Source organism: Lissotriton vulgaris, chromosome 5 (genome assembly GCF_964263255.1).
Source record: "Lissotriton vulgaris chromosome 5, aLisVul1.2, whole genome shotgun sequence".
NCBI classification, from domain to species: Eukaryota; Metazoa; Chordata; class Amphibia; order Caudata; family Salamandridae; genus Lissotriton; species Lissotriton vulgaris.
Window position 1 is genome coordinate 512,292,265 of NC_141693.1, and position 72,089 is coordinate 512,364,353.

Consider the following 72,089-nt stretch of genomic DNA (forward strand, 5'->3'; position numbering starts at 1 on the left):
TCGCGTTGGCAGAGTGGTGCAGAAAAGGGTCTGGTCCTCTGACCAGCTCTCAGAAATTCCACTGTGTAGGACTTACAAGAAGTACCAGGAGGGCTTCTTGGCCCCCAAAGTCCCTCAGGAGTAAACTGAACTTCATCCCCCAACCAGTACTGTGCCAGGATGTGCGTTTACAGAGTGGTTGAGAAAGTGGGGCATGGCCTCCAAAGATCTCTTAGCAATTCCACTGTATGGGACTTAGTGGAGGTAATAAGAGAGATAGTTGGCCCCCAAGGTCAAGCTAAACTGAACTCAGTTTTTCAGACGAAAACAAAAATATTCGAATGCATCGACTAACAATTTCACTGAGACACAAAAACGAGCACTGATGAAATTATGTGATGATGAAAATGTTGTCTACAAACCGTCAGACAAAGGCGGGAATATAGTTATCCAGACCAAGTTGAATTATGAGAGAGAAGCTCTCCGCCAACTCAATGAGAAGGAAACATATTCTCCAATCACTACCAAGGAGTATCAACAAAGCATGACGGAATATCAGGAGTTAACACTGAAATGGCACAACGAAGGGTTATTGGACATGGACGAATACCTATTCTTAAGACGCTTAAACCCTACCATCCCCACATTCTATCACCTACCCAAGGTCCATAAGAACAGGACTATGCCAACCGGGAAGACCCATTGTAGCGTCACAAGGAAGTCTGACGGAGAACTTGTCGATCTACATTGATTTCTTCCTGATACAACATGTGAAGACCTTAAATTCATACATACGGGACACTATGGACCTTCTGGACAAATTGTCTGCTGTGAAATGGGAGGAGGGATACTGCATGCTGGTCTTGGACATAACCAGCTTATACACGTCCATTGCACATAGGGATGATCTCTTGTCCAACAAGTACTTCTTAGAAAAAAGGCCATTGAAATATTCACAACATAGTGCAATGGTTCTGGAATTCGTTGATTTTTGTTTGTCCAATAACATCTTTCTTTTTGAGAAACAGCTGTATAGACAACTGGCTGGAACAGCGATGGGAACCTGTTTCGCCCCCAGCTACGCAAATTTATTCGTGGGCTGGTGGGAGGAGCAGGTGGCCTGGGGGCATCAAACAAAGAATGGACAGATTGCATTGTGAGGTGGTACCGCTTCATAGACGATCTTTTGATCATATAGAACGGGCCCCCTGACAAAGCTAGGGAATACATCCAAGTCCTTAATAGGAATGAAGTCAATTTGGAATTCTCAGGTGAAGTAAGTACTACATCTATGAATTATCTAGATATTAATATCTACATAGATGCAGGAGACCTGAATACCTGTCTGTATCGTAAACCTACGGCGGGGAATTCAGTGTTGGAAGCCACCAGTTGCCATCCCCCTAACCTCATTAGAAGTATCCCCTATGGGGAACTTCTTAGAATTAAAAGAAACTGTTCAGATGAGAATGAATTCCAAGGTGCCGCCAGTGAAAGCATGCAACGTTTCAGAAACCGTGGTTACGGTGATGTAATTCTAAAAAGTGCTTTTGAAAGAGCAAACAAGCTCAAAAGGAAAAACCTTCTCAAGACCAAAGAAAAAGCAAAGCAGGACTCGAAACATGAAGGCAAATTTCGCCTCATAACTACTTATTCGAAGAATGCCATGCACCTAAAAAAGATTCTGAGAAGGAGCTGGCATATACTTCAAACTGATGAGATCTTAAATCCAGATCTTCCATCCAATCCGTTGATCACCTTTAGAAAGGCGAGATCTTTAAAAAATGATCTAGTACAGAGTAATTTTGTTAAAAAATCTAAATCTGTGTTTGGTCCTATGCAAGGCTTTTTCCCCTGTGGGAAATGCAAAGCTTGCAAGATCAGCAAAAGAGTCCTGAGTTATGAAATCCCCAATACAGGAGTACGAAAAAAGATCAGAAGCTTTCTAACATGTACTACTCCATACAGTGTTTACTGTTTAACTTGCCCATGCGGGTTACGCTATGTGGGGAGTACAATTAATCCCATGAAAATGCGAATACTGGAACACATGAGAGCCATTGAAAAGGGTGATGAGGCTTACCCTGTTGCGCGTCACTTTGACAAGGTTCATCAACGCAACAGGGACTTATTGAGATGTTTTGGCCTGGATCATGCTCCCAGCAACCCTAGAGGGGGTGATAGACTGCTTAGACTTCGCAGGCTTGAGTCGAGGTACATCATCGACATGCACACGAAACACCCTCTAGGGCTGAATAGCAGTGAAGAACTGGCTATACATTTGGGGGAATAAGTATGAACTGTCTTAGTTCTCCTGATACGCTTATTATTAGAGTTTGTTGTTATGGTCTGATGAGTTAAGAACTAGGGGTTGGTTACACCCCTGACCACTAGCTATTGTAATTACTGTAATTAATGCCTGTATAAATTGTACAATGTGTAAATAGTACTCTTCTCTTACCTTCTGCTCCTTTCTCCATATTCTCTACTTCCCTGCCTCTTTTTCTTTTTCTTCTTTTTCTCTCTTTTCTCCCCGTTTGTCTTTCTTATTTACTAGTCACTGCTGGACACAGGTGGAACTATAAGATATGGAGCATATGCCCATTCAGGGCTGTATGTATATAATTTTGAGATAAATATGTCTATTGCGTATTTACTGTATATAGACGTGCCCATCCATGGGCCTGATCTTTTGTTTAGTCATTGTTTACTCATTATTTAGTCATTGACTACGTGATTAATTTGACACTTAAAGATGGCGCTCATCTTTCTGAGGTTCTGGTTGATTTCAGCTAGTCCTTTCTTGCTTTTCATTAACCTTGTGTTTAACTATGACGAAGTTGGCGCTTCGGTAAACATGGATGAAGGTTTACTACCGAAACGCGTCTGTTTGTTAAGCAGTGTTTGTTTGGTCTTTGAATAAATAACCCAAACTGTTTCCTGTGAGTGCTTCTTGCCGTTAGGACATTGTCCCTTGGTACGGAATTGGAGCGGAGAATTTTACGAGTGGGTGCACCCTCACTCTTTGGAGCACCCGCCTGCGAGTGTGACGTCCTGGTGTTGATATATATATATATATATATATATATATATATATATATATATATATATATATATATATATGTGTGTGTGTGTGTGGGTGTGAGTGTGTGTGTGTGTGTGTTTGAAAAATTGAAAACAAATGAATTGATTTAACATTTCATCTTATTGGTCCTTGTATCCATAATTTTCCTTGAGTGGGTGTTCCAATACTTCTGGGTGAACATTTGTGGTGCTGGACTTACTTCAATTCAAGGCAGGGTTGGAGTACATTTCCAACTGTTTTGTGACTTTTTTTATCTGTAGTAACTTTAGAAGTGCAATTTGGGAATAGCAATTGGGCTTACTCTTGGGTAGGTGCGCGTTTTGTTGTTTTAATGTCCCTCTGTAAACCCCTGATTACTTCTCCCTAAGACACTCCTATTAAGGTGTAAATATTCCCCATTTTCTAGCCACTCCACCCTGTCCCTCCCATATTTAGTACTAACAGCAGACTTACCTTTGTGGAGATCTTCACACTTGTGGCAGAGATCTCTATAGAGAAAGGATAGCGAGGCTAAGGTGGAGGTTTTGCGTGTAGATTTGTGAATTGCATTTTTTAATATGTGAATAGTTTTACTGCAGCACTACTAAATGTACTGCAAAATGCAGTCTGTAAATAGGCCCCAATGTGTGTTCACAGTGTTGTCTGTCTGCCCTAAAACAAACCCAATCCTAGACATTTTGTCAGTGCTTGTTGTATTGAACATTCATTGAGACTGTAATATTTCCCTAGTCGGTTAGTGCAAAGGCTTGTTGTTCATTGCATGGCAACAGTTGCAAATTTGCTCAGACACCATTGTGATGTTTCAAATATGGCATAAGCAGTTAGAAAGGAAGCAGCAGAGCAGTAAAAAATATGAAACGAAGCAAAAAAGAGAGCTTTAATAACTTAGAATAAATTTAATATGGATTGACTTTTCCATCATAGGTTTTAACATTGAATAACATATAAGAAATCATATTGAGCTTTGCATGTTTCTGTTAAATTAATATAATGCATCGAAAGAAACACAATAATGCAAATACATATATTCAGTGCATTGATTTTAATAAAATACAATATCACTCATTAAGGATGTCATTTATTTTTCTTAGTTAATAATAATATTGGTTATGTAGCATGCCTGGAGTATATCTACATTGTGTGTTTAGTTATCCTTAATCTGGTGCACATATCATTTACTGTATATATATCTCTCTATATATATACTATACAAACATTATACCAAGTTTTATATCTATTTCCCTTTCTATCATTTGAGTAGATCGTGATTGCCCAAACACAAGTGTCTAATGGATAATTCTTAATGTAACATGATATTTTCCTAAGTACTCTCCGCCTTGTTGCTCATTAATTAAAGTGAAGAAATACGGAGTTAGGGTTGAACATAAACAAAGTATGAAAGCGGCAAATCTTAGAGTACACTTTAAAGTGATATTAAATTTAAGTCTGAGTACAGTCGTCGCGGAGGGTAATGCGTTCCCATGTATTAGTTAATATACTGTCAAGAGCAGGGTAGTGTGCAACCTGACAAATGAAAGTATGCCATTCCTCACTCTATGTGCATGAGTGTGTCCATGGGAGCAGCACCACTCTTTGCAGGACCATTTGAGGGAAAAGTGTTGCTTCATTACCTTCTTTCATATATGTTAGGTAAGTGAATTATGGAGGACTTCCTCTTCTGCCGACATTGCAAAGACAATACAGGAGCTGAATTGTGTAAAATCTTTTCTACTATTCTTTCTCTGGCCAGTTCCCCATCAAGAATTTGCCTAATCTTTGCTTCAGCATATGCACCTATTCAAAAATGACATTAACCAATATAAGACGGCCTTGAATGAATTATCACAGGTAATGTATGAATGATAGTTTGAAAATAAGTGTGTCAATCAATCAGGAGTTTGTATAGCACGGTTACTCACCCGAGAGGGTCTCAAGGCGCTGTTAAAACATATATTTTTAATTAATATTAATATTGAGACAGTTTAGTTTATGATTATTCTTTGCTGTGCTTGTCATGAGATAAAACAAGATCTAATCTGCCTTCTAACAATTTGACCTAGAAACTCTATTTTTTTATCTTTGACTATCTTTTAGCTTTTCTGATAATGTAGTGCTTATCACTCAAATATTATGTTGCATCGCCAGTGATTTGGCTTCGTTCTTAGCTTTTGTACCTTTAAAAAAAGAACCTGGGAGCATGAAATAACGAAAGAAGGAACCCTCGTGAATTAATTGGATAACAACTTGCAGTTGATTCAGACTACGCAAGGTACCTATATGAAATTTGGTCAGGTCATACCAATGACTGCTTAGCCTCACTTTGAAAAAGATAAACCTATTGATATAAATGATGACCACACATGAAATAACCATAGCGAAATATTGTCTATTATGTACATTTCATTTATCCAGCAATCTATCCTGCCATGTCATACTATATAGTAAACTTTATTCACAGTATATTCAAGGTGCACACCCATGCACAAACAGAAACACAAACATGAACACATACTTACAGGTAGGTACTTCTGCATGCACACGTCTGTGTAAACAGATATGTACCTAAATATTTCATGATGGATTTGCTACAACAAAGATTAATTGCAAAAAGTCTTGTCTCCAGCAGCCTCACTTCAGAAATACCAACTATGTGCAGTTTCATTTTCACGGTCTGTGATCCGGCCAAATGTAATCTGGCCAAGGAGTGTAAAAAAATATTATTTAATTATTAAAATGCAAGTTACCTGCCACAGAATGAAAGGATCATATGCCAAAATTTGGTTTGCTCTTTGGAAAAGCAAAGGTGTCCAAATTGTGTTTGCAGACATAGTAGTGCACTTTTTGGCTGGAAGGAAAGTAATGTGGGAGCTAGAGATGCAGTGTAGGAGTTACTTATCCCTCAAGGGTTCAACTCATATTGAAAGACGCATATCACACAAACTACTGAAATATTCCTCGTTGTCAGGATCCAGCTGGAGGGCTTGCTCGTAACATTCAATCGCTTGCATCTTTTCTCCATCAACTTGGTGGATATATCCAAGGATGCCATAAGCTTTGGCATTTCTTGGATTAGATCTAAGCATTCTTTCTGCTATACGGTTTAAATTTTTTTTGCATGAGTCTCTTTCATAGCTTTCATAATTAATCTCAAGCCCGACTCTATAATATTTAACGGCTTCAGTTTCAGATTTCCTATTATATTCTTGAAAGCGTCCATAATTAAGGTTAAGCTGCTGCTTTTCTTGCAGAGTGAGATTCCCGATGCAAAACACTTTCTTGAATGTTTCCTCTGCTTTATCGTATTGATTAGCTTCTGCATACATGTTTGCCAGGTCGGTATATGCATAAACAAACTTGGGTTTTTGTTCAATAACCAATTCGAAATGATAAATCGCTTTTCGAATAAGGTCATCTTTCTCACCCTCTTTCTCGCCCAGTGGTTTTGCAGATGGATATCGGGATTGTCCAAACTGAGCATTTTTTTTCATTTGAAAGAGCTTTTGTCGGTAGCAAAGGCCTATTTGGTGGTTAAGAAATCCAGATGTTGGTGTCAACTTTATAGCTTGCTTCAATAATTTCAAAGATTCGTCTGATAACCCCTTCTTCCTGTAGAATTTTGCAGCATAGCGAAGAAGATATGGAAGATCTGGTGTTTTCTCCAATGCTTCCTTCATGTATTTCTCTGCCTCTTCCTCTTGTTTCATATCCTGCAGTTTCAGGCTCAGAAGGGCCATGACAACTGTGTCCCTTGGGTTTAACTTCACTGCATGCCTTAACAGTTCAACGCATTTGATGGCATCAGCAGGATCAGTTTTCATAAAAAATCCTTGAAGACGATATACAGCAGTCGCGTAGCCAGAATTCCATTCTGGTTCTTCGGGTTCCATTTTCAGAGCTTTTTCAAAACAATCCTTTGCATTTTGATAATACCTCCCAGCAAATTTTAGGCAGGACCAGCCCTGCTCTCCATACACATCAGAAAGTTGAACCTTAAACCGGAAAGGGCTTGATAACTTTCTGCAAGCATCTTCAACCTTATCAACATAGGATTGGGCATCGTCCAATTGATTCATGTGATAGTACACCCAAGAGAAATTACCAAAGGTAACAATGCTTTTTATGGCAAAGTCTTCGGAATGATTCTTTTGGATGAAATCAGCTGCTTTCTCAAGACTTTCTATAGCTTCTTCGTTTTTGCCTTTCAGGTGCTTCACAAAGGCAAGCAAATTGTAAATCATTGACTTGTGTTTTGTGACGACAAATTCAATTTGGTCATAAAGTCTGTCCTCTAAATCATCAAGATCAGTAACATTCTTCAGCAGACCCCAGGTAAAGTGGCAATCCATCTGCAACAGACGTGTCTTTAATTTATCCTTTGAAATCTCACTGTAAAAAAAAAAGAATGCACAATATCAACAAGAAAAAAGTTGTAAATTACAATGCATTCTTTATATAATTGTATCAGGTTTATACTTGCAAAATAAAACATGAATGGAAGAAATGTGTAATAAATACAACCACGCAATATAAATATAAAATAGTAACCACACAGTCAGTGTTTATGAATGTAATATAAACTGCGTCAGCAAGAAGTGTTAACTCTTGACCAAGCAGCATGCTTTGATTCAAATCATCTGTTTATGATTGATTGGAATTACACACATTTCCCAGAAAGTCATTGTCAATTCATGGGTGGAGCACTGTGATAATTTTCATTAATATTTGTGAGTCTTAAATAGGAGGATACATCTGTGCTGCATACCTAACATAATAATTCACTATACATGATCCAGGTGCATATTTGACTTGTACATATGAATGGAATCTGAGTGCAACACGTTTAAATTCAGTCACTGACCCGTGTCAACGGATGAACAAAATTAAACTAGGCAACACTCATGCTGCATTTCCACTTTTTGTCCGTAGATGTAGAAAAGACCCATCATTTTCAGCTAAAGTCATGCCATTGATAATGTAAATCATGATATCATGTCACAACTAGCATCATCTATGACGTCATTTGTGATGTCATGTGTGGCATTATGTGTAAGTTCATCAGCAGCAAAGTAGAAGTATGCAGTTTGGGTAGCTCTCTATATATGTGGAAATTAATTGATTGATTTTTAGGTGTACGGACCAGAAGGATGCAAAAATTGGTCACAAAATGTACACTAATTTTTTGAGCCCAGTCTCTAATTTTGTGATGGTACCTGTGTACTAATAGATCGCCCCATAAAATCTCCTGACCAAGTTGAAGAAAAAATTCTAGTAATGAATATTAATTAGCTAGGTCACTGCTTGATTGACTACACACACAGGATTGGTGGCCTGCAATAGAACATCACTATCATTGTCTTTGCATTCCAAAATAGGAAACATTATTTTTTACAGCAGACAATATTCCTCTGGACCATAACCTGCATCCTCCAACGTTTCCCAACACAGTTCTCAGTGTACAACAGAGACTCGCCCTGCTTCAAACTCTTGTTTTTTCGTAAATTCCTGTGTAGTAGTTTTTAAAATATTAGAAGAAAGAGTAAAAATAGTACTATGTTGTCAGTTTCAAGAGACACTCACTGACAAACCAAAATTCGAATTAGAGTTCAAATTTGATTGGCTGAGATACAAAAATGCAATCAGACATTGCTAGTTTTAGAAGTAACAGAACAGATTCTCAAACATCTGCAGCCTGACTATCTGATAGGATTTGAACATAACTTGTACATGAGTCACTACAAGGGTCATGAAGCAGCTGTGCCAATAATTGAAACTTATCTTTCAAAGGAAAATTCTGGAGCTGTGAGGGGAAAATGTATGACGTTACTATGCATACATTTACAACGCTGTATTAAACATCGCATTCGTTACAACGTAAGTCGTTACAACAACTTGCCCTGGAGGACACTGGACTTAGGAATAGTATGATTTACTATTCCAACTCCAGTCTACGTACAGTAGGGAAGGTGTTGGAACAGTAAATCATACTATTCCTTAGGTTAGAGCGCCATTCAGCACAAGTCGCTGTAATGACTTGCGATGCAATGCCCGCGTTGTAATCGATGTTTCCCGGGAGGGGACTGTACATGTCCCCATGTGACAGCATGGCAGCTGAGCCACTCACCAAGTGATCATTGCTCAGGCATGAATCACAGTAAAACATGATATGGGTATAACTGAAGTTTTCTCAACACTCTGCTCTATCAGTACACAGGTGGAACACAGGCAGGGCAAAATACAGTAGCCCACTATCAGGGATAAAGAGCAATTTCGTAACCCCCTCCCCTCCAGCTGTGCGAGCATCTCAATGTTTCTTCTTTCCCATCAGTTATAGACACCAAGATTTTTTGTGGTGTTAGAACTGCTGCTGTTTATTCTCCTCATAAGCTGGCCTCGCCCATTAACATGCTCAGCTCGTGCTTATCTTGCACTTCAATGCAGCGCATTCTGTTCATAACTGGTTATACAGTGTGCATATTATCTTTATTGCACCTTAATAACCATAACTTGCATAATCCTGCCATGCATCCTCCTTAGACTCATAAAGTCTCTTTAATGGTTGTCATTAATCACTTTTATCCTCTGTAGTTACAGCTCTACTTCTGCCTATTGCTAGGTACAGCAGGTCATGGTGTTGAGGCTTCCATGGGTACAGAACGTCTGGTTTTCGTGGCCCTGTGGCCATGCCTGGGCTGCAAATTCAGTTTCTGCCCAGAGCTGACCATTTCGTATTCCTTTGTTTGCTCTCAAGTATCCCTGCAGTTAGGCATCCCAAGGACCTTGTTCCGGCAATTGACCTTAGTACATCCTTGTGTGATATTTATTGTTAAAACCATGTGCATCCCTGTCCCCTTGACTCACTGAGGCTGTGATGCCTGCGTTGTCTGATGTGGGTGGGATCAATTTCTTCTGGAGACAATGCTGGGAACCGCTTGTCCCGGACACCTTTTGACCGTGCTCATGGCCACGCTTCTCTCACTTGTTTGGGCCATTTCAATCACTTGCTGACCCTTTGCTTTTGGAACACCTTCCCTTCCTTATGCTGCCGTTCCCTTTGTTTGCTGCCCATGAGTGGGAGAGTAGCCATCCCTCTAGGATAGGCTGCGCCTCCCGGTCCAGTGGTACTTGACAGAGAATCATGGCGATGAGCATATGTTGGAAGTCAAAGAGGGCGACGCCCAACACTGCCACATCTTTCTTCTAGTCTCAGGAAACAAAGTTGCATTATGCATTTAATTTTCAATTCACCAAGAGGCCATATCGAAATGCACCTGCATTTGAAAGTGATTATAATTTCTCAAGCTCTCCAAAGTAGACAAAGAACGTTTGAAGAACAAGGGTAATGTGTGTGATGAAACTAGCAGAACGAGGGACTGCAGAAATCCCTGAAAGATATTTTGTAGCTTGTGTTTAAGAAAGGTGATACGACATGTCCATTCAATGTACATTATATGTAGCAAATTGCAGGTATGTACTTCTATGTGTGTAATTATTTTATGAATGACATTTATATAGTCCACAAAACTAACCGACTTATTTTGGTACTTAACAATTTGCACTCATTTTTACTCAACTCAAAGTCACCCATTTAAAACCTCAGAACAATGGAAATCAAAGTCGGTCCTGCAAGGATTAACAAAAATACATTAACAACCTTTATAATAAGTCCCTGTAGAGCCCCAGATGGCCCTTGGTACTGTATTTATAATGTTGAAACCACAGGGTCAATAAGTAACAGCCTGTGTTACAAGAATCATTTGTTGCCAAATGCTATAACACAGTTTAGTACTAGATGCCAATTTACAGTCAAAACAACATTACCAGCAGTAGCTTAGTGCCTTCTCTGGTGTGCTTGATCAAGCAGCCTCTAAGTCCATCAGAGCAAACCTTCTTGAATGGCGCCCTCAATGTGACATACAGTACTATTTGTGTGAGCTATGTACAGAACTGCAGAGTGACCATTGTTTGATAGTGTTCTCACCTTGCCCTTCAGCTAACCCTCTGTGCAAGCTACCACAAGCAAATATCTCAGTATGAGCTTCCCACGAGGAACCCCTCATGCTCACTTAGAAGTAACTCCAATGTGCCCACAAGCAGCAGCGCTTGAAGGCATTCTGAGCTCTAGCTGATGATCTGTCTATGCTACCACCTGCTAATCTCTCAGCATGATCTTGACAGAAGTACCTTCAGTGCACACCTAACCCAGTCGTGGCACAAAAGTGTGATATTAATTTAGAGGTGCATTCAGCAAGATCTTCCAACAGTGCCATCAGAGTGGGTATTCTCCACCAATGTTCTTATTGCTGGCTTCATGTAGGAGTACTCTCAATCCGAACTTTTTCAGAGTGCGATTTATACAGCAAAGGGTCGTTGGCAATGATACAAACGTTCTTCAATAGAGAACTGAGTGAATGTTTCCCCTATGGTCATAGACGAAACGTGGTTGTAAGCAGTGGGAAAGACATATTGGGCCATATGTATCATGCATTTTTGAAATCGCAAATGGCCAGATCATGCAGTTTGCATTTTAGTATGTATGAATTCCAATTTGTGATTAGGTAACATGTTACCAAATCGCAATTTAAAATAGTGAATACATAACAATTTGGTATTAGAACGGTGTGGGTGGGTTAGGGCATTCCTTCCTAGTAGCAAATCGCATCGCTATGTAGGAATGTTTTGGGACCGAAAATATTTGCATTTTACCATCTACTTCAAGTAGGTGGTAACCCATTCGCAAATGTGAAGGGGTCCCCAATGGACACCTTCCCCTTTGTAAATAGTAGCAAAAACGTTTTCATTTTTAAAAAAGTTTCTTGTCTTCCTTTAAGAAAAATAGGCCACATTTTTTAAAAGCAAGCACAAAGGGATGATGGACAGAGCGCTGAAACTTTTCAGACACTCACCCCCAGTCACAGATCTGGGTTTAATCCATCGTCGTTCTATAGCTCACTTAGCAACCCCAGTTACGACCCAGCCATATGCAAATCAGTCTTGACCCTGTTCCTAATGGGAACAGTCCAACCCGAAATGCCCAAGTCAAGTCTTCCCTGGGCCGGAAACAAGCATCATGGGACCGGAATCAGGGTAATAACCTTTATCAACCAGGCTAGCTTGAATCTTGCAAACTTAGAGCAAACAAAGCAAACACAAGGAGAAGAAGGACGAAGTGCTGAAACTTTTCAGACACTCACCCCTAGTCACAGATCTGCTTTGAGTCCAACATTGTTCTTTAGCTCACTTCCCCAGCACATTTCAGACCAAGCCATTTGCAAATCAGTCTTGACCCTGTTCCTTATGGGAACAGTCCACCCCGAACTGACAAGCCAGGTCTTCCCTGGACCAGAAACAAGCATCATAGGACAGGTTTCAGGTTAATATCCCTTATCAGCCAGGCTAGCTTGAATCCAGTGGCAAAGTGAGGAAGGGACCCACGTCTGGGCATAGCCTGCCAACTTAGGGCGAACAAAGCAAACACAAGGAAATCATGTACAGAGCGCTGAAACTTTTCAGACACTCACCCCCAGTCACAGATCTGGGTTGAATCCATCATCGTTCTTTAGCTCACTTCGCCACCCCAATTCAGACCTAGCCATATGAAAATCAGTCTTGACCCTGATCCTTATGGGAACAGTCCAGCCCGAACTGCCAAATCAGGTATTTCCTGGACCGTAAACAAGCCTCATGGGACCAGTTTCAGAGTAACATCCCTCATCAGTCAAGCTAGCTTGAATCCAGTGGCAAAGTGAGCAAGGGAACCTCCACTAGGCATACCCTGTCATCTTAGGACGAACAAAGCAAACACATTGTGATGATGGACGGAGTGCTGAAACTTTTCAGACACTCACCCCTAGTCACAGATCTGCTTTGAGTCCATCATTGTTCTTTAGCTCACTTCGCCAGCACATTTCAGACCAAGCCATTTGCAAATCAGTCTTGACCCTGTTCCTTATGGGAACAGTCCATCCCGAACTGACAAGCCAGGTCTTCCCTGGACCAGAAACAAGCATCATAGGACAGGTTTCAGGTTAATATCCCTTATCAGCCAGGCTAGCTTGAATCCAGTGGCAAAGTGAGGAAGGGACCCACGTCTGGGCATAGCCTGCCAACTTAGGGCGAACAAAGCAAACACAAGGAAATCATGTACAGAGCGCTGAAACTTTTCAGACACTCACCCCCAGTCACAGATCTGGGTTGAATCCATCATTGTTCTTTAGCTCACTTCGCCACCCCAATTCAGACCCAGCCATATGAAAATCAGTCTTGACCCTGATCCTTATGGGAACAGTCCAGCCCGAACTGCTAAATCAGGTCTTTCCTGGACCAGAAACAAGCCTCATAGGACAGGTTTCGGAGTAACATCCCTCATCAGTCAAGATAGCTTGAATCCAGTGGCAAAGTGAGAAAGGGAACCTCCACTAGGCATACCCTGCCAACTTAGGACGAACAAAGCAAACACAAGGAGATGATGGACGGAGTGCTGAAACTTTTCAGACACTCACCCCCAGTCACAGATCTGGGTTGAATCCATCATCGTTCTTTAGCTCACTTCGCAACCCTAATTCAGACCCAGCCATATGAAAATCAGCCTTGACCCTGTTCCTTATGGAAACCGGCCAGCCCGAGCTACCAAGTGAGGTCTTCTGTGGACCGGAAACAAGCATCATGGGACCAGTTTCAGAGTTACATCTCTCATCAGCCAGGCTATCTTGAAACAAGTGGCAAAGCGAGCATGGGACCCGCCACTAGGCATACCTGCTGCCAACTTAGGACGAACAAAGCAAACACAAGGAGATGATGGACGGAGTGCTGAAACTTTTCAGACACTCACCCCCCAGTCACAGATCTGGGTTGAATGCATCATCGTTCGTTAGCTCACTTCGCCGCCCCAGTTCAGACCCAGCCATATGCAAATCAGTCTTGACCCTATTCTGTATGGGAAAAGTCCAGCCTGAGCTGCCAAGCCAGGTCTTCCCTGGACTGGAAACAAGCATCATGGGACCGGTTTCAGGGTAACACCCTCCATCAGCTAGGCTAGATTGAATCCAGTGGCAAAGTGAGCAAGAGGCCTACGTCTGGGCATACCCTGCCAACTTAGGAAAAACACAGGGAGATGATGGACGGAGGGCTGCAACTTTTCAGTGTGGTTTTCCAACCATGAATGGCAATGAGGCTGACTTTCCTAAAATAATGGACTAGATTGCTTAGAGACAGTATGTAGAGATTCACCATGATCAATTGATAGTTCTCCCCTCCGAACATCCAAAAGATTTTAAGTTGCACAACAGAGTCAAAGGGTAGGAAAGGAGACCACCTTGAACTCACCTTCCATAAAGGACATTTAATAAAGGAAGACAAGAAGAAGGGCCCATCACCCTGAGATAGGCACCCAAAATAGAATGGTCGACAATCATCAAGTGACAGGCAGGAGTTCACAGCAGTAGGGTAAATTATGACATTTGGCAAGAATCAAATCTGGTATAATTGACAAACTCCTGCCTCCTGTGTATTGAGAACCTGACCACAGACAAGTTAAGTAAATCATGAGGTTCCTATCAACTACATACAGTGTACTTTCTGGTAGTTATTTGGGAATTGGGGCATGGCTGGACATTTTTTTATTGGAGACGAACACCATCCAGCCAATCTTTTCTCAGACCTTGGAGCAGTATGCCTGAGTGGTGGATTTCCACTCTTTGCATTGTTAAAGGGGCATATTTTATCAGGTTCTGCATCAATATTGTGTAATAAAAGTCTTACCCGCTCACTTATATCCCTAGTAGCTTGACACGTTTATCTAGAGTGGTCAACTACACAGGCTTAGTGATGTTTTTTCATTGAAAGTAAGAAACGTAATTATCCCTTGAGAGTCCATTAGTAACTCAGGACCTTGGACATCAGTGGTACATCGCAAAGCCTTCTAAATAATAATGGTCAGTTCCACTTGATTACCCCATTTTGCAGGTAAAATGCCTCACACCATTTAATCAATTAGAGCACACTATGTAATGTAAATATTTGAAAGCCTGTTTCTAAATCATGTATGTTTAGTGCCTGAGCTCCAGCAGTGCCAAGTTTCTCTGTCTGCTACCTCCTAGGGAGGGTATTGCCTGGTGACAGTATTTTTACTGAAGTTTGTCCATTTGCAAACATGGTTGATCCAGCATGTGCTCCTCCACAAAAACTTGCCTTGGAAATGCACACTAAACAATTATAAAGAACCACTTTAAAAAGAATCAGTTTCATTTAGTTGCCTCTATTATAAATGTCCAAACCAATAACAGATCCTATTTGTGTGCCATCGAAGGTATGGGAGGTTGACACCTATGGTGAAAGCATATGTCCATGTATTTATTGCAACAAGATGGTGTGCTAAAAGGCATGAGGTAGTACAGCAGCATGTGCCTCTTGGTGTACATTTTTAGATTCTGTTGTAAGGGAAAGAAAGATGGCGGGTTGAACCTGCCACTGGGCACCTACTCCACCCTGTGCACCTGAGCCTCCCATCACCAGCCACTGCACAGAGATCGAGGAGCAGCGATCCTGCTGGGGGGAGGAAAGATTCCAGAGATGAGCCGCCAACCTCCGCTGATATGAAACGTGAGCAAAGCCTGCTTTAATTACTTACAACCACTCTTTCACTCGCTCTGGCAAAACTAGTGAACAGATGACCGCGAGCAGAGCTGGGTAACTGTTGCTGCAGAGATTAGCTGCTGCTGATCATACCTCTGTGGCCCCACAGCCCTTATTATTGATTCCGACGATTTGTACCATCATCAGATAAGTGCAACACTATTTCTTCTACTTTGCCATATCAAGCAGTACTGATCCTGCTGTTTCTTTGGTGTCTGTTTCAGTGACTCAGCTGCTCTGACCTCGGATGCTGCAGCAGTGTGGAAGACAAACATATGGCCGCTTTGGATTAGCGGGCTTGCCATTTTGCGTTGTTCTGTAGTCGCTAGGGAGGCTACAACCCTGTGACTTCAGCCATAGATCCCATCCCATACATGTGGCTCTGCAGAAAGGGAGTGCATCTTGGGGGCTGCAGGGGTGAGAAGGGGCACAAATTGGAGGCATAGGAACAACAATAACCGGCGGAGGCCAGGCCAAGTATGCAGATAGCCTCCTCAAATTAAAGCTTATCACAGGTTGGCTGACCCATTTTAAAATTGCTCCACTCTGCACAATGAAGGAGTTTATTCAAGCAGCCAGTAAAGACCAACTAGTCTGTGTTGGGGAGTGCACACTGGCTGAGATTATTATGGCCGCTGGTACTCAGGAGGTATAAATGCTGGGGTTCCAGCTGTTCTCCCTCACTCTTTGGCTAAGACATTTAGAAGAGGCAGTAGCAAACTCATTGCAGAGCAACAGTTTACAATAGTTTACTAGCGACCAGCTGAGCTGTCTTCCTGGTGCATCCATTATGCCTCTTATGGAGTCTAAGGGAAATCAGTGTCCTCAGACAGAGGTGCAGGATGGAATTAATGTGAGTAGCACTTAAACAACTTTAAGGGGTTAGACAGTAGGCTCACAAGCGGTTACCGAGGTTGCAGATTATGCTGGGTTGATAACGCAAGTTTGGTTGCACAGATGGCTGGTTGCTCCAATTTAGTGCCAAGATTTTTCTGCAGCACTGATCTCCCTTCTGTCAACTCTGCATTATGTCTGCATTAAGGCGTGCATACAAATGTCACTATATTAAGGGATAACTTCATGCACAATCTGGGGGGGTGATGGGCCGCTGGTGCAGTTAAATCAGAGCACTACAAGGGGGAAGTTCATATGTCAGGCTCAGACTCAGACCAACAATATGGTAAAATAATGGTGGGCAAGCAAGGCTGGCAAACCTGTCAACCTGACGGCTAAGTACAGCCCATTAAGAAAGTGGGTCCCTTCAACAGGTGAGGTCAAAGCTCTCATCTCACGCTTATCTGCTGCTCTCCCTGGGGCTGATGAGGATAAACATCTTTCAGGAAAGCACTCCCCTTCTAAGTGTTCCTATACTAATCCTGTTTTCACCTCCAATATATCCTCTGGTACATTATTTGATCATTCGCCCCCACTGACTCACTCAGAGGTTGACTCACAGGGGCCTTGATTGGAAACAATTTTGCAGCTTCTTCAGATCAAGCACCCAAAGGCATGGGCATACTACAATCAGTCCAAGGCACATAATATAAAAATGCAGCATCGTTACGTTTAGTATCAGGATAAATCACCAGCCTCACAGCAGAAATCACAGAACTCCAGCAAAGAGTAGCCCAAGTTGAGGAGTTGGGATTGGCAACAGACAAGGCAATTAGGAACCATGAAGGTCAGCTGGAGTATCTCCAGACTAAGATTGAAGATATGGAGAACCGTCAGAGGAGAAGTAATTTGAGGTTATTCGGAATTCCAGAGAGCAAGGAGGGGTCTGAGCCCTGGCAATATATTGTCCAACTAATTGAAAAGGCTTTCCCTGTCTTGACAGACTGGGGACTGGGACTCACAAATTCAGCATGCCCATAGCCTCTCCCTCAATCAGAATGCCTCCAATACTAGATTGCTGGAATCTCGGCCAACACTAGGCGATCTCTCTTAAAGCAAGTCCTATTGCACCAGTCATGATCAATCAGATGTAAATTGTAGCACGGTCCGATCTTTCCAAATCTTCAATGGATTATCGATGAAAGATGCGGCAACTTATTGCCTTTCTTAAGTCCATCAGGGCTCAAGACTTTCTGCAGGAGCCAGCTTGCCCTAAAATTTTAAAGGATGGATGGATTCAGATGTGTTACTCAAAGGCAGACACTATGCAGGCTCTGAGATGGTTAAACAGTGCTTTTTCCCAACTAGTTCTAAATAGCACCCCTGTTTCTTCTTCGCTCTCTCATTTCCTTTCTAAGTTATAGCTGCCGATTTGCTGATTAGGCTGCGTCTCAGCATATGGCTTTATTAAGCTACACTGAGCAGCAGCAATACAGTGTTCTTCTTTGACTGTCAGTTTAGTGAATACTGGGGGCCTCATTTATGAGGCCTTTCAGTTTTGCGCTTCCGATGCGTTACTTTTTGTGATGAATCAGCAGCGTAAAATATACCTCCTGTTGCACACTTTTTACAAAATGACGCATCTAAGCAGATGCGTCACTTTGTAAACCCCTGCACTACATTATACCTGTGTCAGGTATAATGTAAGCAGGGGAGGCGTTCCCCGGCAAAAAGCCTTGTAGAAGTGACGAAGTGAAATCTATGAGATTTCACGGCATCATTTCTAGGACGCCGTTGCGTCAAAATCTTGTGCATGCCTCACAGCAGGCGTAAGACTGATGCAGGCCCTTTCAAATGGGCCTTGCCCCATGTGAAAGGACGCATTGCTGGAGTTGCGTCACTTTTGTGACGCACTCCAGCAATGCGCCACTTTTGTGCTGACAGATAAGTCAGAAATACTGACGTATCTGTAACTCCTTGCGACATGATGTGTCATACATTAAATATGACGCATCAGGTTTGTCGCAAGGAGTGCGCTCTGAGAAGTGACGCATCGCTGCTTTCGCGCAGGGATGCATCATTTCTCATAAATGAGGCCCTATATGTATTAGTGCATGGTGGCTGGGAGGTGCCAGGGGCATGTGTCCGGATAGGGCCCTTTTCCAGGGCTGCTCCATCCTGCAGTCAAGGGTGGGGTTGATTGGGGGGTAGATTTGCTTGAAATCTATGATGCAGAGAATGCTATGTTTTGGAGGGGTAAAACAAGTCAGAATGTTCGCAGTATATTCAGACATTATATCATGCTTGTTTCAGTTTTGAGGAACCATAGTCTTACATATGGAAGGATGGGATTCTTAAGCCAGTCACTTAAGACTCACAGCTAAGGTTAAATCCATGTGTTGGAAAGTGTCTGGGATTGATGCATGACATAAGCGGCAACTGGTTCAAGAGGAGATTGAGCTCTGCAAACTTTAATTAGTAGCATTGACTGAGACACACTTGGCGTATAAAGACCAGCTTTTATTAAAGCAGTTGGGGTATGACACAATTGTCTGCTCTTTGTAATAGGTCTCTATTTGATGGGTCCTACTGCCCATCTTGTGCTGACCAACTGCCCGCATTGCGTCACTTCGCTGTTATGCTTGTGGAGATGCCTTGCTCCTGACACTGGACCTGCATGGCCAGGAGTCTGGCCTGCTGAGCTCACGGTCTACCTCATGATCCACTCTCTTGCCTGCCCTGGTTCCAGGGTTAAGGAACGCAATGCCTATGCCATGGGCCCTGGTAGGCGCAAGAGGTCACAGTCATCTGCAGTGAAAATACACCATCCTGCAGAACCTTAGCAGCTTGGAGGGAAGGTGTCGTCCACCCAGAGTCAGTCCACAGATTTCTGTCCTACTGATTCCCCACAAATCATCCTACCTCATAGCGAGCAGTTCTCTACTAGCTGCAGCGTGTGCCCAAGGCCCGGGTGACACGCCCTGACCAGGATGGTCGCCGAAGTGACAGCATGCCATCTCACTAAAGTTCCACACTAGAAGGCACAACGAAAGAACACCAAATGGTGCAGTGAGGGACTGCAGCCCTCTTCTTTCTCTGATGAGCAAGACCTGCTGTCAGCCCCCCTACTTGATGAGGAAATACTGCTTGGGTTAACACGAGTGCTCACTACTCCCACGTGGAAGCGCCCACCTCCTGACATGACTGCTCCCTCCTACAGTGTCAGTGCTATTTCTCTTTTGTGACCCACTACCTCCGATCACCAACGAAAACGAGATCCCCCATACTGTCTCCCCCATCATCCCAGGACCTGATCGATCATGTGTAATCATTAAAAAAGGACTAGCCTCACCAGGTTGCTGCTGGTATTCTCCTTCAAAGTTTGCATTTATGCTGTCTAGAGTTGCTCTTACACCTCCCCCTCACTATTTAAACTGAAAGAGGACTACCAAAATCCAAGTTCTTCTCCCACCTCCAGACTCGGTGGACATCTTGGACTGGGCTGCCTCAGTCGAATCTCAAACATGCACCACACTCTTTAACTGAGAGTCCACCCCACAACCCTTAACAGACTCTTCGGAGAGCCTCATGTGGCCTGCCTCAGCTGCCCCCCACCCCAAAAAACAGCAAAATGTCGTTCTCATTACAGTGTGCACTGTCCGCTCATCATAGACCTCTTCACTTCTCCACTTTGGAGACTCATTCAATGCTATCATTGGTATGAATGTCCTGAGTATTATTCCAATGGACTACAAAATAATGTTCAATGAATATGTGGTCTTGGTTTGACAAGATCTGTTTAGATATTGACATCTGCATTGTGGTCTCATATACATAGCAGGAAAAAAGCTTACAATGTCAATGAGAGCCTCCCAGAGCTTGCACATGATGTCCTTCTTGAAACAAGATTAAATTGATGTTTGAACATATCTGCTCCTGAACTCTGTATTGTATACCTTTACTCAGATCCTGCTTGTATACTTTGTTTCTATGCCTACACTACTAAGCCTTCATTGTTATCTTGCATTTATACTGTGTTTCTATGCTAACAATACTACTCTTTGACTTGGCGGTGATTTTTGCCTCATTTAAGCCAATCAAGAATAATGTGATGTTTTAACAAATTGGTATTGTATACCTACATTGTTAGTTTGCACATATATTGCGTTTCTATGTCCATATATGCCTATGAGATAATTTTTGCCTACCCTATGCCAATATTGGTTCCCTAGACCTACACTGTGATTCAATGTCGATGCTGGTATCTTTTGCCTACACACCTACATTTTGACTTTTGCCTATCCTACCTTGTGCCTGCAGGAGTGACCCTGCTTTTCCGATGGTTCCTAATCCATGTTTACTGTGATACCGTACCGATGCTGTGTGTATATATTGTGTAAATACACCCTCAAATTACTCAGGCCTACAATCCCCATCCCACCCCCAGCTTCTAAATACCATGACCACGAGGAACCTGAAATACTGAGCAGGCTCAACAGTGCTCTCCAGCATTCAATGCCACCGGTACCTCACAGGGAACCTACCAAATCTTCTTGATGACCTCCCTTCACCACGGTGCTGACACTGGCACCATACTCTTCCAAAGAAGTGCCTCCATTTCTCTACTGTATGGCCCACTGCTGCAACAGACAACCATCTACGAGAATCCCCTCCCGCAGGTCGGGCTCAAGACTACCAAAACTACACACCAATGTACCACCACAGCATGGTCATGGAAAGATACAACCACAACCCATACTGCATCAATTATCTACAAAACCTCTCCAACCATGCAGCTAAAAACCTCAAACACATAATGCTCAAAGAACATCCAGAGACACTAATACCAGACATCTTCTGCAGTCCAACACAGGTAGAGTTAGAGGCATTGATCTGTTCCCAACATATACCTCCACCGACCTCACCTACGCCGATGACCTCACAGCTCACTATAATACAAAAATGGCAGAACTCCTTGACACAGTCGCCCCTCTAAAACGGAAGAAATCAAGAGTGGCCCTTCCAGATCCTGGTTTAACAAAGACCTTAACAAAGAGAGGCAACAACTCCAATTGGCTAAAAGAAACTGAAGACAACAACCCTCGCTAACCCAACTCTCTATCCTCCGAGCTGAATCCAAAAAACACACCTTCAGAGAAAAATCCTCGTTCTTCCGAGCCCAACTTGACCAGTCTAGGAACAGACTTAAAGACCTTTTTAACATCATTGAACAGCAAACCGCCTCATTCCCCCAACATTCTATTAATGACTCTACTAAGCAATGCGAAGAGTTTGCAACATTCATCTCTGAAAAAATATCCAACCTCAAACTCTCTCTTGGACACCCTACACCAAGAATGTCCCACTTGAAAAGAGGGGCCACCGGAAGCCTTACCTCCACCTAATGGCTGTCTCCACATACTCTTCGGTTCAGTAATCCAGAACACCAACCTCAACCCCTTGCAATTGAAAAATGCTGCAACGTGGACCTAATTAGACTATATCCCTGTAGAAGAAGTCTTCAAATTACTTGCTTGCATGAAGCTGAAATCGCACATCTCTGACCCCCTCCCTGCTGCACTTTTCAAAAAATCTCAGTCACATTATCTCTCCGACTTGGATCAAAATCATTAACTCCTCCATGGCTCCATGCCGGTCTCCCTCAAACTCGTGCACGTCACCCCACTCATCAAAAAAGCACAGACGCCGACCAGAACAACCTTAACAACTACAGACCCATAACTAACCTCCCTCTCCTTGCCAAAACCATTGAAAAATGTGTGCTTGTACAACTCAACAACCCCCTTGATAAATACAACCTGGAATTCACCTTCCAATCTGGATTCATGAAAGGCTGCAGTACAGAGACTTCAATACTGAACATCACAGGCTACTTACACAGATCTCTGGATGATGACCAGGCCTGCCTCCTAGTCCTCCTGGGTCTCTCAGCAGACTTTTATACTGTCAACCATGATATCCTCCTAAACACCCTCTTACAAAGTGCAGGCATCAATGGAATTGTCCTTCAGTGGTCTGCTTCTTTCCTGAACCAACAAGCACAGCTAATCAAACTAAACAACTATTCCTCAAAAGCAACACTGGTCTCATAAGGAGTCCCTCAAGGGTCAATCCTGTCTCCTGTCTTATTCAACCTCTCCATGTAACCCCTTGCAATGATCCTGAAACAAGCCAGAATTGCCTACCATCTCTGTGCAGATGACACCCAAATCTACATTAACAAATAGTCAGTTAAAGACATCCAGTCCCTAAACAGCACTCTCCTCACATTCTAATCCTGGCTGACTAACAACCATCTTAAGCTCAACCCCAGCAAAACCAAACTTTTTGGTTTTTCAAACCAAAAACAAAGTCCTTTCATGTAGATATTCGGCTTGACAACCTCACTGTAGTAAACTGCAAACTATCCATCTTCAACTCTGTCAAATCTTTGGGGATTGCACTTGACCAAAACCTGAACATAAAAGAGCATATTAATGCCTCAGCTAAAAGTGCCTTCTACACGTTGAAACACCTTAAAAAATCAAACCTTCATCCTCAAAGAAAGACCTTAAGACTGCGGTGCAATCCTTAGTCTTCTCCAAGATGAACTACAGTAACACAATGATCACAGGTTTGTAGGTATGATGGTATTAATGCCGTGGCTGGCTACAGGGTGGTTAGATCTGGTCCTGATCACATGTCGGCATTGGATGTCCTGAGTTTTCGATATATTTCACTTGGAATCAGCAGTCTATGCTCGGAAGGGTCTGATGGCAAAGAAGAGGGGGTTGGAAATCTGGACACCCCTGAGGAATTGGATAAGGGAATTGGACGGGGAGGAATTTGATGAGGAGGGGGCATGGGTTGGCAGACCGGGTTAGGTAGGTAGTCTGCTACTCATTGGAGGGGATATCTGTTTTATGATGCATGTGTCTACAAGAGGCTCCCACTCTCAACTGTTCTTTTTCCTACTTCTCTTTCTTTTTTGTTTCTTATGTTTACAACAATGAATTTGACTGTCTTCTGCTTGGAACGGGGTCGGGTGGGGGAGGGAGATGCAGAATTAATTATTTATATGGAAAGATGTGTAATAAAAAAGGTTAAATATAAAAAAGAAATTCACTAAAAAAACAAAGGTTACAGTGATGTTATTGTTAGGGTTAGATTTTACAGAGAAATTCAGCCATTATATTTACCCGAATTATCTCTAACTAGCGCCCCCGCAATGCGGTAGAACACGCTTCATGTAATTAGGCCTCTGGGTGGGCCAAGTTCCGGGCGCATTCTGAAGTGATAATGCTGGGGCCGCGCAGGCCCCCACAACCCCGGAGACCGCTACCTGCACGGGGCTAATAGTATAATAAAAAGCATGGCGTGGCCCCTGCCCCCCACGCAACCCTGGGGACCACTACCTCCTCGAGACAGCAATACAACATGCATGGGGGGCTCCTGCCCTCCCCTTGCAGCCCCAGAGACCACCACCTCCCTGGGGCTAATATATTGAAATGGGGGGCATGTGGGCCCACAGCACCGGGGACCGCCATCTCCCCGGGGCACAAATTAAGTAAAGACGGGGTCCACCACCTCCCAAGAGCTACAAAGTGGAAGGGAGGGGCCATACGGCCCCTTCCAGGAGCCCTCCATGGCCTTGGGGACCACCACCCCCCCGGGCCAAGTCCAGCAATGTCCTGGGGTGCCCACCCCGGGACATTGTAGTTTGCTATGACTTGGCAGGAACACTGCTCCCGCCAAGCCATAGCAAACATTGTTTTACTTCATGGAAGTGAGAGAATGAAAAATGCTCTTGCTTTCATGAAGCGGAGCAGAATTGCTTTTGGGCAGAGAAGCAGGGCTGGCTCCCCCAGGATGGTCGACTGTATGGATCAGTGTGTATGTGTGAATAGATCTATGGGTGGTTCACTCAGTGTGTGAGTTCCTATATGGGTATATCAGTGGATATGTCAATAACTGTATTTGTGACTGAGAGGGTGTATGAGTGGCAGTATGGATAAGTAAAAGGATATGTGTGTAGCTCTATAAATTAGTGAGTGTCTGTATACATACTGCTATGGCTTAGTCAATCGATTTGTGAATGATTGTGTAGGAGTGCCAGTGGGAGTTTAAAAGATTCTATAGGAGTGTGAGTTGGTGCATCAGAGATGAAATGGATGATGTCATCACGGATGTCATCAGTGATGTAATTTGAGATGTCATCAGTGATGTCACTGGCCATGTTATGAGTGATGTAATATGTGAGGTCATAAGCAGTGCATTGCGGAGTAGCAACTTACAGCTACTCTGGTAACTATAACGGCTGAATTTCTCTTGTTTTGTACAAGTGAAATGTCTGTCTAAGTATAATGTCCCTGTAACCTTTGTTTTTTTAATGAATTATAAGAATTTTTCAATTCTATTTGCTAGCTATATTGTCACTTTACCTTTGATTTTTTTTATTGGATATATATTCAGCTCCAAGATGTGTCTATCAGTTGAGTCGCACTCAGCTAGCAGCAGCAAGAGAACTCTCTTTCCATGGTATGGATGGATACCGCTAACAGTCATCACCAGCCTCCGTGTAGGTTTGCATGACGCGTTATACTCTGTGATTAGTAGGTCACATGGACCCCACCAGCGGGCCCGTCCTAAATCCTCTGCTGTTGGCCCACATAATCGATTCGGTGAATACCTTGTCAAGTGGACCCCCTTTTATCGCTGGTTGGTGCAGACTCTGTGGCAGGACGGCCACAAAATACATTCCGCTCCAAGATGTGTCTATCAGTTGAGTTGCACTCAGCCAGCAGCCGCGAGAGAACTCTCTTTCCATGATATGGACGGATACGGCTAACAGTCATCACCAGCCTCTGTGTAGGTTTGCCTGACGCGTTTACAAAGCTCCTCAGCTTTCTCTTCAAAAGCTTTCACAGGAAGGATGAGTGCATATGACGTTCCCTTTTAAATTCTGCACTCCCTCCAATGGGATGGTCATATGGAACTGTTCATTATGGGAACTATAGTTTGTAATCGATCATCCCCCAAATGGATGCATGCATTATACTCTGTGATTAGTTGGTCACATGGACCTTCCCAGCGGGCCCGTCCTAAATCCTCTGCTGTCGGCCCACATAATCGATTCGGAGAATACCTTGTCGAGTGGCCCCCCTTTTATCATGGGGTGGTGCGGACTCCGCGGCAGGACGATGGTGAAATACATTCAGCTCCAAGATGTGTCCATCAGTTGAGTCACACTCAGCCAGCAGCAGCGAGAAAACTCTCTTTCCATGGTATGGACGGATATCGCTAACAGCCATCACCAGCCTCTGTAGGTTTGTCTGACGCATTTCAAAAGCTCCTCAGGTTTCTCTCCAGAGGCTTTCAAGGGAAGGATGCGTGCATATGACGTTCCCATTTAAATATTGCACTCCCTCCAATGGGATGGTCATATGGAACTGTGCTTTATGGGAACTATAGTTCGTAATCGATCATCCCCCAAATGGATGCACGCATTATACTCTGCGATTAGTAGGTCACTTGGACCTCGACAGCGGGCAAAAGCGCCCCCTGGCGCTCTGTTAGTTGGGGAATGTATTCCCCTTGAGCTCTGAGGGTCCCTGGTGGCCAACTAGCCCACCAGGTACCTCTAGTAAGCGCCACAGAGCTATGTTGCAGAGAGGTGTAAAAAGGGGCATAGCCTCTGAACACCTCTCTGCTATGCAGCTCAGTGGCACATACTGGAGGCACCTGGTGGGCTAGTTGCCCCCAGGGACCTTCAGTATTCAAGGGGAAAAATGTGCCCAACTTACAAGGCGCCAGGGGGGGTGCATTTGCTGAGTGCTGCAGGTAAGGGGCGAGGTCTAGCTAGTTATTTTATTTTACAAGTTCGGCTGTTTGGCTCCATTCTTTTACATTAATTGGGGCCCTAGGGATTCCATCCCCCACTGCCTCCTCTTTTTTTTTTTACTTAAAAAAAAACGGGAAAGGGGACACCTGGCTCCCCTCCCGAGGCCAATTTTGGCCCTGGGGACCCCATTCCCCAGGGCATGGCCACACATATATATTTTTATTTATTATATTTTTTATGCAGGGGGCTGCGTGGACCCCTTGATGAGGTCTCTATTGGCCCTGGGTACCCCCTTCCCAGGGCAATGCCTCTTTCATTTATTAAATTTTTTTAAATTGAGGGAGAGGGGCCGCATGGCTTCCCTCCCGAGCCACTTCTAGCCCCTGGGACCCCATCCCCTGGGGCCTCGATTTTCTGTTGAGGACCGTGGGGGGAGCACCAATGCCCCTACGTTCCCTGCCTGCTCCCCGCCTCCTGCAGGAGCTGGCATTGCTTTTCCACACAGGAAGCTGCTAACATGCAGCTCCCCTTGTGGAAAAGCAATCTGCTTTTGATGTTGGAAGGGAGACCAGGAATGTTTCTCTTTTAATAAATACATAACAAAAGCATCAAGTAGCAGCCCACTGTTATTTGCAATCATCAGATTTTACATTGAAATGGCCACAGAATTTGTCACTGAAATGTGGTTTTAAAACTATATAGTGTACAATGCTTGGAAACAAAGTTTCTGTAAATATTTGTCATTTGCACATCACCATGCAAAGTGCCCTGATTTGCTTTACTCCGATTTAAATCTTTGTTTCATCACACTTCTGAATTACAAAAAGAAGTTCTTTAATAATTTCTGATCTACTTGTACTATTCATTTACAAGCTGTTCAAATTTTATTTTTGAGGAAATAATGGGCATTTTGTTTCACAATTATTGCCTAATGCTCACTTGACAAGAAGCATTAACTGTAAAAAGAGAAAGAAAAGTAAATGCCATTTTCCAGGAACACATGAGCAACAATTAGTAAAAAGACAAACTGTCATTCGACCTCTGTCCATGAGCAGTTGGCAAATGTGTCAAGATGAAATAAGATTTAAAGGTGTTTTAATTGCTTATTCACTTTCTGAACAAAAACAATACCTGTTCCTTCCAGCTTAAGTTTACTTGCCAGCAGGGTCCAGTAAGTGCTAAAAATAGATCAACCTGCTCACTCACAATAGCGAGGGGGCGAGTGGTTTTTCCGAGGGCTGTATATATACAGGACTCTAAATAGCCAAGGGGACTTCATCCCCTTAGTAGTAGTGTGCCAGGAGGCACATTTGCAGAGTAGCGGAGAAAGCGTCATGGCCTCCAAAGACATCTCAGCAATCCTGCTGTGTGAGACATACTGGAGGTAACTGAAGGGCTAATGGACCTCCATGGGCCACAATCCCTCAAGTATGAGTTTAATTCTGTGTGGGACATTACACACAGAGTACTGCATTATATATTATAGTTAGGATTGGCTACCATAGGAAATTCCAAACATTCTATTGGGAATACCTTTGGCGCCGATTGAGGGATCTGCCTGTAATTTTCCTTAAAATGGCCTCGCTGTGCTCCGCTCCTTCCCTGAAAGTTTTGGGGGGATTCGTTAAGTGGGGGCTGAGAAAAAAGGGGGGTCCCAAAACGTGTTTTCTCCATGTTAATTTCCATAGGACGGTCTGACAAGTCTACAGCCCGAACTGCTGAACGGAATTACGCCAAACTTGGCAAAATTGTAGGGACTGGTACGCAGATGTGCCTTTGCTATGTTTGGTGAAAATTGCTCCAGTGGTTTCTATGAAAATTAACTTCAAAAACACATATATATCTATAGGCGCGCTGCGGGCGCTCTGCGCGAGCGGAAAGCTGATTGGCTGTCGGGTGTCTGTCAACATTCTAAACAGTCCGGAGAATCCGCCATCTTGTGTCTCGGTAGAATCGAGACACGAAAGGTGAGAAAAGAAAGGGGGATATAATTAAAAGGGGGCAGAGTAGACACCCCCTGACCCCCTAGGTTTTCTGAGGGGGGCCTAGAAGGACCTTGAAGGGCTACAAAACTTTTTTTTTTTTTTTTTCGCGGGGTAAGCGCTGGCGGCGCTCCCCGGTACCCTCTCCGGTACGCGCACCCTGAGTGCACCACGGGGAAAAACAGTGTAAAAAAATAGAGTAAAAACATTATGTTGAGTGTTTAGAGGAAAGTGATGCATTGCTGAAGTGTGTCACAAAAGTGACGCAACTCCAGCAATGCATCCTTTCACATGGGGCCAGTCCCATGTGAAAGGGCCTGCGTCAGTCTTACGGCTGCTGTTAAGCAGGCGCAAGATTTGGACGCAACAGCGTCATAAAAGTGACGCAGTGAAATCTTATAGATTTCACTGCGTCACCTCTACAACCCTTTCTTGCGTCAATACACCCCTTTTGTATACATTACAGCTGACGTAGGTATAATGTGGCGCAGGGGTTTACAAAGTGACGCATCTACCTAGATACGTCACTTTGTAAATATGACTCAATAATGTGCATTTTTTACACCACTGGTGCGTCACAAAAAGTGACGCACCGGTGGCGTAAAAGTGACGCATGGCCTCATAAATGAGGCCTTCAGTCTTCTACTCATGTGTTATATTTATTATATGACGCATTATGTCGCAAGTACTTACAGATACGTCAGCATTTCTGACATATCTGTAAGCGCAAAAGTGATGCTTTGCTGGAGTGTGTCACAAAAGTGACACAACTCCAGCAATGCATCCTTTCACATGGGGCAAGTCCCATGTGAAAGGGCCTGCATTAGTCTTACGCCTGCTGTGATACAGGCGCTAGACTTTGACACAACGGCGTCCTAAAAGTGACGCAGTGAAATCTCATAGATTTCACTGCGTCACCTCTACCACCCTTTCTTGCGTCAATACACCCCTTTTTCATGCATTACACCTGACGTAGGTATAATGTGGCGCAGGGGTTTACAAAGTGACGCATCTACCTAGATGCGTCACTTTGTAAATATGACTCAACAAGGTGCATTTTTTACAGCACTGGTGCGTCACAAAAAGTGACGCACCGGTGGTGTAAAAGTGACGCATGGCCTTATGAGGCCTTCAGTCTTCTACTCATGCGTCATAATTAATTTATGGCGCATTATGTCGCAAGTACTTACGTCAGTATTTCTAAGATATCTGTAAGCGCAAAAGTGATGCATTGTTGGAGTGTGTCACAAAAGGGACACAACTCCAGCAATGCATCCTTTCAATTGGGACCAGGCCCATGTTAAAGGACCTGAGTCAGTGTTACACCTGCTGTGAGGCAGGTGCAAAAATGAGGCCTTCAGTCTTCTACTCTTATTTTTTCTTTCACTTTCTCTGTTTCTTCACTGCCTTACTTACCTGATCTCACACTTACTTGTCTTTATCCAGTCTGTATCTACACTCTTTCCAAAACATCACTGCTCTTTTCTTACCCTTCCACACCCCCGTTCCTTTACTACATTTTCTTCGCATATCCACATTCCCCATGTTCACTCTCCTTCTCCTCACTCTCCTTCCCCACACTCACCTTCTTTCAGTCCCCCTAGTTCACTTCCCTTCTCCTCTTGTCCCTTTCTGTGCTTTCTTACTCATTTTCCTCTCCTTTATCAATGCACTCCACTTCACTTACTCTTTTTCAAATTTTTTTAAGAACACAGCTCTTTGATGAGAATTGGAGTTAGTTCTGAAAAGATCTTTTTTTTTTCTTCTTTTTTCCTTTTTTAGAACAGGAACAAAAACAGGGAATGGGAAACTGCTCAACAGGAGCAAAAACAACAAAAAAAAATTTAGGGCTGGGAATCGCAGCGATGGTTCTCCAATGCTCGCACCATAAGGAGAACACTTTGTTCCCCATAGCAAAGTAGCTGATCACAGTCTCTACATTTAAGAACGCCTTTATTAAAATCACGCTGAATGTTTGGAATCAGCTCTTGCGATCGCCCCCTCACCGATGTTGTTGGTCCACCAGTTGAAGTAGAGGCCCCATCCCTGGGAGCCTCTTGTGCCAGAGCCCTGACACTCTCCCGGGCATAGTTCTGGGGGTGCCTCCTTTCGACGTGGCGAATCATAGTTGAATTACCAAAACTGTACTTCTTTCGGGGGTCTCCACAGGAAAGTACAGTTTGGCAGATTTTGCATTCAACTTTTGGTGCATTTACTTTTTTATGCCCATTAGGTATAGAAATTTTTTTCCAGATAAAATGTTCTTTCACCTTTGGCTGAGGAGGCTCTTCATCGATGAATTCATTTAACTCCTCACTGCTGCTGGATGGCCATTCTCTCCACAAATTTTTAGCACAGAAAAAAAGAGGTCTTGCACTCACCAAAGTGAAAGAAGAAGTGAAGGAAAAGGGTGGGGTTTTCATTAGCTGTAAAAAAAACTGTTAGCAACCAATGAAAAGAGTTATTTTAAGGTCACATGATTTGACGCGCTTACTCTGCGCGCACCGAAGCGCTTCCGGGGGCGCTTACGCGCCACGAACGTAGGCGCTTCCGGGGGCACTTACGCGCCGCGAACGTAGGTGCTTCCGGGGGCGCTTACACGGCGCGCAAGAGTGACATTTTGATAGCTTTACGGAAATGTAAATTCATTTTCATTTCGTAAATTATAAATATTGCTTTTATAAGTATGGTACTAAATGTCTTGCGTTAATATTTACTTTTCATACATATTTTTTTAAACGAACGGAGAAATAGTGCTCTCGGTGCGCTCTCCGCAGAGCTTACCGGTGCGCGCACTCTGAGCGCCCCAGGAAAAAATGATTAAAAAAAACATTGGAAAAACTTTATTATAAAAAAAATATTATTAATTAATACACAAAACAGCAACAAAAAAAATCGTAGGTTACAAACTCGATATAGAAAGGAATTAGCTTTTAAAAAACCTTTGAAATTCAGTGAAAAAACCATAGGTTTCACAAACGTTATAGTTAGGAATTAGCTTTTAAAAAACCTTTGAAATTCACAAAAAAAACCATAGGTTTCACAATCGTTATAGTTAGGAATTAGCTTTTAAAAAACCTTTGAAATTCACTAAAAAAAACAGGTTTCACAATCGTTATAGTTAGGAATCCGCATTTAAAAAACCTTTGTAATTCACTGAAAAAACCATAGGTTTCAAACCAGTTATAGTTAGCTGAACATTTTACTCACACAAAACCATTGAAATTCCCACGTTATAGTTAGTTGGACTCACTATAACTCGCGCACCCGCAATCCACTGCTGATGATGTCACATATTACATCATTCATGACATGGTCAGTGACATCACTGATGACATCATCCAGTGAATGTGTGTTACTGTAAAGTTAAAATGTGTCTAACATATTGAAGAATGAGCGTATGTATGAGTGTCTGGATGATGGATTTAGTAGGTGCGTGACTGACTGTATGAGTGAGTGATAAAATGTGTCTTACTGAATGCATTGGTTAGTGACTAAACTGCCTGAATGTGTGCATCAGTATGTCTGTTGTTGTGTAAGCTGCTGCATGTGTTGATCAGTAGCTATATGAGTGGCTATATGGGTTATTGATTGGTTGTCTAAGTATTTGAATGTGAGGGTGAGTATGTGTGTGGGTGGCTGTGAGGTGTGTGACTCTGTGCATAGATGTGTGACCAGTTCATTCACTAGGTATATGGGTTCAAGAGTGAATGTAGAAACAGCTGTATGGGCGGTTGACTGTGTGCATGGGTGTGTTGCTGAGTGAATGGATATATCAGTGCTACATGTCCATGTAAGTACATATATTAAACACAGTGCATGTGAGAGTTGGCATATATAAATGACTAAACATCAGAGCCTGTGATTGTGTAAGTGACTGTATGGATCAATGTGTACTTGTATTAGTGATTGTAAAAGAGAGTAAGTATGTGTTAGTATATGTTTGAATAAGTAAGGTTTAGTGTGTATAAGTTTGTAGTTGATAAAATGGAAGTATGATTGATTCTTTGCATAACTGACTAGGTGTTTTGAGTAACTTTGTGGATTAGTGTCAGCATATAAGTGTCTGTATAGGTGTATGAGTGGATATGATAGTGTTGTATTGATGAGTGTCTGTATGTATGAGTGATTGTATGGGTGAATGAGTGGATGTGTGTGTAGACCTAGGAATCAGTGAGTGCGTATATAGTTACTGCTATTGGTGTGTCATTAATTTCAGGAATAGTAGTTTGTATTTAACACTGGGTGTATCAAAGGTTAGATTAGAGTGTGAGGAGATGCATCGTATTATCACATGAATGATGTCATCAGTGATGTCTTAAGTGATGTCATCATTGATGTCATCAGTGATGTCACTGACCATGTCATGAATGATGTAATATGTGACATCATCAGCAGTGGATTGCGGGTGCGCGAGTTATAGTGAGTCCAACTAATTATAACGTGGGAATTTCAATGGTTTTGTGTGAGTAAAATGTTCAGCTAACTATAACTGGTGTGAAACCTATGGTTTTTTCAGTGAATTACAAAGGTTTTTTAAATGCTGATTCCTAACTATAACGATTGTGAAACCTATGTTTTTTTTAGTGAATTTCAAAGGTTTTTTAAAAGCTAATTCCTAACTATAACGATTGTGAAACCTATGGTTTTTTTTAGTGAATATATATAAATCTATATATATATATATATATATATCATCCCCTTTAAAGACAGTGTGTCTACCGCACAGCAGCCCACTGCATGAGGGGTTGAGGTGGGGCTCTCTGTCATGCAGCCATCTGATATGCACTCCAGGACTAGTAGTTCAGGGATGAAAAGTTTCAAGTTGCTTTATGCCCAGGCCTCACCAGTCCAGTCTGTCACATGAGAGGAGGCCAAGGGCACTGTCTTTGACACAGTTGTCCGTCTTGTTGCAAGATGTGGTGATGTCAGCCAGGTTAGCTGATCCCCGCCACAGCCTTAAAAACATGGATGAGGTGGAGTTACAAAAAGGGTCTCTAACTCATAAATTTCAAATTGCCTCAAGCATTATTGGAACGAGCAAGCCCTCTTAATTCCACTGATCTTTTGAGGCAAGAGTTGAGAAGGGTGTGTTCCAAGTAACTTCCAGAGTCATCATTATAATCTTCTTGCCTGGGCCAGACTGGCCGTAGCGGGCACCGGGCCATCCCCCGGTGCGCCCCACGGGTGGGGGCCAGTTTTGGGCCCCCCAGGGGCCATTTTTGTTACAGGGCTGTTTTTGCAGCATAGCTGCAAAATTGTCCTGCAACAAAATCGGTGAAAACCGGCCCTGACAATGAGCTCGGCGGCACCCACAACCCCCCGGGGGGGCCGGCAGAGCACCTTGCCAGGGCCGGTTTTGGTTACCAGTCTGGCCCTGCTTCTTACTTTGGAGAAAAAGACCAATGACAACACTGTAATGCCATGCCAGGCAGGTGCTTCAAGATGTGGTACTGTGCATGTGAATGACATTGCACACTGCACAAACTCCATTTGCCTCATCGTAGGCGTTTACCTAAACCCTCCTACAGCATCATGGCTTTGAGGCTGGTGGAGGCTGTGCTTACCCAAGATAGGAAAGCATGAAGCTATGCTTCCATGGATAGGGGAAGCTCAGTGAAGGTAACATCCCTACTTCGCAGGAATGCAGAGAAGTTGGTGCAAAAATTTCCCTTGGGGCCACAAATTTGGTCTGTGATGTGACTGAGGCCCAAATTAGTACCAGCAAGGTGATGGTGGGGGTTTGGGGCGGGGTTAATGGTAAGGAGGGTGTTAGGGCAGCTAGGCGAATACATCTAGTGTCTGAATTGCACAATGTAAAACCAAAAAGCTTGGATTAATCCCGGCTTCTCCACTTAACCAAACTGTGTGAGCCTAGGTAATTATTGTATTTCACTTTCCCTCATTTTTCTTCCTTAGCTCAAAATACATGCCTCAAGGATGTGTGCAGTAGAAAGCCTTCTCAAGTGATTGATCTAGCCCCTTCCCTGTGGGGCTAATTTCCCCGCTGTGTTGAGGGGAGGGGGGGCGCGAGCAGCGCCACAGTGCTCGTAATATGCTCAGCTTGTCACACAGCATGGGGGCGCTATGACCACGCCCGTTTTAAAAAAAACCTCAGCACAGCGGTGGAATTAGTCCCGCGTGTGAGTGCCGCGCGTGTCATGATGCGCTCAGCACCACCGTGACTCATGACGAGCTGAGCTCGTCATAAGCACAGAAGAGGTTAATAAACTATATGTTGTTCATGCATAATAGAAACTCCAGCCTCCAAAAGGTGCACGACAACTGACTTGCCTCTTCGTACACTATTAGCATTGTTATCAGAGTACAGGGCAAAGAATAAATGGTTCTAATTCATGTTTGAAAAATGTCACTTAAAAAACACTTTTAATTGTTTTAGGACACCCTAGCCAGTTCTTTTCTTTAATTTCAATTACCCTTTAAATAAATGCTTGCCCGTTTCATTTAACATATTTTTTATGTTAGTGCTGAGTTGAGTAAACATTAGCTCACTACTTTTATTGACCAGGAGGCCTCATGTCAAGGTCAGGAGGGCCGCATGTGGCCCCCGGGCCGTACTTTGACTAGCACCAGCTTAGATTAATTGTGAGTGCATGTGCAAATTTGCACTTGAGTGTGATAGAGCTTGTGTACTTGTGTCTATATGTGATAGTTTAGATGTACTACACACAAACTCCAACATATAATGCCGATTACCCTTGTGTAAAAACTTGTAAGTTTGGGCATATTGGCCAAGCCCATGAAAAATCAGCATACTGTTGGGCGCCACATAATAGTGGTAATTTGTTGCATCTTTTGTACAGTGGTGGCATGACCACTGAAACTGCCTACTCAGGTTTAAATGCTGAACCTGTGATAATATGAGTAATTATTGACAATTGTTGGTATTCACAGTGATGATGCCCACCCTGATACGACGCTGCACCTTGTATAACTGAGGTCAGTTTTTGCGTATTCTTGGCATTTTCGGCATAAAATAATAATACACAGGCTTGCAAGGCAGTATTATCCATGTGTGACATTTGTGCATGTGAACATTTGAGACAAGAGGTTAATATTTTGTGTGTTATTTCATGAAAATTCTAGTTTTGTGGGGAGGGTTATTGTTTGAAAATGAATTAGAAAATTCTTACATTTTACAAAATGATGCTTGGAAAAAAAATATTGTATACCAGATATATTTAGAGCTACTGCTGTCTCAAATCAAAAACTGTAAAAGTGGTGCAACTTTTGTAGTCTTCTTAACGTGAGCCGCGGCAATGATTTATGGGTCTGTAAAATATGTAAAGCTCTACTGTGTACTGCCGGAGATTCACTGTTTGGGTGTTTTTTAGGTTGACCCTAGCGCAGCACACATGCGCTGCAATAGGAGAGGGCTTCTTGGAATCACTCCAGACTTCCCAGAGACTTCTCCGTGTGGGTTGGACTTCCACACATTCCATTGGCCTTTGCCTGTGGCTTTCAATAATAAAAGCACGCAAATGGCCAAAGACGGGTGCATGTCTCGTCTTTCCTCTAAACGTTCACTCCCAAGGGTCTCGGGAGCGAGCAGGGCGTGCAGGCTGGCAGCTGGTCAAGGATCAGATTACTAATTTATAGCATGGTCGCTTTCACTTTCGCTTTCGTGCTTGTTTTGTGTTTGTTTTTACTTTCTGCCACCACTAGACGCAAACAAGGTGAGGAAAGTGTTTTAATTTTACAAAGCTCCTTATAATTTGGGCTGCATGTGAGCAAGGTAGGTTGTGCATTGGTTCTTCACATATTCCTTTTATGTTTACTTAGGATTAACTTTCACAGTCACATGCTGTTAAAGCTCTGCCATGAGGCGTTCAAAGCTGGCAGCATATGAGGCAAGGAGGCACCGTGCAAAGCTCTTATTCCCCAGCCTCTTATGGCATTTTCACAAAACACAACTCAGTGCCACACAATTACACGGCACATTTACACTCTACTCAATGCAACATAAAAACACTCCATATAATAACACTCAGTGCCACATAATTACGCGCCACATCATTGCACTCTACTCAGTGCAACACAAAACACTCCACATGATGCCAATCAGTGTCATATAATTACACTCTAATCAATGCAACATAAAAACACTCCACATAATACCAATCAGTGTCACATAATTACTCTACTCCATGCAACATAAAAACACTCCAAATAATACCACTCAGTACCACATAATTACACGCCACATAATTACACTCTACTCAATGCTACTCAATGCAATATAAATACACTCCACATAATACTACTCAGTGCCACATAATTATATGCCAAATAATTACACTGCACTTAATGCATCAAGCACTCCATATAATACCACACACAATATCACTCAGTGCCACATAATTACACTCTACTGAATGCAACATAAATACACTCCACATAATACCATTAAGTGTGACATAGTTACATGCCTCATAAGTACACTCTACTCAATGCAACAGAAATACACCCCACATACCACTCAGTACCACATAATTACAAGCCACATAATTACACTCTACTCAATGCAACATAAATACACTCCATATAATACCACTTAGTGCCACATAATTACACACAACATTTTTACACTTTAATCAATGGAACATAAATACACTCAACGTCATACCACTCAGTACCACATAACTACACATCACATAATTACACTTTAATCAATGCAACATGAATACACTCCACATAATACCACTGTGCCCCATAATTACATACCAAATAATTAAACTCAATTCAATGCAACATAAATACACTCCACAAAATATCACTCAGTGCGACATAGTTACCCACCACATAATTCCACTCTACTCAATGCAACATAAACACTGCACATACCACTCACTACCACATAATTACACACCACATAATAACACTCTATTCAATGCAACATAACTGAACTCAGGCAGGCCGCCCCCTCACGGCCACTCATCACCTGTTAGCCAGATTGCCTGGTTCCTGTGCCCCTTGCTGCCTGCCCCCTGGTTCCTGGGCTTTTCCCTCGCCCTGAGTGCCAGTTTCCGCCCCACCCCCCACCATTCGCAACCCAGCCTGCCCACTGCTGCCTCCCTGCGGCCCGCCCCCCCCAGCACACCCATTGGCCTCCCTGCTCCCACCTCCCAGCTGCTCCTCCCTCCCAAGCATCCTCATATGCAGGCTGAGAAGCGGGCGCGCCAAAGGCAAGTCTGTCTGCACCCACCCGTGCCTGGACCGCGCCCAGCACCATAACCCCTGGACCGGCGAAAGCCACGACACCAGAATCCACTATGACGCCAGCACCATCCACGCACTAAACGCCAGCCAAAACCACACCTGCTTCAAGGCTGGCCCAAAACTGACCACCGGACCCCTCTCCTGCAGCACCTGCAGCTTCACCGGCGACAGAAACACCAAACCTCTAAGGACTGGACCCAACCACCTCCGCTGCATACTCCTCAACACCCGCTCGGCACGCAAACACGCCATCGAGCTCTGGGATCTGCTCGACACCTCAGCCCCAGACATCGCCTTCCTGACCAAGACCTGATGGAACCACGCCTCGGCACCCGACATCGCCAGAGCCATCCCAGACGGCTACAAGGAGAAATAGCCATCATCCACAAGTCATCCCGCAAAGTCGCCACCCACGCAGACGACACCCTCAACACCGCCGAACACCTGCACTACACCTGTAACTACACACCGACCCCAACACCACCCTCAGAGGAACACTCATCTACAGACCACCCGGACCCCCGGCTCAGTTCAGAGACTCCATCACCGACCTCGCCAGCACCCACGCACTCGCCTCCACAGACTACATCCTCCTCTGGGACCTGAACTTCCACCTCGAGAACAACAATGACGCCAACTCCACCACGCTGATCGACAACCTCGCCAACCTTGGCCTCAGACAACTCGTCACCATACCTGCCCACGCCGCCGGCCACACGCTTGACCCCATCTTCTCCACAGGCTCCCACATCACCTTCAATCACACCACCGAACTCCACTGAACCGACCACCGCTGCATCCACTTCACCTTCAAGAAACTAAGCACGCACCATCTTACCCAACAACTGCCTCGCCACTGCTGGAGCAAAGTCACCGAAGACCAGCTGCTCACCTCCCTCACCAAGAACTCACCCACCGACCCCACCAACTCTGCCGCCGCAGCCCGCAACCTCAGACAGTGGTTTGACGACTGCACCAACACCCTCGCCCCGCTCAAGAAACCCTCAACATCCACACCGGCAAGAGAGCCACATGGTTCACCAACGAACTCCAGGCCTCCAAACACGGATGCGGAAAACTGGAGAAGACATGACTACACAAACGCACACAGGACAACCATGCAGCCCATAAGGACGTCACCCACAGACACCACCACCTTGTCAGACTAGCCAAGAGATCCTCCTTCAAAGACCGCATGGACAACAACGCGCACAACAGCAAATAGCTCTTCAGCATCGTAAAGGAACTCTTCAACCCCAGCGCCAATGACATCCTGCCCTCACAAGAACCGTGCGACTCACTAGTCATCTTCTTCCACCGCAAGATTGCTGACATCCACGATAGCTTCACCTCCACGACCGCCCCGACTACGCAAGACTCCACCTCCTCTGTGAACACCACCAGCGCCAACCGCCTGACCTCCTGGTCCAACGTCAACAACGACGAGACACACAAGGTCATGAACTCCATCCACTCAGGATCTCCGTCTGACTTGTGCCCACACCACGTATTCAACAAAGCAGACGCAGCCATCGCACCCCAACTACGGAAGGTCATCAAAATCTCCTTTGAAACAGCGACATTCCCGGAAAGCTGGAAGCATGCCGAAATCAACGTCCTCCTCACGAAGCCCAAAGCAGACCCCAAGGAACTGATCTGCCACCTGGAAGACAACAACATCTTGGACCTGTCCCAGTCTGGATTCAGACGAAACCACAGCACTGAGACAGCCCTCATCGCCGCCACAGATGACATCAGACACCAACTAGACAATGGCGAAACATCAGCCCTCATCCTGCTCCACCTGTCAGCCGCCTTCGACACGGTCTGCCATCGCACTCTAAAGACACACCTCCTAGAAGCCGGAATCCAAGGGAAGGCCCTTGACTGGACCACGTCCTTCCTCACTGGCAGAACCCAGAATGTCCACCTCCCACCCTTCCGATCCGAAGCCACCGACATCATCTGTGGCGTCCCCCAGGGCTCATCCTTCAGCCCGACGCTGTTCAATGTCTACATGGCCCCCTCGCACTAGTGGCCCGCCATCACGACCTCAACATCATCTCCTACGCAGACGACACCCAGCTCATCCTCTCCCTCACCAAGGATCCACACACCGCCAAATCCAACCTCCATGAGGGAATGAAGGTCATCGCCGACTGGATGAGGAGCAGCCGTCTGAAGCTGAACTCAGACAAGACGGAGGTCCTCATCCTCGTATCCACCCCCTCAGCCTGGGACGACTCCTGGTGGCCCACCACACTGGGAACAGCACCAATGCCCACCGACCATGCACGCAATCCAGGATTCATCCTCGACTCCTCCCTCTCCCTGTCTAAGCAGGTCAACGCCGTCTCCTCCTCCTGCTACAACACCCTCTGCATGCTCCGCAGGATCTACAAGTGGATCCCGACCGAAACAAGAAGAACGGTGACACAGGGCCTAGTCAGCAGCAGACTGGACTACAGCAACGTACTCTACGCAGGAATCCCAGCCAAACACCTAGGACAACTACAACGCATCGAAAACGCCTCCGCCCGACTGATCGTCAACGCCTCCGCCACAGCCACATCACCCCCCACCTGAGAGACCTACACTGGCTCCCCGTCGACCAGAGGGTCAATTTCAATCTCCTCACCCACGAACACAAAGCACTCCACAACGCCGGACCAGCCTACCTGAACAGCATACTCAGCTTCCACACCCCCACCTGCCAGCTCCACTCTGCCATCCTTGCCCTCGCCACTTTCCCCCGCATCCAACGAAGGACCTCCGGCGGCAGATCCTTCTCCTACCTCGCCGCTAAGACCTGGAACACTCTCCCTACCCACATACGGCAGACCCAAGACCTACTCACCTTCAGAAGACTCCTCAAGACCTGGCTCTTCAAGCTGTAGCAGCACCCCCACCCTCCCCTCAGTGCCCTGGGACCCTCACAGGTAAGAAGCGCGCTCTACAAGTACTCTGATTGATTGATTGATTGATTTATTGATTGATAATACCACTCAGTGCCACATACTTAAATGTGACTTAATTACACTATACTGAATGCAACATACACTCCACATAATACCACTCGGTGCCACATAATTGCACACCACTTAATTACACTCTACTCGATGCAGCATAAATACACTCCACATAATACCCCTCAGTGCCACGTAATAACACGCCACATAATTACACTCTGCTCAATACAATATAAATAGACTCCACATAATACCATTAAGTACCACATATTTACACACCACGTAATTACACTCTACTAAATGCAACACAAATACACTCCACATAATACCACTCAGTACCACATAATTACACGTCACATAATTACACTCTTCAATGCAACATGAATACACTCCACCTAATAACACTGTGCCACATAATTACATGCCAACTAATTTCACTCTACTCAGTGCAACATAAATACACTCCACATAATACCACTCAGTGTAACATAGTTGCATGCCACATAATTACACTCTACTCAATGCAACATAAATACACTCCATATACCACTCAGTACCACATTATTACAAGCCACATAATTACACTCGATTCAGTGCATCATAAATACACTCCACATAATACCACTGTGCCACAAAATTACATGGAACATAATTATAGTCTACTCAATGCAACATAAATAAACTCCACGAAATACCACTCAGTGTGACATAGTTACATGTCCCATAATTACACTATACTCAATGCAACATAAATACACTTCAAATACCACTCAGTACCACATAATTACACACCACATAATTACCTTTTTCTCAATGCAACATAAATACACTCCACATTATACCACTCAGTGCCACATAAATACACGCCACATGATTACACCCTACTCAGTGCAACATAAGTACACCCTACATAAAACCACTCAGTGCCACATCATTATATGCTACATAATTACACTGCACTCAATGCAACATACACACCAAATACCATGCAGTGCCACATAATTACACACCACATAATTACACTCTACGCAATGCAACATAAATACACTCCACATAATACCACTGAGTGCCACATCATTTCATGCCACATAATTACACTCTACTCAATGCAACATAAATACACTCCACATAATACCACTCAGTGCCACATAATTACACACCACATAATTACACTCTACTCAATGCAACATAAATAAACTCCACAAAATACCACTCAGTGCGACAGTTACATGCCACATAATTACACTATACTCAATGCAACATAAATACACTTCACATACCACTCAGTACCACATAATTACACACCACATAATTACACTCTACCCAATGCAACATAAATACACTCCACAGTATACCACTCAGTGCCACATAAATACACTCCACATAATTACACTCTACTCAGTGCAACATAAGTACACTCTACATAATACCACTCAGTGCCACATAATTATATGCTACATAATTACACTGCACTCAATGCAACATATACTCCAAATACCATGCAGTGCCACATAATTACACACCACATAATTACACTCTACACAATGCAACATAAATACACTCCACATAACACCACTGAGTGCCACATCATTTCATGCCACAAAATTACACTCTGCTCAATGTAACATAAATACACTCCACATAATACCACTCAGTGCCACATAATTACACACCACATAATTACTCTACTGAATGCAAATAAATACACTCCACAAAATACCACTCAGTGCGACATAGTTACACGCCACATAATTACACTCTACTCAATGTAACATAAATACACTCCACAGACCACTCAGTACCACATAATGACACACCACATAATTACACTCTACTCAATGCAACATAAATACACTTCACATAAATGCACTCTATGCCACATACCACCAATCAACATAAATGCACTCCACAGCATAACACAATTTCACTAAGCAGAATTTCACTCATCACCACAGTTCCGGGCCACAAAAGTCAGCTCCACAAATTTCCAATACACACCACATAATTACACACTAAACAACATATTTCAACCCCACAACTCCACAATCCACCAAGTACCTCCAATCCACACCATGTAGTGGCACCACCTGAGCACCAAACATCACTCACCACCCCCATTTTGGATCAGCGCACCACCTAAGCATCACCTAAGCATCACCTAAACATCACCTAAGCATCACATCAGTCTGCGCTCGAAAGCTGGCATCTGCTTATTCTCCCCTAGTGACGGTCTGCAGCGCGTGTTCTAATTAAATTACTGTTTTCCAACCTCCACTCCCCCATTATTTATGTCCCGCTCCCCCATAACAAAAACAATTATAACAAACAAGCATGAGAACAGGCAAGAAGAAGTTGCCTACTGTGCAAGTACCAAAAAACTAGAAGAAATTTTTTATGTTAAAATCTTTTTTTAATCGGGTTATTTAGTTGTATATAACGTCATCTTGGTTTGTAGAAAGGTAACAAAAATGCTTAACACTTTTTATTATAACTTTTCAACACTATGCACAGCAGCCACTATGCTCTACAACATAGCCAAAAGTTCTGTCTAAACACATAAGCTCCCAAAGGTGAGACCTATTGGCTATGCCAGTGCTTGTTTTATCCTGCATCTTCCCTGAGCCTTGTTTTTCAGAACACATGAATGAAAATAGACTTGAAGGTGTTGCATGAAAAAATTGAAGAGAATTAAATATAAACAGGGTGGTAGATGCTAGAAAAACGATCGGTCGTATGATAAAGCACATTGTAAATTGCCTGCATCGCCTTTGGCCATTAGATGCTTTAATACAAACTGTAATGAAAACTTCGCAGTTATGTAAAATTGTCTAAAAATGGTCTGAGCGGTGCCTGAACATCCAGCATTCATAAGGAGGACAAAAACCGGCTTGGCACACAAAGAAAGTAGTAAAATATTTTAAGAGCTCCTTTTCTGAACATGTGTCTTTCTAGCAAATGCACACGAACATGGTGCTGTAAAATGCACCAAGTTACCGATTTCTTCAAAAATGTGTATGGCTTATGTTACACAGCAAAGTAAGATATAGATGTATTCGTGCATTTTTAGGAACAATTGTTCAAGCAACGAGATGTATGAGGAAGCCTATGAACTACATTGTGATGTAACTTCTCCAATGCTAAACATACAATTTAAGATACAGGGAAAGTATTGTTTGTAATTTGAGACGAGCTTAGTAGCAAAATGATAACACACGTCAAGACACGCAAAGCAAGCAGAGGGTGCGCTTTATGCCCTTTGCATTCATAGCAGCAAAATGCAAGAGGTGTAGCAGGTGTCTTATTTTCAGTCCTAGCTGGGCCCAACACAAATTTAAAGGGACTTTTTAATCTAGCCTCATCCTGCTAGGAGCAAGTTGGAGCATAGGCGCTTGATGTTAATGCCATCAAGGAAATAATGTCCCTCAGCCTGTTATTTGATACTTGTTTACACGGATGAACTATACTATGTAGGCAGATTTGAGACTTTTTCATGTTCTTAAGTTAACAAACACATGCCTCTAGGAATGCCAAATGACCTCTCTATATATGATTAATTATACTAATAACCATGTATGTAGTGCCTACTAATAATACATGCTTGTTACTACTCAAAGGAATCTTTTTTAATGACATTATGAAGAAGAAAGATTGAGAAAAAGGCAGTTCGTTTCTAAACCTGGCTTGCAGTCTGCATGTAGCTCCTTGAGGCTGGTTCATAACTCACTGAGTTATATGACAAGAGTTGTTACTGCTGATCTGTAGGTAACAGAAGGAACCCTACAACAAAACAGCAGTAACGTTGCTACGCTAGCTACGTAAAAAGCTGTGACCTGCATGTTACACTTTGTGCTTTGCAGCAAACACATGGACTCTCTATGCTATTTTATGAGTCAACCCCCCCAAATAAATATATTCAGGGCATGGTAGGTGGGTCTGGGGCCCTTGCGTCGGGTCTGCTATGTCTGTGTTGGTTTTTCTTGTCATCTAATTTGACTTAAAGGTTTTAACCTTTTCATTTTTTAGTTCAGGAACTTAAATATATTTAGGGACAAGTTTACTAAAAAAGTAGCAAATCTGCACCCTCGAGTAGATGCAAATGTAATTTTTTTTATTCACAAAATTTAGCAGTAGTAGACTTGGAGAGCTATGCCACTCTCCGGTTTTCAAGCATAATACTGGCAATAAAGCACCAAAAAGGGGATAGGACAAATAGTCTAGCAACTAGCAATCCCTAGGCGTAGCATTCCAAACCCCTGTTTTTCGCACACTGTGCCACTCTAAACAGAGTGCCTGATTTGGGTCCTCATTTATAAGAAATGACGCATCGCTGCGTGAAAGCAGCGATGCATCACTTCTCAGTGCGCACTCCTTGCGACATACCTGATGCGTCATATTTAATGTATGACGCATCATGTCGCAAGGAGTTACAGATACGTCAGTATTTCTGACGTATCTGTAAGCGCAAAAGTGACGCATTGCTGGTGTGTGTCACAAAAGTGACGCAACTCCAGCAATGCGTCCTTTCACATGGGGCCATGTGAAAGGGCCTGCGTCAGTCTTACGCCTACTGTGAGCCAGGCGCAAGATTTTGACGCAAAGGCGTCCTAGAATTAATGCAGTGAAATCTCATAGATTTCACTGCTTCACTTCTACGAGGCTTTTAGCGGGGGAACGCCCCCCTGCATACCTGACGCATCGGAAGCGCAAAACTGACGAAAGGCCTCATAAATGAGGCCCCTACAATTTAGCAGATGGAGGAAAGGTAGACAAGGTGGTGGAGGGCTTTAATGTTTTCACTCTGCCCGCCAGCCAGTACCGTACCGCAGACATCGCCACACATTGACAGCGTCTGACGTCATAATGGTTCCTGTCACTGTAAGAAAAGTCAGACAGACGACTGACCATCAAACTTTTCCAAAAACAAACTCCCAAAGTAGGAGTATGTTTTTGAAAAAAAACTATTACGCCTACGATGAGTTTTCCTGTTCGTACTGTTCCTCACCCCCAGGGTATGCCTGCCAGTGAGTAACAGTAAATTAAAAACCCATCTGAAGGCCCACTCTGCAATATAGGGCAGACATTCAGAGGCTTGCTTATTTCCGACTGCATGGCAATTTTACTACATGTGCGGTTTAAAATTAGGATGGGCGGACTTTGAGCTTGGCAGACAGAGTACTCCGTTGCCGTTACAATGTCTGCCAAACTCTAAATCAGCACCAGAGGCCCACCTCATGCAAATCAATTCTGATTCTGATCCTCAAAGGGACAGTCCATCCAAAGCCTTGGTGAACTCACCCATCCATACTGCGGGGTCACTGCTTTTTTAGTTGGGAAATTTGAACCCCCTCCCCCGAATCTTACAGACTAAGCCACATCCCTGGGTCTAAACCCCCTTCAAATATTTTTAAATCCAGTTTGTTTGTGACCGATTATACAAGTCCAAACCTATTTATTATCTCACGTGTCCTTGTTTCCAATGCCCTTAGGTGAAGAATTTAAAAAAAAGTATATGGTAACTTTCAGACTCTGCTCCTGTAACTCCCTCTTTCTGCTGACCCTTGACCCCACCTTATATCGTCCAGGAGTATGTTGTGCCCTATTTGTGACACTAGAGCATTTATATTTGCCTGACTTAAAGACTTGAGAAACCATACAAGCAGCAAGTGAATTGCGGGCTGATTATCACCCTCCGGTGGAGGAAATTTATTGTCACCATGGTGAATTTATTTTTGTTCCAAAGATAATTTTTGATTAAACGACCGAAACTGAACCCTACTTTGTTGTCATATTCCTTTTCGCCATTAACTGCTCCATAAACTTCGTTCATACCTTTTTCAACAGAATACAGAGAATTACGCGAGCAATACAAATATTAGAGCACTACAAAATAGACTATCTAGTTAATAAGGTTTTTACGCTGGTCACATCTGTACAAATAGAATGCTAGAAGTAGCAGCGCTCACGGCACTTTAATCTGCACGGCTTAGAATATGTAAATACGTACCTCATGATGTCAGATGTGTTCGTAGCCGGAGCATCCGATTGGAAGGTGATTCTTGGACTGGCTGCAGTGCTGTCTGTGGCTGAGTGAGCTGCTGCATCCGGGATTCCATTTTATAAACACAAGTTCAGCGTCACGTGAGCTCCGAGCAGCGCTATGGAGTGAATAGAAACTGGAAAGCGAAACTTGGGCATGGTTCCAAATCAGCAGCTGAAAGAAAAGCTGCAGAGGTAACAGGCGTAGAGAAACGAAACTCGTGAGGTTGTTGTGTTCGCCGCTCCTTCTGTTGATAGGCAACTGATTGGTATAAATACACTGTAAGTGCTTTACAGCTACAGTGACTCGGCTGCTTTAGAGATGCAGGAAAGGAAACTAAAGTGAAAACGGAACGAAATACTGTTCAAACACCCAACTTTCTGGTCAACCTGGTTTTAAGGGTGAGCAAAATAATAGGAAATAGTTCACACGTTTTGGGGAAGTTGACTGTATTATTTTAGGGATCCTTTCCCGAATAGTAAACTCTAAAACTTTAGTTTCTTTAATCTGCAAATAATTGAACAATCATTTGGACACAATTGTCAGGATTCTTTTGAAAGATGCAAATGACCCTGTCCTTATGATTATTATGAAACGATTTGCACAGCTCTCAAATACTTTGGAACCACTTTCTGTATGTGTTTGCTCTTTTAGATTTAGGTTTCAGAAAGGAAGAAATTCGGCTTTCACTGCTTTTCCAAATATTTTTACCAGCCTGGATGTAAAAATACAGGCCAGGGTGGTAAAAAAAGAACGAGGTGGCAAACCTAGTGCAATTAAGCGATTCAGGGACAGATATACAAAGCCTTTATGTGGCACCAAGGATCAGATTTGCAGAATGGGGCCATTTGAGACCTCAAAAAGGAGTTTTCAAATGCACAAAACTGTTTCAAACATGTTACTGAATCGAAATTTAAGTTTGCACCTCAAAGGAGGTAGTAAGCCATTTGCAGACAAGAATAGATCTCCAAGGGACCCCTCACCTTTGTGACAGTCTACAAAAACATTTTTTAAGAGTACATAGTGATGCCATGGACCACTCACAACCAACTCTAAAAAAAGGAAACGTACACTTTTCATTTTGTTTAAAATGCATTCTGTTTTCCACTAAAGAAAACGGAATGCATTAAAAAAAATAGCTTTATTTAAAAGCAATCACAGACATAGTGGTTGTTAGAAATCGGGTTGTTGTTTGACTGGGGTATAAAAACAAGTCAGGCAGCAATCATAATCTTAGTCAGGGTAAGTGTAAGCCCAACACTAAACCAAACTTTGCTCACCCTCTGCTCGCTTGGCACAGACTAATCAAGCTTAACAATGAATGCCAATGTTAAAAACTGGGGTTTCTGGTTGACAGAGGTATACACCCTCTCCAAGCAGGAACCAAAAAACTAGTCGGAGTAAGTCAGATACACACCATAAGTCAACCTGTGCTAACCCTCTGATAGCTTGGCACAGAGCACGTAGACTTAACTTAGGAGGCAATGTGTAAAGTATTTGTACAACACTTAAAACAGTGCAAACACCACAAATAAAGATCACACGCCAGGTTAGAAACATAAAGCTTAATTTAATAATTAGAACAAAACCAGAAGGCCAAAAAACAATAGGTAGAACTCGAGATATGATTTCTTAAGGAATAAAATGAAAACAGAGCTTAGAAACACTAACTTAGGATATCTATAGTCCCGCTGGACCGCGATGGTGCACGGGCTGGATACAGGGACCCAGTGACGCAGGTTGAACAAAAGCACATTGATCCTAGTTGGGTTGGTGTCAAAGAGGGGATGCATTGAGCAGAGAGGCGATGTGTCGATGTCGATCCATGCTGTCGGGGCTATGCACTGGTCCTGCTGGTGTAACAGTGGCAAAGCTTCGGCTCCAAAGCAATGCGAAGAAGCTATTTTGATGTCGATGTCACCGACGAGGATGCAAGGACTTTGCAGGTAGATCATTGTGCAGTGCTGGTTCCGAAGGCAGTATGGAGTCTCTGCTCCATGCAAAGGCAGTGATGAAATGGTCCTGGTCCTCTCAACAGGGGCAATGTGCCTGTTCTGATGCACAGAGTCTTAGTGATGCGCCAGTTTTGAGCCATGCAATACAGACACTGCGCCTGTTCTGTTCCTGCAACGATGATGATGCATTGTTTTTGCTGGAGCAAGCACCTAAGGCCTCACGTCGAAGGGGCCAGGACTGGGGTGGCACCACTTGGCAGGACAGACTCACAGATGGCAGAGTCCAAGTGCAGCAGCAGAGGAGTAGGAAGTCTGTTGTGTCACCGAGACTTCTGTTCAGGAGGCTAGCCAGTAAGCCCTTGGAGTCACCCTGGGTTCAATCAATCAATCAATCAATGACATTTATAAAGCGCACTACATACCCGTAGGGTCTCAAGGCGCTGGGGGTGGGGGGGGGGGGGGGTGCCGCTACTGCTCGAACAGCCAGGTCTTCAGCTTCTTCCTGAAGGAGAGGTGGTCTTGGGTCAGGCGCAGGTCGGTCGGGAGGGAGTTCCAGGTCTTGGCGGCCAGGTAGGAGAAGGACCTTCCTCCTGTAGTCACTCTTCGGATGCGGGGGACGGCGGCGAGGGCGTGGTTGGCTGATCGGAGGTGGCGTTTGGGAGCGTAGAAGTTGATTCGGCTGTTGAGGTAGCTCGGGCCTTGGTCATGTAGGGCTTTGTGTGCGTGGGTGAGGAGGCGGAAGGTGATTCTTTTGTTGACAGGGAGCCAGTGAAGGTCTCTCAGATGTCCGGAGATGTGGCTGGTTCGTGGGATGTCGAGGATGAGTCTGGTTCAAGAAATGCAAGTCCATCCCTTCTCAAATAGGCAGGTGAACAGCAGGTAGAAGGACAGCACAGCACAGCAGGAGCCCAGCAGAGCAGCATTTCAGCAGAGTGGCAGTTCAGCAGCACAGCAGTCCTTTTGCTGGCAGAATCTACACAGCTCCAGAAGTGTACTAAAGTAGTGGTATCAGCGTTACAGTACTTATACCCAATAGTACCTTTGAAGTGGGAGAAACTACAGGTCTTTGATGTGCAAAGTTATCATCCCTTCCTGCCCTGGCTCCGAATGCACTACAGGCGGGTATGCAGGCATTTGTGTGAGGTCAGGACACAACCTATTCAGGTGTAAGTAAAGCTGGGTCCAACTCCCTCCGCTCGTCCTCCCAGAAAGGCCCATTAAGTCAAACCTAAGCTCCCATTTTGTGTGGCTGTCTAAGGTAAATACACAAAGCCCAGCTGTCGCCCACCCCAGACTAGTGATCAGAGCCAGGCAGCAGGCACCAAATGGATAAAGTTAAAAAATACCAGTTTTCTAAAAGTAGCATTTTTAGACTTACAATTTAAAATCTGACTTCGCCATCAGTTTGGATTTTTAATTGTGATTCCAGAGACACCAAACTGGAAATGTCTCTCTCTTCACAATTTGGAATCACACTTAAGATAATCCAATGTTAGTTAAGGGGGAGATAGGCCTGTGGTAGGGAAAAACAACTTTGGTAGTTTTTCACTGCCAGGACATTTAAAGTTTAAAAGTACTTGCCCTGCCTTTTAAATACACTGCACCCTGCCCTCTGGGTTGTCCAGCACCGTCTTAAGGAGTGCCTTATATTCATAAAAAGGGAAGGTAAGAACCTGGGAAAAAAGGTTATCTTGCCAGGTCGACATGGCAGTTTAAACTGCACACACAACCTCTGAAATGGCCGGCCTGAGCCATGATTAGAGGACTACTGCAGTAGGTGGCACAATGAGTGCTGCAGGCCCACCAGTAAAACACAAATGATGATGGACGGAATGTTGCACAATGGCAACACATTCACCCCCAGTCACAGATCTGGGTTTAATCCATCGTTACTTTGCTCTCCAAGCCACCCCAGTTCAGACATGGCCATATGCAAATCAGTCTTGACCCTGTGCCTCATGGGAACAGTCCAGCCTGAACTGCCAAGCCATGTCTTCCCTGGACCGGAATTAAGCATCCAAGGACCGGTTTCTGGCTATCAGCCGTCTTCAGCCAGGATAGTTTGAATCCAGTGGCTTAGTGAGCACGGGAACCACGTCTGGGCATACCCTTCCCACAAAGGGTGAACAGCAAAACACACAAGATAAAGGACGGAATGTTGCACAATGGCAAAACCTTCGCCCCCAGTCACAGATCTGGGTTTATTCCATCATTATTTTGCCCACCAAGCCACCCCAGTTCAGACATGGCCATATGCAAATCAGTCTTGACCCTTTGCCTCATGGGAACAGTCCAGCCCAAACTGCCAAGCCATGTCTTCCCTGGACCGGAATCAAGCATCCTAGGACCGGTTTCTGGCTATCAGCCATCTTCAGCCAGGATAGCTTGACTCCAGTGGCTTAGTGAGCACGGGACTCACGTCTGGGCATACCCTTCCCACATAGGGTGAACAGAAAAACACACAAGAAGCATTTACTTTATAGGCCCTCTGCATATGTAGTCCACATTACAAATGACTTATAAGTGAAATAAATATGTCAATTGGGGATGAACCAATATTACCATTGTTATACCTGGCTTTTCCAGTGGGTCTATCCCAAGACCTTTTGCTATTTGGTCTGCTGTTTTGGACCATGTTTTTGTTGGTTTTATGACTCTGGGAACTTTACCACTGCTGATCAGTGCATATGCTCTCCCTGTACATTGTGTTTATGGTTTGGTGATTGCATGATTGGCATATTGGATTCACTGGTAAGTTCCTAGTATTTATTTATTTATTTATTCATTTATTTAAAGAGTTATATATAGCGCTGGCTTGACCCAAAGGTATCAGAGCGCTTTACATGAGAATCAACAGTGTAACAGAAAAAAATCAACAATTAAACATTGCATCAAAAAATAGGCAATACATTAGGAGAGGAGAGAAATGAGAGGGAAAAGTGTGGAGAGGCAGTGGAGGTGAGAAAGGGAGGATAAGGGAAGAGACAACAAGGAGCTACGAAAGGAAGTCTGTCTAAAGACCGACTGGGTAGGTGACGACCAAGGAGGGAATCCACGGCCCATCTCCCCTATAGCTAAACCAGGTAGCTCCATAAGGCATCAGACAAAATAGTTCAGTCTCAAGTGGCGAGGGAATAAAGTTCTCCCAAAAAAAAAGTGTACTGTGTGTGTGCAGGCCTGTAAATCAAATGCTGTTAGTGGACCTGCAGCACTTATTGTGCCACCCACATGAGAAGCCTGTAAATGTAACCCAGACCTGCCACTGCAGTGTTTTTTATTTTATCCTCATTAGCCTTTTTGCCACCCCTTTCTAACCGAACGATACCGCCCATGGGCTTTTATCTCATATACCAGCTTTTTAGACAACGGCACATGCAATGCTTCTTCGAACTCAACTTCTTTTATGCGTACCAGCCCTTGTTCATAAGTAGACACCACTGCCCTGTCATTACAGTTTCCTAACCATGATGAAGAAGGAAACCGCCGGCGAGATAGGCCAAGACCTTAATCATTGGATTATTATTGATAAATCGCTTTCTCCCTACCCTAGACTCCCTCCCTCACCCAAAGTGTGTCAAAAATAGCATCCAAAATGTACGCTTCTTCTTTGTCTGATCCAATGTATCCATTTTAGCTATATACCTCATGGCTCATAGCCAATCCAAAATCATTGGAGATAGCGGAGACACCCATAATTTACAGATCTCCCTCCGGGCCAGGAGAATCCCATAAAAGACCAGTTTAGCTATGTCATCTATAACTTTAACTGCAAGTTATGCCTTTAAGTTATAATTAGCTCTGGGCTTACCTTAATACTTTGATCACCAGCCTGTGATAAACAGTTACGGCCTCCCAGAACTCCCTGATGTTCGGACAGTCCACAAACATGTGCATATCGTCCTCGTTGGGGCTCCTGCATTTAGGGCATCCCACCAGCCCGCCGGGCTTAAATTTCGAAAGTCTACGAGGAGACCAATATGCCCTGTGGAGTGTAAACAGATGGTTTTGCCTTAAAGTTGCAGGTTTGACTATTTTATATAGCGTAGCCACAGTTACTTGCCATTGAGTATGTGTTGCGACGTCCGGCAAGCAGTCACCCCAAAGAGCCTCAGGAAGTAGAAACACGCCGTCCTCCATCTCAAGTATCGACCAATACCAAAAAGCTACTTCCTTTTTGTAGATTTGGGTTGAGTAGATCTTTTCTTCTAACTTGTTCTGGAGTCCGACAGTGTTTTCCGCTTTACATGCCCAACTGTGAATTTGAGAATACTTACATTTTGAGAAGCCCGACCCCAAATAGCCTCACCTTGACCCCACCCAATCAACTTTCCATCTGGAAAGGGGTCACCCCATCGCTCCAAATCTGATGTTCTCAAAGGGGTAGCCAGTGCATCCTTAGTCCAGAGAGGTGCCCCCGGACTATCCCATATTGGGGCCATATGCCCATAGTAAGGAATTTTTAATATTCGTCTTATCCTGTACCAAAGCTCCGCCGCATCATGCAGTACCTTGAGCCTCACTTTTTGGAAGTACCTTGGATCAGAGAATTTACACAAGAAGGCGTATTCATTATATTTACAAGTCTTCAGCATTGCCGCAAACAATAATCCAATAATTGTGCCCATCAGAATGTTCAACAGTATTCTAAAGTTTTTTAACTGTAAAGCCCAAAAATACATCTTAAAATCAGGGGCCGCCAATCCCCCTTTAACCAATTTGCGTCTTATCTTGTTCCAGGATAGACGGGATCCTTTCAAAGTCCTTATGAATTAACAAACCTCACTCTGCAACCTCTTAAACCATTCCTTTTTAAATGCTAGGGGGATAGTTTCAAACAAAAAAGTCAGTTTTGGCAGAACCATAATTTTCACCAAATTCGTGCGGCCATACAGATTGAGCGATAAATGTCCCCAACCTCGCAGCATAGCTCATATTCCTATTTTTATCCTTAGAAAGTTCGGTTTCGCTAGATCGCCAAGATTCTGTGTGATCCTTACGCCCAAGTATCTCATTTCAGGTTTACAATTTAAAAGACCTGTATCCAAATTCCACGCCATAATCTCAGTTTTATCTTCATTTATCTCATATCCTGAGACAAGTCCGTAATCTTTGGTTATTTCTAACAAACCTTGCATTGCTTGTTGCAGATTAGAGGTATAAATGATTATATCATCCGCATATAATCCTATTTTCTTGGACCACCCTTCTACAACAAAAGGAGGAATCTTTTCAGCATTCCTAATCCTGCAGGCCAGGGGCTCAATGTACATATCAAACAATAAAGGGGAGAATTGGCATCCCTGCCGTGTGCCCCGCATTACCTTAATGGACTGGGTAAGAATCCCATTAACAGGTATCCTAGAGGTAGGGGAGTTGTACAGTGCTAACAGTGAGTTGGTAAAATGCAACCCTAACTCTAGATGTCCTAAAAAGGCCTTTAAAAAAGCCCAATTTACCCGATCGAAAGCCTTGGCGGCGTCAAGTGCATTGACCGCCAAGGGACATTTATGGGCCATAGCCATATCTATTGCGCCTATTACGGAAAAGGTGAGTTCCTTTAAGAACCTACCCTTAATGAAACCCCTTTGATCTTCATGTACTAATTTAGGAATAACCAGACTTAACCTATCAGCCATTATTTTTGCAAAAAGTTTATAATCGCAATTTAATAGCGGAATAGGTCTATTGGAATCTAGATATCTCGGTGATTTCCCTGGTTTTGGAATCAAAACAATAGTCGCCTCATTCCATGAGTCCGGCAAAGCCGCCTCTCCCCGAAAAATGCTATTAAATAGTTGAAAAATTATAGGCACAATATTCCCACTCAAAGCTTTATACACCTCAGCCGGCAGGCAATCTGGCCCCGGAGCTTTGCCTCTCTTTCCCGACTTAATAGCATTTCCCACTTCAATTAAAGAAATTTCCCCATTTAAGACCAGCTTAAACTCCGATGGAAGTGGGTCTACCAGCTGTAGCCATCCCCTTATTGCCGAGAATTCCGGGTTTAAATCTTCCTTATAAACTTTTGAAATATAACCAAAGAAAGCATCATCTATTACTTTACTCTCTGTGATGGTAGTGTTAGTCCCTGCCGGCTTCACTTCCTTAATGAAATTGCGGACCTGATCTTTCTTCGCCTTCCATGCTAAAATTTTCCCGCAAAAGCCGCAACCCTCCCCGTAGCTAAAGTGAGCCAGCTGACTGGCTTCCCATTTTTCCTTAATTCCTTGGGTGAGGACTGCCATTAAATCCGATTTCAACTCCTCCAAGTTATGCAAGACCTGCTCTTCTATTGTGGATTCGCCAGAATTAATAATCTTAGCCTCACATTAACTAATCTTTCCTTCCAATTCAGTGACTTTATTATAATAAGATCTTCGCTTTTTAGCTCCCTGAGCTCCCAGTCTACCTCTCCAGAAAGCTTAACAGGTCTCCCAGACTATCTCGATCCTTACCCTAACAATACTTTTGTCCAAGAAAACCTCTAGCTCTTCACTAATCACTTGTAAGCTTTCTTGATCTGAGAGAACTGTACGGTCTAACCTCCAGATTGAATCCACTCCGCTCGATTTTAACTTCATATTCAATGAAATGGCCGAATGATCAGAAATATGGGCACCTATATGTCCTGCAACCATCACAGAGTCCTTTAATCTAGAGTCCACCAAAAAATAGTCGATTCGGAATCTGTGCTTGTATTTTTTATTATAATACGTATATCCTAATTGTAACCATACTCTATTGGACATTTTGGGGTTCATCAGCCCTTGCGATTTTACTGACCGGTCTAACTTGTAATCCAATACTGCGTTAAAATCCCCGGCCATAATTATTTTCCCCGTAAGTCCTAACAGCTCCCTAGCCACAGTGTCCAAAGGTCCTACCTCATCCAAATTTGGACCATAGTACCTAATTATGACTAGTAGTTCACCTGCCACTTTTGCTTTCAAAATCAGCCCTCTGCCTTTTGGGTCTGCCACAGTAGATTCTACCGATAAATGTACCCCCTGGCCGACCAAAACTGCCACCCCTTTTGTAACCATAGTTTGCGGGGTGGAGAAGAGTCTGGCCGGTGGCAGAGGCCGACTCTATCCGCTCACGCTGGGAATCTTGTGTGTTTGTTACACTGCGAGCGAGCGCTGACTGAACAGCGTTTGTTTTTAAACTTTGGCGTTTCTGCTGATTTTTAATGCCTGTGTAATACTGTGTTTTTTAATGCCTCACCTGTAACTCACTCTGTTACCTGAACACTCCCGCCCCGGTCCGCCGCGTCCACTGTGGGCGTTTGCTGCGGAGGGTGGAGGAGGAGCCCAGCACTTCCGGGCTAAGGTCTGAGAGTTCAGCGCTCTAGTTCCGCTGTACTACCTGAGAGTATAAATTCCGTTATCCTGCACACTCGCGTGGTGGAGAAGAGTCTGGCCGGTGGCAGAGGCCGACTCTATCCGCTCACGCTGGGAATCTTGTGTGTTTGTTACACTGCGAGCGAGCGCTGACTGAACAGCGTTTGTTTTTAAACTTTGGCGTTTCTGCTGATTTTTAATGCCTGTGTAATACTGTGTTTTTTAATGCCTCACCTGTAACTCACTCTGTTACCTGAACACTCCCGCCCCAGTCCGCCGCGTCCACTGTGGGCGTTTGCTGCGGAGGGTGGAGGAGGAGCCCAGCACTTCCGGGCTAAGGTCTGAGAGTTCAGCGCTCTAGTTCCGCTGTACTACCTGAGAGTATAAATTCCGTTATCCTGCACACTCGCGTGGTGGAGAAGAGTCTGGCCGGTGGCAGAGGCCGACTCTATCCGCTCACGCTGGGAATCTTGTGTGTTTGTTACACTGCGAGCGAGCGCTGACTGAACAGCGTTTGTTTTTAAACTTTGGCGTTTCTGCTGATTTTTAATGCCTGTGTAATACTGTGTTTTTTAATGCCTCACCTGTAACTCACTCTGTTACCTGAACACTCCCGCCCCGGTCCGCCGCGTCCACTGTGGGCGTTTGCTGCGGAGGGTGGAGGAGGAGCCCAGCACTTCCGGGCTAAGGTCTGAGAGTTCAGCGCTCTAGTTCCGCTGTACTACCTGAGAGTATAAATTCCGTTATCCTGCACACTCGCGTGGTGGAGAAGAGTCTGGCCGGTGGCAGAGGCCGACTCTATCCGCTCACGCTGGGAATCTTGTGTGTTTGTTACACTGCGAGCGAGCGCTGACTGAACAGCGTTTGTTTTTAAACTTTGGCGTTTCTGCTGATTTTTAATGCCTGTGTAATACTGTGTTTTTTAATGCCTCACCTGTAACTCACTCTGTTACCTGAACACTCCCGCCCCGGTCCGCCGCGTCCACTGTGGGCGTTTGCTGCGGAGGGTGGAGGAGGAGCCCAGCACTTCCGGGCTAAGGTCTGAGAGTTCAGCGCTCTAGTTCCCCCTAGGTCGACTATAAATGTGCGTAGGCTCGCGTCCGCGCAGCGGACGCGTGCAGCGGGCGCGCCGGAAGCGCGCCGAAGTCGAGCCAAAGTCCAGCCCGTCTGCGCCCGTCCGCGCCAGGACGGGGCGCGGGGCTGGGACTCCCTGCTCATCTCAGCCTCAACCGCTGCGCTACGCCAGGCAGGTATTGCTAGATCTATGTCCTGATGTCCCCGTTCTTTGTAAACACAAGATGGAGGCACTTTCGCTACATAGTTGCCCTTCATGTACTTTCACGCCTACTAGGTGGTCTAATGAAAATCCCATAACTAAGCAGGCTAAGGCTGGCCTAATCAACTGTCGCTCACTCAGCAAACACAACATTCAAATACATCACCTACTTGAGGATGATGGACTAGATGTCCTGTTTCTAACCGAGACGTGGTTAGGCGAATTCTCTGACCCTGATGTCATTGAGGCAATGCCCCCTGGCTATTCCCTTTCCAGAATAGATAGGAAGGATGGTAGGGGAGGAGGTATTGCTATAGCCACTAGATCTCCAATAGTCTGTTCTCTATCTCCTATCACAATTGACCATTGTGAAGCTGGCTCCTTCACCATAATCTTTGGCCCGCAACTTTCTCTGTCAGGTATTCTCGTATACAGGCCCCCAGGCAGATTGTATGACTTTACAACTAGCCTTACAGAAGCTACAGCACACTTAGCAATTAGAAAAAACAAACTGATTGCGCTAGGGGACATGAACGTCCATTTTGATGATCCCTATGATACTGAAGCCAGGGACATCAGGTCTGAACTGCTCTCTCTACAGCTCGACCTTATCAACAGTGATCCCACCCATAGACTTGGCCATCTTTTAGATCCTATTTTTATGAATGGCTCCGGTGCTCAAGTCCAATGCCCTATTCCGGTTCCCTGGACTGATCACTTTTTTATCCCATTTGTTCTTTCACTATCCGACCCCGGTCCCAAACCAGTTTGTAACCATCGCTACCTACGGCGCAACTGGAAAAACTTCTCTTGCGAGAGTTTTAATAAGATACTAGATACAGGAGGTTCCCTGGGTGGCACAGACACTGAAACTGCCAACAGTCTCCTGCAGAATCACATTCGGAAATCCTTAGACACCATCGCTCCCATTCGGGAAGTGAAAAACCTTAAAAATGTTAGAAAGTCTAGTCCTTGGTTCACGCCCGAGCTTCAGGCTGCTAAATCAGCCTGTAAAAAACTGGAGCGTGAGTGGCGCACTAACTGCTGCCCTACAAACAAAATACTGTATAAAAGTGCACTCAAACAGTACTATAGAAAAATACGCTCCTCAAAAGCTCTCCACTACAAAACTCGCATAGGGGAGGCGGAGAACTCTTCAAAAGAGCTCTATAAAATTTTTAAAGAAATATCGGTGCTCACCAACGATAATCAATCTTGCAATGACTCAACCGAAACCTGTAACAACATAGCCCAGTACTTCTCTAGGAAAATCACCAATATTTATGCCAACTTCTCTGATCTGCCGACCTCTGGCCACGATTTTAAGGAGACTGCAGAAATTGATCCCACGGCACAAAGTCTTTCTTATTTCTCTGTACCGCCCACTGACATACTCATAAAGATATGCAAAAGTGTCAAATCCGGCTCCCCCCGGGACCCAGCCCCACCCAAGGTTTTAGCCACCAGCCTACAAGTACTGGAACCTTATTTCAGGCATGTCATTCAACTATCTTTCTCCTCGGCCTGTCTTCCGGATGACTGGAAAAAGGCGATAGTCCTGCCCATAAAAAAGAAACCTAACATCAGTCAGGATATCTTGGAAAATCTTCGACCCATTTCCCTTCTTCCCTATCTGGCCAAAGTGAGCGAGAAAATTGCTAATAAACAACTGATGGCCCACCTTGAATCCAATCACTCCCTGCACGGCTCCCAGTCTGGTTTCAGAACCAACTATTCTACGGAGACAGCGCTTCTAAGAGCGACTGAAACTCTTCGGGCAGGAGCAGATGAGGGTCACACTATGGCACTCATCATGCTGGACCTCAGCGCCGCGTTTGACACTGTAGCTCATTCCATCTTGCTACAGTGTCTAAACGAAGCTGGGGTCACCAAGACAGCATTAGGCTGGCTCAAAGCCTTCCTTCTGGGCCGTAGCTTTCAGGTCCAGAGAGGGGCTTTCCTTTCAGATAGCATTGCTCTTGAACAGGGGGTACCTCAGGGCTCTGCCCTGAGTCCGACCCTGTTCAATTTGTACATGGCTCCTCTGGCAGTTGTGGTTCAATCGTATGGCATAAATTTAGTATTGTATGCCGACGATACCCAACTGCTCATCTCGCTATCCCAAGCCCCGACCTTAGCTGCAACTAATTTCAAAAACTGCATGCAGGAGTTGGCAGGTTGGATGAACCAACACTGCCTAAAACTTAACGGCTCCAAAACAGAGGTTCTTATAATAGGCGGTAGTGACTCCAGCTGGACTCAGGAATGGTGGCCTTCCTGTCTGGGACCTTTACCCACTCCTGCCGTAGAAGCCAAGAACTTAGGGGTTTGGGTTGACCCTAGACTCTCTTTTGATAGTCATGTCCACAAAGTGGTAGGGAAATGTTTCGGGGTGTTAAAAACCCTAAATCGTACTCTTGACCTCCTTCCACTAGAGGCTAGACGTACCTTGACTCAATCACTTGTCACCTCCCGTTTTGACTACGGCAATGTGCTCCTCTTAGGGACAACTGAAAAGAACAAGAACAAGCTTCAAGTCCTACAAAATACGGCAGCACGGCTAGTCCTTAAATTACCCAAGAGAGCTCCTTCTAAATCCGCCTTGGATGCCCTTCATTGGCTCCCCATCAGAAAAAGAATTCTCTTTAAGGCACTGCTCATTAGCCACAGGATCATCTCAGGGACAGCTCCTGACTATCTCACAGACTTAGCTATACCCTATGAGCCAATTAGAGCTCTCCGCTCTATGGGGAAGGGTCTCCTTAAAATGCCTCGCGTAAAGAAGGCCAGGATGGGTGGTCGTTCTTTCCGCGCCCTGGCGGCCAAACACTGGAACACCCTTCCCACGCATATCAGACTAGCTGAAACAGAAACCAGTTTTAGGAAGAGCTTAAAAACCCACCTGTACACCCTATGATCTCGGCCTCTTCATCCAGCTACTTTCTCCACAGTGCGGGGACACGCCGGGAAGGCGTCACCAGGCGCTTTACAAACTCATTTATTATTATTATTATAAAATGAATGAGCGAACCACCTTTGGTCCAACAAGATTTCCTTACACTCAGAGGCAGTTAAATGCGTTTCTTGCAAAATAATAATATGAGCCTGTGAGTCCTCTAAATATTTTAATATTGCCAGTCTCCTGCCACTGCAGTGTTTGTGCGCAATTTGGTACTGCTATGTCGACCTGGCAAGTGCACCCACTTGCCAGGCCAAAACTTTCCCTTTTCTTACATGTAAGACACCCCTAAGGTAGGCGCAAGGTAGCCCCAGAGGCAGGGTGCAGTGTGAAATGTAGGACATGTACTGGGGTGTGTGACAGTGTAATAGTGAAATATAGTGTATTTCGTTTTTCACTATTGAAAGGCTATCTGTCCCATAGGATAGAATGGGAGTTTATTTATACCATCTTATAAATATAACGTTGCATTGGGTTAAGACAGAAAGATAGATGGAGTTTAGTATGCCTGAACTCGGAATATAAAAATGCATCTTTTGGTGAAGTTGATTTTTATATTGTGTGTTTGAAAATATCACTTTTAGAAAGTGGGTATCTTCTTGCTCATCCATCCTGTGTGCCTCTGCTGTGCTGTGGATTGACTATCTGGGTTTGGAGTGACAGGGGCTGGGGATGTGCATTCTCTCAGGCATCCCCTGGGAGGGGGGTTGATGTGTGTCCTGCCTTTCCTGAATGAGTCAGGGCTGGGCAGAATAGGCCTGGGCTGCGTTCAGAATAGGGTGAGGACTTTTCTCTCCCACCTGAATGGGCCTGGTCTGCCTTGGACTATGCTGTCTCCATCTTGTGCCAGGCAGCTGCACCAGACAGGACAGAACTGGTTTTGGCTGGGCAAGAGCTTCTCTGCCACCAGAGAACAAAGGAGTTTGTGCTATAGAAGGCAGGGCCCAGACCCCAGAATTTTAGATTACTTCTGGAATTCAAGAGGAACTTTTGCCAAGGAAAAGAGCTGGAGAAACTGATGAAGAAATATTGCCTCTTTGCTGTCTGTGGTTGGCCTGCAGTGGCTATTTCTGGTAAGGAAAGGACAGGGACTTTGCTGTGTGCTGTGTCCCCTGCTTGTCTAAAGTTCTCCAAGGGCTTGAAGTAGAGCGTGCCTCCTGTTTTGATGTCTCAGGGATACAAAGACTTCACCCCCAGCTCCCCTAAACTTCCTTGCTGGGAGTTCTGACCTGCCAAGAGGTGCCTGTTGCTGTCTTGGCCTCTGGAGGTTGTTCTTGCTATTGGGAGCTGGAAAAGTAACACAACAACGGGAAGCAAGACTCATTCGTCCCTGTTTCTGACACATCTCCGAAGAAACTGGCACAGCGCCTGCCCGCGGTGGACGAAATCGATGCACGACGCATTGAGGGCACAGATCTACGAAGTCCAAGATCATCGCTCTAATTCTGATGCAGAGCCCGCTGTGCTGCTGCAAGAACCAACGCATCGTGGGACTGCGGCTGGAGAAACCAACGCAGGGCTGTTGCTGCCGCAGCATCGGGCACTGCTGAAACCCCGTTCCTCACGCATCGCAACGGGGCACCAAGTCTACATCAATGCTAGGTCTGCTGCAAGAAACCAACGCATCACCTCCCAGCACAATAAGAAAGCAACATATCACCTCCTCTTCAGTAAGGAACCGAGGCATTACCTCCCCTGCGTGGCAGTAAGGAACCAATGCATCACCTCTCCTGGGGAAGGAACCGACTCATCACCTTCGCTGCGCATAAGAAAACAATGCATCACCTTCCCTGCAGCTGTTTTTGCTTATGATTTTGACGCATCCACAAAACTTTTGTTGAAAGCGTCGCATCTATTATTGACTATGAACAGAACTGTTTCTACCTTTTAAAAGTCATATTTTGATTACTTTATTGTGGATTTTTTTTGTTTTGGTCTTGTTTGGTTTAGATAAAGTTTTGCTTATTTTTCTAAACTGATGTGGTGTCCATTTGCAGTGTTTTCACTGTATTACTGTATGTGTGCACAAATGCTTTGCACACTTTGGGGCCCATTAGGATCGCGGACGGACTTGCGTCCGTCCGCGACCCCAGAGTAGGAGGGAACCTCCGCATGGCCTGCAGAGTTCCCTCCTGTGCAATTAGGATGTGACCGCCACCATGGCGGTCACATCCTCTATATTTAACATTGCGGCGGGTGCGGCTTCAAGCTGCTCCTGCCGCAATGTTAAAAATGCATACATTGCATTTGTATGCAGAAAGCGGCAGGCACCGTGAGGTGCCTGCCGATTACTGCATACAAATACAGGGGGGGAACCATAGGTACCCCCCATGTGCACACCCTACCCCCCCTTCAGCCAGGGGCCCCGCAACGGGCCCCTGCAGTGAAGTTCCACGTGCTTTTCCACGGCGGAAAACCCGCCGCGGAAAAGCATGTTTTGAAACCCATCCTAATATGGCTGGCGGTGTCTGAGAGACACCGCCACCATATTAGAGCTTTTCCGCCGCGGTTGTAAGCCAACCACGGCGGAAAAGCAGCGGACTGAAACCAGGACCCACCAGCCATCCTAATGTGGCGGTGGGTCTTTGGGAGGTCCGCAGCAGATTTTCCCCATCCTCCGGGCCGGCGGTGGCTTCCGCCGGCCCAGAGGATGCGGAGAATCCGCTATCCTAGTAGGCCCCTCTGTTAGAAATACTTAAAATACAACTCGGCTATGTCTGTAAGACGAGGATAGGATCAAGACTCAAGCGTGCTACAAGTTTTAAAGAACCAGTCTTTGGTATGGAAATTAGGAATATAAAGAAACACACAGTTAGAAAGAGTAAAGCGTCAAGAATGGAGCTCCAGGCAAGCCAGCCCCACCAGTGTTCTTGCCAGCGGACAGCCCAGCCTAGACATGCTCCAATAGACTTCAATTATGGACATTTATGCAAGTGGGTAAGTGGTGTGAGCCTCCCTAGTCCCACATATTATTAACATTCTAAATCAATATGGATATTGGTCTACAAGTTTTGACTACTTGGGCGTCTATAAGCTGCTTTGTCATCTTTGCGAGTGCACTGCATTGGTGATTGCTGCACACTGCCTCTTCATGCCTTCTTGGTCAACAATGAGGATCATTCTAAGAATGGTGAGTTGAGAGAGTGCAGGTCGGATATGGGTGATGAAAAGATATATGCATATGAGGTGGAGGGGAGTTATAATCACATTATGAATTGTTGGGGCAAGCCAAGAGGAGTTTTACCTTGACATTTAGATGCTTAAATTTGATTTACATGACATCTAATATAATTGTGAGAGAGCAATTTTTGTGCAATTAGTTATTCATGGCTAGTATGAATTTTATTGATGTACGATTATAGACAATGTATTAATGGTGAATGTTTCATTGTTATATGTAGTCACCCCTGAAGAAAGGCTCTGGAAGCCTGAAATGCATTGGGTTTTAATGAACACTGCTTTGGATGAATTATGCATCTGTTCGTGTTCTTGACTAAGCATGGGCGAATTTTGCGAAACTGGTGTTCGCGAATTTGCGTATTTGCGAACTCGCAATCTGCAAAATCCGCAAATTCTCGCGAATTTGCGGATATTTTTTTTTGTGTTCGCAAGGGTTTCTGCCAGTTCACGAGGGTTTTGTACCAGTTCGCAATTGCGAACTTACTTGTCGGCTCGCAACGGTCGCGACTTTGTTGTTTCTACGTCTGGTTCATCATCACAGGTTCACAGCACCCTCTGTTTCACCACTGCCACCCTCTGATTCACCCATGCAACCCTCTGGTACATCACTGCCACCCTCTGATTCATCACTGTAGATTATGGGGGGGAAAAGCAAGCACACCTGCCCTGCTTCAACTGACATGAATTAATTTGGGGTTGATTTATTAATGTGTCACTGTTTTAAAATTCCAGTCTGGCACCTGCTTCTTTATCTGTAATTTGCTTTCTGTTGCAGTGCAATTTTTTTCCCAGGACCTTTGTGGCCTACTTGTAGCTATTCTATGAGCCTGCTGTGAGGCTCAGAGCAGGGTCATAGAATAGTTGCAAGTAGGCAACTGAACTCTGGAGGGGCCCCTCAGGAAGCACTACAGGGAATGGTTACTAATGATGAGTTTGAACTTTTGCACCTGCTAACTGCTTTCAGTTTTGCAAAACTCGTTTTTCTGCAGAACAGCAACTGTAATGCCCCAAACAAACATAGGCAACTGAACTCTGGAGGTGCCCCTCAGGAAGCACTACAGGGAATGGTTACTAATGATGAGTGAACTTTTGCACCTGCTGAGTGCTTTCAGTTTTGCAAAACTCGTTTTTCTGCAGAACAGCAACTGTAATGCCCCAAACAAACTTACTTGTGAAAGTTGATTTCTAATCCAAAAGTGATCCAAAGAAAGTCAAAAAGGCCTCAAATCCAAAAAAGTGCAGGCAAATGTCAACCTGAGGAGTTATTCTGATAAAAATCATCAATTTCAGAAGGTTTATGCTGCTTGCTAGTGGATTTCTTGTGCAGAATTACAAATTTTGTAATTTCGCGAGTGCGAGATTGTTGCTGCCCGCCGCATCTACATGTTCGCAATTGCGAACTCTCGCGATGCGTCACCAAACTCCCGCGGGATCCCGCAGCAAGATCCAAAATGGCGCAGCACTCGCAAAATATCGAGAAAAACAACTTGGCAAACGCTGAATGACGGTAAGTGAACGCCACACGCCACAATATTGTATCACCAAGCAAAAAAATCCGCTGCGTGCGAATTTGCGGATTTTCGGTAAATTCGCGAGAGTTCGCGGATTGCGAATTTACCGAAAATCCGCAAAATCCGCGAGCGGAACGGATTTTCCGCCCATGCTTATTCTTGACAGTGGTCTGGATGGGCACGCATGAGCATGAGAAACTTTGAAAACAGCATAAACACCCTACAAATGGATGAAACAAGATTATGAGTCACTAAGAGAGGAAGAAAGCTTTGAGAACATGGATTAAAAATGGATTATGATAATGTAGAGATTGGAATATATACCTCTGAGCTGTGCAATTGAGCTTGGGGTGTAATGACGCCCCAACACTTCATTGTTTAGCATCATATGCCACCAGGGCAAGGCATCAACCAAGTTAGGACTCTAACTTGGATAATTATCATAGACAAATATGGATAAATGAATGGTGTGCATCCCATCCCCTTGTTTGAATTTCTTTGTCAACAAGGACAGCTTTGGTTATCTAGATAGTGTTACTTTTTGACATCTTTCTTTATGATAGACAGTGTGGCAAGCGGCGCAAAGTTGTTTTGTCAGCATGTGTTTCTGATGCTGGGAAAAACATGATGTTTTCAAATGCAACATGGTTGCAGTGCCTGCAGCAGAAGCAATACCTTTGTGGTGAGGAAAATTGAAGTTACATTTATTGGTAATGCTGTTGTACTCTGTTTTGTCACTGGAAGCTTCCTGGACTAATTACAGTTTAAGCTCAGAGGTGTGGTTTAAAAAAAGAGGCATGTGTCATTCACAGCGCACACGATTTTACCTGCATCTTGGAGTCATGCAGTGCCTTCGTGGGATCTTCTGTGATGTCTATTCTTTGACCCACATTCTGGCTGCTGTGGGATGCTTTTCAGAAAGCTGCAACAGTAAGCCATTAGGTGTGCATCAACTTTACATGACACCATCTTCTTTTTGGAGACAGCTCCTAGTTCTCGGGGCTGTGTTGTATCCCGTATTTTTGGGGCGGTTTGTGGTTCGTTCGGTCAACCCACGAGAATTGTGGTCAATTTGGCCTTACTTCAAGTGTAAGCTGGCAGACCTTGATGTCAGGGGTCTGGGTGCTGTCTTCGTCGTGCAAAAAGCAGTAGTATTTTCCACAGCTCGAGCCTGAAAGTTGTGGTACGACTCTATGTTTTTTTATGCCTGTTGTTTCTATGCTCACTAGCTGCACTGTAAGAGACATTAATTTCGATCAAGCTGTGGGACACGTTTCATTAAACGCTTGTTAGAATTGGGGGTCTCTGGTTGGCACAGGTAGGTACTTCTGACAAGCAGGCACCCCCTCTTCTAGTCAAGGGAATTACTCTCTCAAAATAACCCCTGCTCACCCTCTAGGCGGCGTGGCGCGAGCAGTCAAGGCTTATTTCAGAGGCGAGGTAAGTTAAGCAGTTGTGACCACATCCAGTAACCCAGTGACAACACTACAAATGGACACCACACAGGTTTTATATAATAAATAAGTATACTTTATATAGAGTGATCACAAGACCAATAAACGACAAAAAGAATCCACAGTACTATTAAGTTTCAAGAGTTCAGGCTAAAAAGGATTAATTAAAGGTTCTGTGCGAATCGGTAGCCTTGTCAGGGTACAGAGTTGCTGAATAGAACACAGAGTCTAACAAATCCAGCGGACCGCGGCGGTATGGGGCCACTCAAATGTCGACAGACTCAGTCACAGTACCTTTTCCTTGAGGCGGCCTGCACGGATGTGCGAGCTGGTTCCGGGGTTCGTTGCGATGCAGGTCACGGTGTCCTTCCAGTCGCGGTGCAGGCTATGGCTCGTTGACAGCGTAGAGAGTCGGTGAGCTCAGAGCTTGCGTTGTTCGAGGCGGACGTTGCTCGTTGCAGCTGGAGTTCGGGAGCTGGCGTCCATCAGTCCGGACAGCGGTGCAAGTCGGGCGGTGCGCCGTAAAGCGTGCGAGGCGGCGCCCAACTCCAGTGCGATCACAGGACTCAAAGTCAGCAGCAGTGACCGCGTTGGTCAGACCAGTTCAATTTCGGTGTAGCGAGGCATTGCACGTCGCGGTGTCCTGCCAGTCGTGGTGCAGACTACGGCTCATTGACGGCGTCAGGACGGAGTCGGTGAGCTCAGAGCTTGCGTTGTTCGAGGCGGACGTTGCTTGGTGCGGTACCTACAGGCACCGGACCGGTTGTGAGAGTCAGTCACAGCTCCCTGACTCTGTAGCCACTTGTTTCCAGCACCAATTCACAAAGGCTGGTGAAGTCCACTGGTCCTGGGACTTCGGTCAGGGGGCATGCTCTCTTCCAAGCCCTTGGAGATCTTTGCACAAGTTGAAACAAAAGTCCAAAGTTCTTTCACCTCTCTTTGGCAGTCATGCAACCACTGCAGGCCAATCCCCCAAGTAGCACTTCAGGTTGGGAATAGTCTCTCCTCACTTTCTTCAGGTTCCTTCTCCTCAGCAGAGGTTTCGTTTTGTAAGTCCAGAAGTGATCTAATTTCTTGGGATCAGGGTCCCAATATTTATATCCTCAAATCCTTTGTTCTCTGGGGGAGAAGGGTCTGTGCCCAGTCTAAACCAGTTCTGAAGGACTCTGTTTACAAGACTTCTCCTTTCCTTTCACAGTGCAGGGCAGGCACATCAGACACACCATAGAAGGTGGAGCCAGCATTGTGGAAGGCAAGTATAGTCATGGAGCACTCTGTTGACAGTCTTCCTTCTCTTCTTTCAGTGTGCAGAGCAGAGACATCAGATGTACCACAGGGGGTGGAGCCAGCACTGTGGTGGGCAGGCACAGTCCTATTCAGGTCCCAGGTGCAACTCCTCCCTCCCATCTAGATGCAGATCTCTCTATTCACCACTGGGCCGACTCATTCTGTCTCCTGGAATCCCCCAGCCCTGTCACTCAAACTCCAGACAAGGAATACACAATCTCGCAGATGCAGGCTTAAATGGTTAGGCAAGCAAATACCTACTTTCTAAAAGTGGCATTTGCAAACACAGAATATTAAAATAAACTTCACTAAAAGATGTATTTTATTATTTAGTATCCAGGCATACTAAACTCGAATTTATACCATGTTCTCTGAGTCTGCTAGGATTATAAAGTGTAATAATTCTAACAGCCCATTCTGGCCTATGGAGAACAGGTTGCCTTGCAATAGTGGAAAGCGAAAATGGCTGCAATGCACTATTAGGACATGCCACACACATCAGGGCTTGTCCTACCGTATACTTACAATGCACCCTGCCCTTGGGCCTACCATAGGGGTGTCTGGTATGAAGACAAAGGAAGGTTCAGGGACTGGCAAGTAGGTACACTTGCCCAGTCAGCATGACAGTACCAGATTGCACGCAGGCTCTGCAATGGCAGACCTTAGTCACATTTTACAAGGCCGCTTCTGTGGGTGGCACAACCCGTGCTGCAAGCCCACTAGCAGCATTTGGACTTACATGCCCTGGGCACACTCAGTGCACTGTACTGGAGTCTGACAGGTAAACCAAACAGTCACTCATGGAATCACTACTTAATACATTCATTTACAATAGGGAGAGCATATGCACTTTAGCACTGATCAGCAGTGGCAAAGTGCCCAGAGTCATAAAATAGCCAACAATAGGATCAGAAAAAATATAGGCGGAAGGCGAAAAGCTCAGGGATGACTCTGCAAAAAGTCCAACACAACCCTCTTCCAGCCAAAACGCAGGGTGGACCTATCACTACCTTGATGGGCTTCCCTGCTTAGGGCGATAGAACATGGACCAGGCCCCCAACAGCAGGGGCATATTCCATTTCTATGCCAATCTGAACCCATTTCAATTCCTATGTCCATACTCTCAGGGACCACCAACCTAATCCATGGGGAACCCTTTTCTTTACCTGTGGACACCACCTGTGCAGCATCTAACCTTAACTTGCTCACAGCTGTGTCCCAACAGACACATAGCAAGTAATAGTGGCCCCTGACAGTTGTCTGGGAAGAGACCCAGTCCTTATGCCTCTCATGCCTCTCAGGGCTCTGTGGTGTCAGAGAGCGGGGGGCAGTAGCCCCAGGTACTTGGCACCCTTTGTCCACTCTCCCTCCTGTCAGGTCAGGTATGACATCCTGGCACTGACCCATCAACCCCAGGCCTGTACCCGGTGGTTGGACCAAAGACTGGGGTGGGCTCTCTCACACCCGGTCTTCCTCCTTGGGGCTCTGTACCCTCCCACCTGGAGAGGTACCCCCTTACAGAATTGTCAGGGCACCTTTGGCAGATGTCCTGCACAATTTGCCCACCAGTTCAGGGGTTCTATCCTGCGACTGGGCTACCAGGTCAGGGGGGACACCCTGAACCTGGCCCTCCAACCTAGGGTCTGAACCCTCTAGTTGAACCGGGTCAGAGGTGAGGACTCCCTCCCTCTACACCCCCTTCCAGAGTGCTGCACCCACCCACCTGGAGTGGTACCCCTAGAAGCTAACTCGGTTAGGACACTGATTACAGTTGCCCCTTCCTCCAGGTCAGACAACACCTGAACCTGGCTCGTCAACCTAGGGTCTAAACCCTCAGGTTGCATCTGGGACAGAGGCTAGTACTCCCTCCCTCTGCACCCCCTTCCAGATGGCTGTACCCTCCCAACTGGAGCGGCACTGCCAGACACCAGAACTATGGGAGCTCTACTTACAGAGGTTCCACGTTCTCTTGACACTGGGAGATCCTCCTCAAATGGCCTACAAGTACAGCGTAGGCCCCTGACCTGATGTTCCCTTAAGAAACCATCCAGGCCCTGAGACTAGGTTTCGGGTACCTTGGGACAGAACCCACACTCACTCCTCCTCCTCTGAGACAGGAGTTGAGCACCTACACCACTCCCACTATACTGGGACCTAGCTGGGCTACACTGAACATCTTCCATCACACAGCCTGGAAGATACCTGAGCCACTCTTATTTGAATCACTCCCTAATGCTTCGTCAGACCCTCCAGAATCCCCCAAGGGGTCAGGCTCCAATGTGAGCACCCTGGAGTCAGAGAACTCACTCTCCAACAGGTGTTGGCATAGCTCTGGAAAACAGGGAATTACAATATGCTCTCCCAAAATTGAATCACACAGCCCTCTACAGGGGTTAACCAAGCTATCCTTCACCTCACCATCCAGTGCCCCATACACGCAGTCCAGGAATGGCTCCTATTTGGAACTCCCCTGGTTCGCCAAAATGGTCCAAAGATAGTCTGGCTCTTCCTTTGAAAAATGTTAATATAATACGCAGGGGTCATCTGATAGTAGATGGTACATTGATCACATGGGAAGAGATCCAAGAATTGACCAATAATCAGCTTTCAAGATTTAAATACCTCCAAATAAAAAGCTGGCTCCATTCCGCCGGGGATGGTGCAGGAGTGTCTAATCGATCTGGAATCAAAGATGGCGACAAATAGCACACGGAAAAAAAGAGGTGGCGAGTTGGCATTGGCTCTTATTGGATTTGGCAGATGGAGATTTTAATCTATCATAGTTACTCTGGGCGAAGATCTTGCCGGGAGAGCAGTATGAAGATTTATGGCAAGTATCTTGTAACCTTTTATACTCCACGGTTTGTGCTGCAAATTTAAGGTGGAACCACCTTTCCTGTCTCAACAGAGTTTACTGGCCACCATATAAACTGGCGAAAATGGGGCAAGGTCCCACTACGAGATGGCCAAAGTGCGGTAAGGAAAGAAGAGACAACATTCATATGTTTCTGGAGTGTCCTGTTCTCCAGGAGTTCTGGGAGGATGTGAGTAGCAAATTATCTTCTATACTTGGAGATTCACTCCAGGTAAGCAAAATTCTTGTTTTTTTTGGGATGATGGAGCACGGCGAAGCTATGACGAATAACATAAAAAAATTATATTTTACCTGATATTTCTGGCCCGCAGAAAAATCTGTAAAAATGGGGTTACATCTACTCCCCCAACAAAAATAGAATGGTTAATGGCAATAAAGTACACCAATCAGTTGAACAGGTCATCTAAGAGAAAGCGAAATGACTTCTGGCTTCCTTATGAGAATTGGGTGAAACATTGTAGTTAAACATAGTCCAATGATTAGGCCTCTATACTATATTGCTGGAATACTCCTTTGGTGACTTCGCAGCTTTTTCAGCTGAAAAGAAGTGTCCTATGGTTGGAGGCTAACAAGCATGGTATAGAGTGATCCATCCTTGATTTGGAACATATATCTATGGTTGGCGCTAATCAAAAAGGGAGGCCCTGGAGTAAACTATATCATTGATTGGTAATCCAGGCTAATGAGGACACAAAAAAAAATTGCATCCCTTTTTCCTTTAACAAAAACGGGCTGCATTTTAAAAAATGCTTTATTAAACAAGCAATCATAGACATGGTGGTCTGCTGACCCCAGCAGGCTAACATCCCAGTGATTACAGGCCATTCTAGTGGGTCGAAAATTTTGACCTTCCATATAAATATTGGTGAGGCAGGGGAATCGCTAAATGTGTCTGAGACACATTGGTACATTGCATTTTGCGACTTACTAACTGCGAGTCACAAAAAGCTGCAATTAGGAACTTGCAAAACAATTCTTTTAGATGTGATTATTTTTGTGTCTATCCGAATGCTTTGTGATTTTTGTATGTAACCATTTATGCACTGTATTTGTATTGTGGTTTTTGTAATGATTGTGTAAATATCTCTTTATGTGTGTGTACATGTTATGCCTTTAATACACATGAATCACTTGATTTGTTCACGTGTAGTTATTTAGTGAAATTGAGATTTGAGTTGTTACTCTTTCATTGAATAAATATCCCCCAGCTGGTGGGTTAGACTGAAGTATTGATATCCTTTTGAGATATAGGTAGCAGAACCTTTGTTCGTTTACAGCAACTATCCCCGGCTGTACAGTACTGGGTAACCACATTGATATTATTGGCTGTTGCAAGACAGGAGGCCAAAGAGATATGCACAGTGTAAACTGGAGTGAGCATCACTCCCCTGCTGCCAGTCAGCAGCAGCCCCGCCCCAAACACTGCTCAGGCTGGGAGCAGTGAAAAATAAAATGGTAATTCATTTTATTACCACTTTATTTTTCATTTTTGATGCACTAGCAGCAGAGAGGTGACGCTCCTGTTCACTAATGGGGGGTCTGCCACTGCCATATTCTCCAGAGAAGAAAAGGAGTATTTTCATGGAAGATGGTGCAGTGGCCATAGACTTCTGTGAGATAGATGCACGCTTTGCAATATCCAAAGTTAGTATTTG

General features: G+C 44.6%; 1 protein-coding gene across 1 annotated transcript; it reads right to left on the reverse strand.

Moving 5' to 3' along the window:
* Nucleotides 1–3,917: 3,917 nt before the first annotated feature.
* LOC147711157 (interferon-induced protein with tetratricopeptide repeats 5-like) lies at nucleotides 3,918–46,646 on the reverse strand. The gene is made up of 2 exons (XM_086921940.1): nucleotides 46,565–46,646; nucleotides 3,918–7,450 (listed from the first exon to the last, which is right to left on the reverse strand). Exons 1-2 carry the CDS (start codon nucleotides 46,567–46,569, stop codon nucleotides 5,977–5,979), a joined length of 1,479 nt encoding a protein of 492 aa, XP_086778066.1. The 5' UTR covers nucleotides 46,570–46,646; the 3' UTR covers nucleotides 3,918–5,976.
* Nucleotides 46,647–72,089: the final 25,443 nt, after the last annotated feature.